The sequence below is a fragment of the Dryobates pubescens genome, chromosome 31, assembly GCF_014839835.1.
Source record: "Dryobates pubescens isolate bDryPub1 chromosome 31, bDryPub1.pri, whole genome shotgun sequence".
NCBI lineage: Eukaryota > Metazoa > Chordata > Aves > Piciformes > Picidae > Dryobates > Dryobates pubescens.
In genome coordinates, this window is record NC_071642.1 from 10,578,132 (window position 1) to 10,646,044 (window position 67,913).

The window sequence follows — 67,913 nt, forward strand, 5'->3', positions numbered from 1 at the left end:
AGTGTCTGGCTCTCCAAGAGCTGCTGCATTTTAAACCTTGCTCATCAAGACTTCATCTCCCTGCTTGGCAGGGAAGGAAAAGATGCCACATCCAAAGAACCTGCCTCCCATCTGGGAGAGGCTGTGGTGGCCCTGGGACAGGCAGCTCTGGGACAGCAGGTTATAGAATCACAGAATTGTCAGGGTTGGAAGGGACCTCAAGGATCAGCCAGTTCCAACCCCCCTGCCATGGGCAGGGACACCTCACACTAGAACAGGTTGCTCACAGCCACATCCAGCCTGGCCTTAAAAGCTTCCAGGCATGAGGCTTCCACCACCTTCCTGGGCAACCTGTGCCAGTCTCTCACCACCCTCATGGGGAAGAACTTCTTCCTCACATCCAATCTGAATCTCCCTACTTCTAGTTTTGCTCCATCCCCCCCAGTCCTATCACTCCCTGACACCCTCAAAAGTCCCTCCCCAGCCTTCTTATAGCCCCCTTCAGATACTGGAAGGCCACAATTAGGTCTCCTGGGAGCCTTCTCCTCTCCAGACTGAACAACCCCAACTCCCTCAGTCTGTCCTCATAGCAGAGCAGCTCCAGCCCTCTGCTCCTCCTCATGGCCCTTCTCTGGACACCTTCCAGCACCTCCAGATCCTTCCTGTAACAGAGGCTCCAGAGCTGGATGCAGTACTCCAGGTGTGGTCTCAGCAGGGCAGAGCAGAGCAGAGCAGAGGGTCCTGCCTGGAGAGAGCTGCCCAGGAGCGCTGTGGCCCCCGGAAGGATGCAAATCCTGTTGTCATCAGGGCAGAGCCAGGCTGATGAGGCTGAGATAGAAACTTCCCCTTTGGGCAGTTCTGTAATTGTTGGTGAGGGTGGAGGCTCAGCAGAGCGTTGAGTGAATTCCCAAGTGAGCAACCAGGGAGATAATTAACTTTTTGGAAGGAGCTGGCTGCGAGCTGAAGTCTCCATCACTCAAGGTCTTTCCGGAGCAAAGCGATGCCCTGCTGCGAGCTCCTGGAGGTGACCCTGCAGCCCAACTGGGGGGAAAGATCCTCCTGGGACTGGAAACCGCTGATTTCCCTGAATCTAAATGATCTGCAGCAGTACTCCTGGCTCCAACTCGCAACAAAAGGTAGGCAAAGCTGCATAATGTGCTGTCAGCCTGCCCAGGCCCGGGGACAACAGGGTCACCCCGAGCCCAGCTCCCAGCTCACCTCCCCCAGGCTGCTGCTCCAGCATCAAGCTGCCTAGGAAGTGGCATTTCAGCTCTCCCACCTTTCAAACCTCCTGTGGTGCTTTCTCCACCCACACACATGCACACCTCTTCTGCCTTTAAGTTCGATTTGGCCCCATTTGGGGATGAAATGGAATCATAGAATCGTTTCAGTGACTGTTTCACAAGCACAGAATCCAGTTTCAGGTGGAAGAGCCCTGCAAGATCATCAGGTCCAACCAGCAACCCAACCCCACCGTGGCCATTAAACCATGGCCCCACATGCCACGGCCACAGCTTTCTTGAACACCTCCAGAGGTGGGGACTCCACTACCAAACAGTGACCCTTTGTGCAAGCAGTGCTGCTGGGAGCCCTGGGATAAGCTGAGACATCTCCTGGAGCCAGCCTGGACAGGAGGGATCTGTCTCCCTGTGCATGCCAAGCAGAGAATCAATAAGCTTTTGCCCCAGAAGGAGCTGCCCATGGTCGTTTGTGTCTTGGTGCAAGAGAGAAGCAGAGGGTCAGGGGGTTGCAGAGTACCCAAAAAGTGCTTCCAGTGCCAAGGAGCCAGCTCAGGGTTCTCCCCACAGAGCAAAAACCTTCACCAGCTGCCCCATACTGGTCTCTGCTGGGAGGAATGGCCCCAGCCCAAGCCCTCCTGCCCTTCCCACGTGGGGCTGGGGCCACAGCCCCTCTCTGGACAGCCATTATCCCAGGGAGCTGCTTTTATTTGGGCTCTATGGCACAGATTTATGGCCTGAGTGCCTTTGATGTGGGCCCCTGATAAGCATCAGGAATATTTTGGTTTCATGACAATGTCAGGCAGTGCTGCTGGCTGGGGGTGGGGGTTTATGGGCAGCAATGTTTCCTGCAGCTCTTGAGCCAGCTGCCACATTCCTAGAGCAGGCCAACCATTAAAATAAAACCATAAAACCCCTCTGTGGAAGGGCTTGCTCAACAGAGGGAAGCTTCTCCTTTAAGGGAGAGGAGCAGGGAGTGTTTCCATTTCAATCAGGGGCATCTCTGGAACAAGCCCACAGCCAGGGCTGCAGAATTTGTCAGGGATTAGCTGAGGAAGGGAGCAGGGCAGGATTTTTCCCTCGGCTGTTATTCCAAATTAGGCTGTCGGTGTCGGGCTGGGAGGAGGGGAAGGAGAGCCAGAAGGGAGCTGTGGTGAGAGCCTGGCTGGGGGACAGGGAGAGGGATGGAGCTCTGGAGGAGTCCAGGGGTGCCCAGGGCATCTAGGGCACCCCAGAGCAGAGGCTGGGCAGCACTGGTGCTGGCATGGCCTGGTGTGCAAGAAGTACCTGGTGCTGCGTGGCACTGCACGGTGCTGCGTGGCACTGTGCGGTGCTGCGTGGCACTGTGTGGTGCTGCGTGGCACTGCACGGTTCTGTGTGGCACTGCATGGTGCTGCATGGCACTTCATGGTGCTGTGTGGCATTGCATGGTGCTGCATGGCACTGCATGGTGCTGCGTGGCACTGCACGGTGCTGCCTGGCACTGCATGGTGCTGCGTGGCACTGCACGGTGCTGCCTGGCACTGCACGGTTCTGTGTGGCACTGCATGGTGCTGCATGGCACTGCATGGTGCTGTGTGGCATTGCATGGTGCTGCATGGCACTGCATGGTGCTGTGTGGCATTGCATGGTGCTGCATGGCACTGCATGGTGCTGCGTGGCACTGCACGGTGCTGCCTGGCACTGCATGGTTCTGTGTGGCACTACGCGGTGCTGTGTGGCACTGCACGGTGCTGCATGGCACTGCACGGTGCTGCGTGGCACTGCACGGTGCTGCATGGCACTGCACGGTGCTGTGTGGCACTGTGCGGTGCTGCATGGCACTGCATGGTGCTGCGTGGAACTGCACGGTGCTGCATGGCACTGCACAGTGCTGCCTGGCACTGCATGGTTCTGTGTGGCACTGTGCGGTGCTGCATGGCACTGCATGGTGCTGCGTGGAACTGCACAGTGCTGCCTGGCACTGCACGGTGCTGTGTGGCACTGTGCGGTGCTGCATGGCACTGCATGGTGCTGCGTGGAACTGCACGGTGCTGCATGGCACTGCACGGTGCTGCCTGGCACTGCACGGTGCTGCCTGGCACTGCATGGTTCTGTGTGGCACTACGCGGTGCTGCGTGGCACTGCATGGTGCTGCGTGGAACTGCACGGTGCTGCCTGGCACTGCACGGTGCTGTGTGGCACCCCCTGACCACAGAGCTCGGGGGGGATGGAGGGGACCCCTCCAGGGCCGGCAAAAGCCGTTCAATTGGGTAGCTGGACAGATGGAGAGCGCCCCAGCATCCCATCCAGAAAGCAGCCAGGTTCCATGCTGGAAGCTGCAGGAGCTCCGAGCCCCCAGCCCCTGCTTTCCCAGCCCCTCACTTCCCTGATGATTTTCACTTCTCATTTCCAGCCCACCTCTTTTGTCATGGCTAATTTAGCCCTTTTGTCCTTGTGCCAGCATTGTCCTGTAACTTAAACAGCTCGTCCCCCTGCCTGCTGTAGCCCCAGCATGTTTACACAGGGATCATTTCCCTGCTCAGCTCTGCACTCAACGATAAACAACCTGAACTCAGCTGCTTTTGACTTGCTCTTTCCCTGGCCCCTCCCTGGCCGGCCTGGTGCAGGATGAGACCCTCATCTCCACATCTTCCTGGGATTCCAGCACCGTCCCTCTGGACACGGCAGTGAGGAGGGAGACGGGTAGGGTGGGGAGGACAGCCAGGGAGAGCCATGTGCTGAGTCGTACCGGCACCACCGTGAGCAGCAGCACAAAGAGCAGGCACAGAGGTGGGACACCCCCTGCTCAGAGCACGGGAAGTTTCTCAGCCTCCCCACGAGCAGCAGGGCAGGACAAACAGGTTTGGTGGGTGGTGTGGAACACAAAAAGGGAAGGTCGGCCCCAGCACACCGTGCTGGCAGAAAGATGTCCCAGCCCATCACTGCTCCTCCTGTGATGAAGGCAGTGCTGGGCTTGTCCTTTAGATGGTTCCCCGGAGGAGAGCTCCCCACTGCCAGAGCTGCCTGTGAGGAGGCTTTGGAGGATTTCCCATCAAGGCCAGCCACAGCAGAAGGATGGAGAAGGGGCAGGATGCCTGGCCCAGCCTCCCTTCTGCCTCAGTCCATATTTCACAGGAGCAGAGACCCATCAGGCCGTGTCGTGGTGGAAAAACCAAGAACTCAAAGCAATTTTAAATGAACTTTCAAAATGATGAACAAAGAGCCCTTGCCCATGTTATACAGCAAATAAATCACCCCAAAATGATAGTTGTAATTCCCAAAAGTACACAGAGAATTGATTTTCCAATGACATTTATCATGATGAACTGGTGCAGCAGCATGCAGCCACATCTTAAGTTGCAGCTGGTTGACTCCCTCCCATTTATCACCCATCCCATCCTCGCTGGCCACATTTGCACAGTTGCACAACAGATTATTGCTGCTAAGGACAACAGTCCTGGGGCTGCTGTCAGCTCACCCTGCAGCAGGGCTGGGGCTGGGTTTGTCCCTCACCCCATGCTGACCCAAGCTGCAGCAGGTCCAGGGACAAGAGGCGGTTTAATGGCAGCTCCTGCACCGTTCCTGGGTGGACACAAAGTGACTCTCAGTTGCAGGTCAAAAATCAGGTTGAGTCTGGGTTGGTTTAAGCTGCCCTTCAGCCTTGGGCTCTGGAGATACTGTGATACTGTGACACTGTGAAACCTCCCAAGATGAAGGGCCTGGGGCATCTGAGCTGGAATTGAGGTGAGGGGCTGAAGGGTTCCGCTCTGCCAGGGTGAAGGAGCAGGGACGTGTCAGGTCCCCACACAACAGAGCCCACTCAGGGGACACTGGACTGCTCCTGTTGCAGTGACCAGCAGGCAGGCAGGCAGGGCTCTGCCCTCCAGAAATCCCCCAGCCCATGGAAGCCAGGACAATACCACCGGGAAACAGCCTTGGTTTAGCTTTGGATGTCATCCAGGACTAGCCCCCCCCCTCCCCTAATCCCTGCACTGCTGGGGCAGGATGGGCCAGGAGCATCCTCAGCCATGCTGGTCTTCCAGCATCCAAAAAACCCCAAGAGCTGGAAGCACAGCTGGGCTTTAGCAACCCCAAAACCCTTCCCCAGTCAGAACTGAGTTGGTTCTCCTGGAGAGCCAAGGCAACTCCATCAGGATAACAAAGCTTTCAGCTTCCCCCCCACCCCCTCATCAGAGCTGGACATGCTCTGAGCCCCTGCCATGTGTACCTCTCCCTTTGGCAGAGCCTCCCCCCCAGCCCCTCACCTTTATTTGTCTTGCTGCTGTTGCAGGGAAAATGTATTGGCTTTGCAGTTAGTGATTGCACGTCATCACATACCCAATTTATAACCCCAGACCCCAAAGAGCAGCTGTAATAAAGCCAGGCCAGGAAACAGGGATGTTATAAAGCAGAGCAGGCAGCTCCCAGGTCCTGCCTGCGTGCAAGGGAGAAAATATTGCAGATGCTGGCTTGGGAAGGGGAGGGGGTGGGGAGGAAGGGGACTGGTGGGATGGGGGTGGTGTGTCTGTGCCTCACAGGGGTGTGGATGTGGGGCTGGAGGTGTTCAGTCCCAAAGTTGCTGCCTGGGACAGAGGGATGGGGGTGGATTTTAGAGGGGTTGCAGCACTGAGGTCTGGCTGTGGTGGGCAAAGGAGGAAAAGTTTTGGCCTGACCACAGAGCCAAGCATTGAGTCAAGGTTTCCTTAATCTTAGTCCTGCCCTGAGCCCTTGGCCTCCTTCTCTCCAAGAGGAGGGAAAGTGACAGGGAGGGGCTGGGGGGGGCTGCTGTCTCCAAGAACTTTGATTCCCCTCCACCTTCCCACGAAGCCCCCTAAGCCCCGAGCTGGTGCACCGGGAGAGCTGCCCTCCGAGACAACAACTTCTCTGCTGTGACTCCTGGGCCAGGGAGAGCTCTGGCCGCGGGAGGAGCTATCGCCGGCAGAGATAGAGGCAGCCCCATCGCGACAGCAGCGCAGCGAGGAGAGGCTGATAAAGCAGCAGCAGGAGCAGGGCTCTGGTGGCCAAGCTCCCCCTCCGCCAGCGGCAGCAGAGATCCCAGAGCCTCATTATCGGCAAGTTTTTGGTTTAACAACCCAAGGTAATAAAATGCAGCTCTGGAGGGCTGTGCTCAGATAAAGGAAGGTGAATTGCTGATAAAGAGTTTTGAATTCAGCTGCCACAAAGAACGTGCCAAAGGCCTTTTGTTCCCTCTGCCTCCATTGGTGACCTTGGCAGTGCCCGCGTCCATGCTGGCAGCTGGGGCTGGTGCCACTCCTGCACCCCAGGGACAGCTGGAAAGAGGAATCAGCTTCCCAAGTGGAAGAGCTCAGGCTTTGCTGGGGAGCTGGGGGCTCCCAGGGAGCCACGGGGGTGCTGGGGTCCCACGGAGCCAAGGTTTAATGGCCACAGTGGTGCTAGGCTGATGGTTGGACTCGAGGAGCCAGCAGGGCCAGGGAGGTGATTCTCCTCCTCTGCTCTGCTCTGCTGAGACCACACCTGGAGCACTGTGTCCAGCTCTGGAGCCCCTAGCACAGGAAGGATCTGGAGGTGCTGGAAGGTGTCCAGAGAAGGGCCACGAGGATGAGCAGAGGGCTGGAGCTGCTCTGCTATGAGGACAGACTGAGGGAGTTGGGGTGGTGCCATCTGGAGAAGAGAAGGCTCCCAGGACACCTAATTGTGGCCTTCCAGTATCTGAAGAGGGCTACAAGAAAGCTGGGGAGTGATAGGACTGGGAGGGATGGAGCAAAACTAGAAGTAGGGAGATTCAGATTGGATGTGAGGAAGAAGTTCTTCCCCATGAGGGTGGTGAGAGACTGGCACAGGTTGCTCAGGGAGGTGGTGGAAGCCTCATCCCTGAAAGCTTTTAAGGCCAGGCTGGAGGTGGCTGTGAGCAACCTGCTGTAGTGTGAGGTGTCCCTGCCTATGGCAGGGGGGTTGGAACTGGCTGAGCCTTGAGGTCCCTCCCAACCCTGACAATTCTACGATGACTCTATGATTCTGTGAGCTTGGCTGGGGCCATGCACTGGTGGTGGCAGCAGCAACACAGGTGGACATCTTCCAGAGGGATGAAGTTTTCCAGTGACAGCAGAGCTTTGGGAAAAGGCTAAAACTGGGTGCACCCAAAACCCCTGCTGAGCAGATGGGCAGGAGCAGGACCTCATCCGGGAATAGAAATAGAGATCAAAAGGGGCAAGCAACAACAGCAACAGAAGTCAGGTCCTAGATGATAGATGTCGTTTAGAAACTGATGTTATGCAAATCAGCTGGCATCAAAAGCTAATCACTTGGAAAGGTCAAAACTCAGATTCATAATCGGCCTAAACAAAAAAAAAAGGGGGAAAAAAAGGGGAGGAAAAAAGCTAATTAGAGGCCTTTTGTGTGCCTAAATGAGGCCAGAGAATTCCCCCTGCTCCCAGGGGTGAAGTGATGCTCAGGAGGGCTCTGGGCAGGATTATTCCTTCCCTGAGCTACTCACTAGTAAAAGCCTCTCAGTGAATGAGTGGAAATAATGATGCAGGGATGGCAGTGGCCCCGGGGGTGGATTAGTGTGACCTGGAACTGCTGCTGCAGACAAGTATCTGCTCCAGAGAGGCCAGGGCTGGAGTGTGATGCTCAGTGCCAGGCTGCTCTTGGGATGCAGCCGACACCAGCCACGTCCACCCCAACCGCGGTGCAGCCGCTGCCAGTGGACAGTGTGAGGGCAACTGCTGCCTGCATGTGCCCAGGGAGAAGGAAAGAATCCTACAATCCTGGAATTGCTTGGGTTGGAGAAGCCTCTAAGGTCATCCAGCCCAACCATCAACCCAACCCCACCATGGCCACCAAACCACGGCCCCAAGTGCCATGGCCACACATTTCCTGAACACCTCCAGGGACAGGAACTCCACCACCTCCCTGGGCAGCCTCTGCCAGTCCCTGACCACTCCTGCAGCAAAGAAATGTTTCCTAATCTCCAACTTTACCCTCCCCTGGCACAATTTCAGGCCATTTCCTCTCCTATCCCCTGATGTTCCATCCCCTCTCAGATGATGTCCGTGTCCCCTGCCCAGCTGCCCATGGCTGGGGGGCTCTGTGATGCTCAGGTGCCAGCAGCAAGCTCAGCTTCCCTAGCCCACACCCACCACGGGCTTGCCTGGTCCCTTGGCTCTGCCAGTGCTCAATCTGGGGCCAAGCAACACATCACAGAATCACAGAGTGGTAGGGGTTGGAATGGACCTCTGAAGATGGAGTCCAACCCCCCTGCCAGAGCAGGGCTGTCTAAAGCAGATCACACAAGAACAGGTCCAGGGAGGCCTCGAAAGTATCCTGCAACAGATTCCACCACCTCTCCGTGCAGCCTGCCCCAGTGCTCTGCCACCCCTCAAAGTGCAGAAGCTCTTCCTCATGTTTAGATGCAACTTCCCACCTTCAACTTTGTGCCCATTACCGCTTGGGGCACCACGGAGAAGAGTCTGGCTCTACCTTCCTGACGCCCACCCCTTGAAGAGTTGAAAGCCTGCAGCCGCCGCAGGCACCACCCCACCTCCGCTGCCCTGCGATACCACAGTCCCACAGTATCACAGTCTCACAGTATCACCAAGATTGGAAGAGACCTCAAAGATCATCAGGTCCAACCTCTCACCACAGACATCAAGACTAGACCATGGCACCAAGTGCCACATCCAATCCCCTCTTGAACACCTCCAGGGATGGGGACTCCACCACCTCCCTGGGCAGCACATTCCAATGGCGAATGACTCGCTCAGTGAAGAACTTTCTCCCCACCTCCAGCCTAAACTTCCCTTGAGACTGTGTCCTCTTGTTCTGGTGCTGGTTGCTAGAGAGAAGAGACCAACCCCTTCCTGGCTACAACCTCCCTTCAGGTAGTTGTAGAGAGCAATGAGGTCTCCCCTGAGCCTCCTCAAGCCTAAGCAACCCCAGCTCCCTCAGCCTCTCCTCACAGGGCTGTGCTCAAGGCCTCTCCCCAGCCTTGTTGCCCTTCTCTGGACACCTTCAAGTCTCTCAATGTCCTTCCTAAACTGAGGGACCCAGAACTGGACACAGGACTCAAGGTGTGATCTAACCAATGCACAGTCCAGGGGCACAATGACTTCCCTGCTCCTGCTGGCCACACTATTCCTGATGCAGGCCAGGATGCCATTGGCCTTCTTGGCCACCTGGGCACACTGCTGGCTCATGTTTAAGCAGCTGTCAATCAGTACCCCCAGGTCCCTCTCCGTTTGGCAGCTCTCAGCGACTCTGACCCCAGCCTGTAGCTCTGCATGGGGTTGCTGTGGCCAAAGTGCAGCACCCAGCACCTGGACTTGTTGAATGCCATCCTCTCTCCCCCACCCCCTGAAGGAGCTCCACGGACCCCTGGAAGCAGATTTTGACACTTCCCGGGCAGCAGCAGCCCCTCCCCCGCCCGGGCTGGCCCCGGCTGTCAGCGGCACCGGCACTCCAGCTGGGTCCCGGGCTCTGGATTCCCGGTTGCCAAGCTATGGATTTGGTTTTAATAACAGTTAGTGCAAACATTGTAAATTTACTGCTGCTGGAGAGAGTTTTTGAGAACGTCCAACTCTGGCTATAATTTCTCAGCCGCAGCAGCTGTTTGTGCTGGGCTCGGGTACCTGACAGGGCTGCTTTGAAACAGCAATCTCTGTATTTATAAGAAGGGAAGGGGCTCATAAATATGTCAGAGGGGGAATATACAAGGCCCATATTTCACCATTTTCTATTTTAGAAATGGTGAGTTATGGCTCCAGAAATGTGGTCCCATTAAAGGTGATATGATGTATTTTGTGTCTTGTTCAGGAGCCCATCCATCAAGCCAGACAATAAAGCAAACCGCACTCACTCCTTTTTTTTTCCCCCCCTCCCCTCCTCTCCTTCCTCCCCCCTTCCCCCTCCCCCTCCACCCTCCCTGTCCTCTGTAATTTATGATGCCCAAAAAGCTGTAACCTTTTGGCAGGCTTTGCAGAAACTGCTGCACTGTTAGCAACTAAATAACCTTTTATAAGGTTTTAAATGTGTTGCTACAGTCTCAATGCACTTGCTGTATCGATCCGGAGGATCCTGCAAAAGGAGGAAGGGAGGGGGGGAAAAAACGAGGAGGGGGGAGGGGGGAGGAGGGAAGGGAAGATGATCTATAAGAGGATCGATCACGGAGTATGGATTGTTGAAAGATGCTCCTAATGATTTTTGCCAGCCGTCATCTTTCAGCCTGCTGCTCCCCCATCTTTTAGGCTTCAGTCTTTGCTCAAATTAATTAACCTTGCTCAGCTTCTCAGGGTGCCACTTCTGCAGACAGCAAACTGGGAGCACTGCAAGGTGCTTTCAGCCTGCAGCTTCATGGGGAAGGGTGAGGGGAGCACCAGACAAGGAGCAGGCCCCCTTCCCCCCCTCCTCCCCCCTCAAAAAACCCAAACAAACACAGCATGCAGGGCTAGGTCCAGCCTGGCACAGGCAGCTGGGAGGGATGGGAAGAGATTCACAGATCTGCAGGTTGCATCAGATTGGAAGGGACCCTCATAGGTCATCTTGAGCTGCCTGGGCTGGTGGGAGGTGTCCCTGCCCATGGCAGGGGGGTTGGAACTGGATGAGCTTTAAGGTCCCTTCCAACCCAACCCATTCTATGAATCTTGCCCAACCCACCTGCAGCAAGCAGGGACACCTCCAACCAGATCAGGCTGCCTAGGGGTGTGCAGGTGAAGCCCTTCCTCCACCACTCCTTCATGTCAGGGAACAATATTCCTGGTTTTTTCCCCCATAGCAAGGCACCAGACCCTCATGGGGCATCCATCCTCCTCTGGGGGTCAGGCCCCCTGAAATGCACCCAAAACCTGCCTCCCCCCATGGCTGTTGGGATGCTGGGGGTGTTCTGGATGGGTCCTCACTGCTTCATGGGGTTTAATCATTAACCCTCAGCCTGGGTTTTGAAAGTGCTGAGTGGGAAGGAGTCACAGGGCAGAAGTCTGGGTATTCAGAGGACAGAGGTTTGGGGGTTCACAGGGCAGAGGTTTGGGGGTTCACAGGGCAGAGGTTTGGATGTTCACAGGGCAGAAGTCTGGATGTCCTCAGAGCTATTTAATCACAAACAAGAGAGAAGGGGGCAAAGGTTGGGGTGCAACCGGGCACTGGCAGCCTTGCTCCCGGTAAGCAGAGCTCTGCCACTCTCCCTGATGGCCTCCCTGCTTTGTCCTTTATGGTTGGGGTTTTTTTCCTCCCCCCCAAAGCAGCCACCAAATCATTATTAGCATTATAAATAAGAGGAGAGGGCAAGTTATTAAATGTAAAATATGTGGAGCCCTCCGCGAAGTCGCTGCGCAGTTCATAAATATGATGGCTTAATTTCATCTGTAATCCAAAGGGCTGATGAAGCATTACACAGCTCTCTGTTAATTGAAGTTGTTAACAAAGCTGAAGAGGGAGATTATTATGTATAGACTTTTATCCTTCAGGGGTATCATCATAACAGATCATAAATGGAAATGAATTCGTCGGCTCCCACACGCCGGCGCGGGATCCCTGCGCGCCGCGCCGCGCCGCACCGGGAGGGTGGCCGCGGCAGAGGCAGGGATGGGATACGGGGTGGCAGGGGTAGGATGCAGGATGGATCCCATCCATCAGGGTCCTCCATCCCCTCCCGCACCCCCAATGTCCCAAGCAGCCCAGCCTCACCCCACAGCTCTCCTCCTGGCTTCTTCAGGATGAGCTTCCAGCAGGTCAAGAGAGGTTCTCTGCTCTGCCCTGGTGAGACCACGGCTGGAGGATTGTGTCCAGCTCTGGCAAGTTGAAGAGGGACAGGGAGCTACCAGAGAGTGTCCAGTGGAGGCCATGAGGATGATGAAGGGACTGGAACTTCTATGTGATGAGAAAGGCTAAGACACCTGGGGCTGTTTAGCCTGGAGAGGAGCAGCCTGAGAGGGAATTTGATCAGTGTTTACAGATATCTGAAGGGTGGGGGGCAAGAAGGGGTCAGGCTCTTTTCTGTAGTGTCCTGTGATAGGACAAGAGGGAATGGACTCAAACTGGAACCCAGGAAGGTCCATCTCAACATGAAGAAAAACTTCTTTGTTGTGAGGGTGCTGAAGCCCTAGAGCAGGCTGCCCAGAGAGGTTGTGGAATCTCCTTCTCTGGAGACTTCTGAAGAACCATCTGGAGACCTTCCTGTGTGCCCTGCCCTGGGTGACCCTGCTTTGTCAGGGGGGAGGTTGGACTGGGTGATCTCCAGAGGTCCCTTCCAACCCCTAGCATTCTGTGATTCTGTGATGGCTGGAGTCTGGCTATCCATCTGAAAGGCCCTTGGAGCCTTTAGCTGTGATGTGTGATCATTGCCATCATCTGGGGCATGCAATGCATCAGAGAGGATGGAAAATCCATTCCCTCAGCCAATATATCCTGCCTGAAGCGCTCACATGCAGGAGGATCCTCAGGGAATTTACAGCAGGGCACAGGACAAGTTTCTCTGTGGGTACCCAGGGCTCCATATATTTCTGGGCTCCACAGACAAAGGATCATCTCCACCTCAGACTGGAGCATCTGCTTCCAGCAGCCTGCTTGAAGTGACAGTTTGTCTTCTAGTGAGTGATGGCTTGGTTGGTTTATGGAATGGTTTAGGTTGGAAAGGACCTTAATGATCATCTAGTTCCAAGCTCCCTGCTTTGGGCAGGGACACCTTCCGCTACACCAGAGCCCACAGCTTTCCATGTGTGGTTCTTACAGGTTGGACTTGATGCTCTCTGAGGTCTTTTCCAACCTGGTGGATTCTATGATTCTGAGGGACGTGGTGGTCCTGAGCACTGGTGGGATCGGGAGCTCCAGGCACGTGGTTGGACTTGATGCTCTCAAAAGTCTCTTCCAACCTCAGCAGCCCTATGATCCTATGCTTGCTCCTTACGCCCTGCTCCTGCTGAGCCCTAAGAGTTGCTCCCCCAGCAACACGAGTGCCGGTGCCCGCCCCAGCCCCTTAAAGTCACGCTCCCCGCGCCGGGACAGGCGAGAGCTGCAGCCTGCGTTGCTGGGCTGTGCAGCTTCCAGGTGGAGTTAGGAAAACACACAATGCTGTTTCCTTCTCCTGGATCTCATCAGCTTTTTCCATCCAGCCCACGATCCAGGAAATTCCCGGCTGTACCTTTGAGGAGTTAACTGTGACGATCTGGAACGCGTTACTCGCACACAGCAAATGCAGATTAATGTAGTCTTCACATTTCACCGTGGCAAGAGAAAGGGAATGTTGACATCAGCCTGAAAGTAGAATTAACTTTTGCATTATGTGGTGCGAGAGCGAGGTGTTGAAACCCGCGGCCGAGCCTTTCCAAGTCCCAGTCAAAGAACTGTTCTGGCAGAGCCGCAAATAATAAAGAAAAAGAAACACTCAGAAGAGAAAGGAAAAAAAACCAACCCCAAAGCACGGCGGCGTTTCCAGGCGGCGGAGGCAGGCTGAGTGCTCGCTCTGTTCCAGCCCGGATTATTGCATCTGCTGGGCTTTCACAACCCTGCCATTTTGTCTCGTTACCTCCTAATGTGCTCCTCGCTTTATTGCAAGCTCATCTCCTTAAGAAGAGAGAGTTACAGCGCTGTCAGGCTCTGCTACTCTCCGATAAAGAGCCCGCAGCAGCCTCCCCCCGCGCCCCCCTTCCCGCCCCGCTCCCTGCTCTACCCCCACCGGCAGCCCTCCTTTCATCGCGGCCGCGGGGACCCTTTGAACCCGAGCAGACAAGGGCTGGAGGGACCGATCCTGCCTGGCTCTGCTGGTCTCCCTGCAGCCAAAACCTCGCGGCTCGGTGTTGACACCGCGGCCGCAGCGGCTCAGTGCTCCTTAAATCACAGCCGAGGCTGGATAGGAAGGGACAAGGCTAAGAGCTGCATCGATCCCTTCTGCGCGCTCCCAGGTCCTGCACAGAGCACAAAATCTGGCGTGGAGCATCTGCTGCCACCCAAGAAACAACATCCCTGGGCCCTGCCCGGCGTGGGGGAGATTGCTCAAACCGTGGATGTAGCTGGGAAGGGGATCCTGGGGATGAGCTTTGGGCAATTCTCTTCTGAAAGTAGGTCAGGTCCAATTCTGTGCCACCTGGAGTGAGGGGCAGGGGCTGGGTGAGGGTGGTGGGAGCTGGGTGAGGGTGGTGGGAGCTGGGTGAGGGTGGTGGGAGATAGGTGAGGGTGGTGGGAGCTGGGTGAGGATGATGGGATCTGGGTGAGGGTGGTGGGAGCTGGGTGAGGGTGGTGGGAGCTGGGTGAGGGTGGTGGGAGATAGGTAAGGGTGGTGGGAGCTAGGTGAGGATGATGGGAGATAAGTGAAGGTGGTGGGAGCTAGGTGAGTGTGACACATTTCCTGAGCCCCTCCAGGGACAGTGGCTCCACCACCTCCCTGGATAGCCTGTCCCAATGTCTGACCAAGTTGTTGGAACACAATGGAACTGCTGAGACCCTCCAGAAGGGAGGCTGAAGTGGCTCCACTGCAGGACTTGGATCCCCAGGATGGGGCTTTGCAGGTGGTGCCCAGGGACATGGCGAGCGCCCAGATCTGCAGAGAGCAGAGGTGAGGGGGCTCCCAGAGCACCCCACTGCCTCTGTGTGGGATGGGGGAGATGTGGGGGCAGATATGGCTGCCGTGGGAGGCTCTGCACCCCCCTGCCTGGCCAGGCTCCAGGGCAATTTGGGCTGAGTGAGCTGTAAATGAGGAAGAAGGGAAAACAAATGATGCCAGCAGCAAGTGAAGGAAGTGTAGGAGCATTATGTAAAATATTAAATTTAATGCTATTCCATTTTCCATCTCAGTTATTAAATTAACTGGGAACTATGCTTGCACTTAAAAGATTCCTGTCATATTTTATGCACAGGATGATCTCAGAGTAATTCGTGTTAGAAATATGTCATGTTAAATTACAGATCCCAATAAACCTTCCTTCAACTCAGCATTGATCATGTGTGGGAGAGAAACTCCACAGCCCCAGGTCCCCCCGGGTCGTGCACCCCCCAGCACCCCTCCCAGCACAAACCACACCTGGCTGGGAGCTGTAGGGGAGAGCAAGGATTTGATTTCCCCTTTCCTCACCAGCAGCACCCAACATGGGGCTGGGCAAAGCCAGCTGGGCATGGAGGGGGCATGGGCATGGAGGGGGCATGGGGGGACATAGAATCATTTGGGTTGGAAAAGGCCTTTAGAATCATTCACTCCAACCATTCTCTAACTCTGCCAAGGCTGGGGCTAAACCATGGCCCTCAGCACCACATCTCTGCCTCTTTTAAACACCCCCAGGGATGGGGAGCCAACCACCTCCCTGGGCAGCCTATGCCAGGCTTTAAGAACCCTTCCAGTGAAGAAGTTTCTTCTAAGGTCCAACCCAAACCTCCCCTGCTGCAACTTGAGGCCATTGCCTCTCATCCACGGGCATGGAAGGAATTCTTTCTAATGAGGGTGGGGAGACACTGGAACAGGTTGCCCAGAGAGGCTGTGGCTGCCCCCTCCTTGGAGGTTGTTCCAGGGTGGATGAGGCCTTGAGCAGCCTGGGCTGGTGGGAGGTGTCCCTGCCCATGGCAGGGGGTTAGGACTGGATGAGCTTTAAGGTCCTTTCCAACCCAACCCATATTCTGGTTCTGTGAATCCATGGCAGGGACAGAGGCATGGCAGGGATGCAGGCATGGCAGGGACAGAGGCATGGCAGGGGCGCAGGCATGGCAGGAACAGAGGCATGGCAGGGACAGAGGCATGGCAGGGATGCAGGCATGGCAGGGACAGAGGCATGGCAGGGACAGAGGCATGGCAGGGATGCAGGCATGGCAGGGACAGAGGCATGGCAGGGACAGAGGCATGGCAGGGGCGCAGGCATGGCAGGGACAGAGGCATGGCAGGGACAGAGGCATGGCAGGGATGCAGGCATGGCAGGGACAGAGGCATGGCAGGGACAGAGGCATGGCAGGGATGCAGGCATGGCAGGGATGCAGGTATGGCAGGGACAGAGGCATGGCAGGGACAGAGGCATGGCAGGGATGCAGGCATGGCAGGGGCACAGGCATGGCAGGGATGCAGGCATGGCAGGGACAGAGGCATGGCAGGGATGCAGGCATGGCAGGGACAGAGGCATGGCAGGGACAGAGGCATGGCAGGGATGCAGGCATGGCAGGGACAGAGGCATGGCAGGGACAGAGGCATGGCAGGGATGCAGGCATGGCAGGGACAGAGGCATGGCAGGGATGCAGGCATGGCAGGGATGCAGGCATGGCAGGGACAGAGGCATGGCAGGGACAGAGGCATGGCAGGGATGCAGGCATGGCAGGGACAGAGGCATGGCAGGGACAGAGGCATGGCAGGGATGCAGGCATGGCAGGGATGCAGGCATGGCAGGGACAGAGGCATGGCAGAGATGCAGGCATGGCAGGGGCACAGGCATGGCAGGGACAGAGGCATGGCAGGGATGCAGGCATGGCAGGGGCGCAGGCATGGCAGGGACAGAGGCATGGCAGGGATGCAGGCATGCAGGCATGGCAGGGATGCAGGCATGGCAGGGACAGAGGCATGGCAGGGACACAGGCATGGCAGGGACAGAGGCATGGCAGGGACACAGGCATGGCAGGGACAGAGGCATGGCAGGGGCACAGGCATGGCAGGGACAGAGGCATGGCAGGGATGCAGGCATGGCAGGGATGCAGGCATGGCAGGGACAGAGGCATGGCAGAGATGCAGGCATGGCAGGGACAGAGGCATGGCAGGGACAGAGGCATGGCAGGGACAGAGGCATGGCAGGGATGCAGGCATGGCAGGGACAGAGGCATGGCAGGGGCACAGGCATGGCAGGGATGCAGGCATGGCAGGGACAGAGGCATGGCAGGGGCACAGGCATGACAGGAACAGAGGCATGGCAGGGGCACAGGCATGGCAGGGGCACAGGCATGGCAGGGATGCAGGCATGGCAGGGACAGAGGCATGGCAGGGGCACAGGCATGGCAGGGGCACAGGCATGGCAGGGGCACAGGCATGGTGGCTGTTATCTGCTGGGGTGGGCAGGTGTTGCTTGACATGCGTGGGAGAGCCGGGGCGGGCGCGCCGGGCAGGGGCGAGGGGTGATGGCTCTCCGTGGGGAGGTGATACCCCTTATCAGCAAGAGATTCGGTGTCACCATATCAAAGGTGGCACAGTGAGAGTCTGTCTCCTATTTGGTGTCACCTCTGCTTGCACCAGCCTCGGCCTCCCAGCTTTCCCCCTCCCTGCACAGATGGGGTGGGGTGGGTGAGGGCACCAAGGGTGGGCACAGCGGCTTGGCTTTGCTGGGCCACGTGTCACAGAGCCATAGAATCACAGAAGGGCTTGGGTGCAAAGGGACCTCTACAGCTCATCCACCCCAACCTCCCTGCGGCCAGCAGGGACATCTGCAACTAGAGGATGGATGCAGGAGGCCCTGCCAGGACCAGGTGTTGGGGGTGCAGGTCCTGCTTTGCAGATGAGAGAGGTGTGGGCTGCTCAGGGGGTTGTGTGTGCTCAGTCTGGAGTGCCAAGGTGATGCCCCTGTGCCACCCACAGCCCCAGAGGCAGATGGACCTTCTTGAGGCTCTGCAGATCTTCTCCAGCAGGAGGAGAGGACTCAGTGACCTCCAGAGGTCACTTGCAATTCCCACCTAGTGTGATTCTGTGAAAGCCAGCACACAGGGACCTCAGAGCCCTTGGCGGGACAGGGCCACCAAGCCCCTTCCCAAAACCCAACCTGCAGCCTCCCTGGGCTCACCCCACTCCCTCTCTTTGCTGCAATGGCACCGGCCTCATGTGATCCAAGATCCTGCTCCTCCTTTCTGGGAGCAGCCTCTGCCTCTGTGTGCAGGAATCAGAAGCTCCAGCTGCCCCCAGCTGCTCCTGCCACACCACGGAGCCTGCCCAGGACAGCTGGGCTCCTGCCTTCCCTTGAATAGAGCTACTCGCTCCCAGGAGCTGATGGCTCTGGCCACCTTCCACCCACTGCTGGGCTCCAGCACCCTGTTCCTCAGCACCCTGGGCTCCAGCACCCTCCCCCCACCAGCCCAACTGGTGCTGGAGACTTGGTGGGCTCGGGTGGGTAAGGGCAGGAGCCCCAGTTGCTGTGTAGTCATCTGCACCTTGAGTGTGACCTGATGGGAAACAAACTGTCCCCAGGGACCACCGCTGCTAATCCAGGCCCAAAGAGAACACAGAAGCTCAACCTGTTGGTTCCTCTCACTGTGTGAGTTGCTGAGAGGGTCCCCAAGGTCAAGCCCTGCTGATGGACACAGGTTTAAACATGACCTGCCCCGTGCATGGCAGGGCTGGAACCAGCCCCACCGAGGCCACCACAGCCGCCCACCCTCAACATGTGACCTCGGGGCTGTGCTGTGACTCTCCCTGTCAGAAACCAACTTCCCAGAGCTGCTGAGAGCCATCTTTGGAGCTATTCCCACGCTACCTTGGCAGCCAGACAGCTGCTGGTGCTACTGGGTGCTGAGCACCCGCCAGCTGGGTGCTGAGCTCTCCACACCGCACAGCTGATTCATCCCTGGTGCCAACACAAAGCGACGCTTGCCACGGCCACCCAGCGCCGCCAAACACCCACACCAGCGACCTTGCGAAGCGAAGCTCTGGCGGGGGACACCAGCCCCAGGCCGGGCACCCCACGGCTGCCAGGCCCGGGGGTGGTGCCCCTTGCCACAGCCGCCCGTCGCCAGGGGAGCACATGGTCGGGGTTGCTTTAATCCGGCTCCAGGTGGCTGGAATCCAGTGCAGGATTTACAGTGCCCTGACCCTGAGCTGTCAAGAAGGAACAGGCAGATTAATGGGGTGGGCGGGCTGGTGCAATAATCGTTTGTTTGATGTGACAAGGCTGATAGGCGTTGATTTACTTACAGACTGATAGGCTTTTAATTGAGCACCTCCGTCCCAGTCACATCAAAGGCAGAGGTTGACAAGGGGCCCCTCTTACCAAAAGCTCCCCGTGACTGACAGATCCTGGATGCTAATTCTCCTGGGGAGGGGGTTCCCTCTTTTTCTCTTCTTGAGTTTTTGGTTTGGTTTTGGTTCTTTTCTTTTTCCTTTCCTTTTTCCTTTCCTCTCTTCTCCCCTCTCCTCTCCCCTTTCCACTCCTCTCCCCTCTCCTCTCCTTGTGGTTTGTTTTTATGTTGGTCGTTTGTGGTTCCCCCCCCTCCCCGATCCTGTTCCCCTTTGCCCTTCCCCCCATCATGCTAACCCAAAGCCTGCCAGGAAAACCACCACCACCACCCTCCCCCCGCCCTGCACAACGCAGCCTGGCTTTGGCACACTTCTACAAAGTGTTTCAGGGTCCTCCTGCCTCCTCTTGCTGGCCATAATGCTCAGGATGCTGCAGGAAGGAGGGCACCCACTGCCCTGTGGCACTGTGCCCATCATAGAGATAGTCACAGCCCCTGAGGATGCCCCTCCTCAGCGTGGGGCTGGCAGGTGCTTCCCTCCCTCCTCACTCTCTGCCCCCAATGCTTGGGTGCTGGTCTTTTGGGGCTGCTCTGGCTGCTACCCCTCCTACACAAGGGGAAGGACATTTCCCTCTGGGTTGCCACAGGTTTGTTGCCAGTGTGGTGCCACACTCTGCGCCAGTACAGACAGGTCTGGGGGTTAGGGTGCAGCAGTGGGTATCAACATCACCCCTAATGTCCACCTCCAGGGCCAGCGGTGTGTGGGGGGGTGGCAGTGCCCTGGCACCCATCCTGGCACTCTTTGCTCAGGACCACCACAGCACAGGTAAGAGCATGCCAGGGTGCTGCCAGCGGTTAGCCCTCCACCACCACCATGTGCCCATCACCAAACCCACCTCTGGGTCCAGAAAATGAACAAAGGGAGATTTAAATGAGTTGAAAGCCCAATTCATGGCTAATTGATCAATGGCTTGATCAGCCAGGTTGGAGGGGGTCTTGAGCAGCCTGGTCTGGTCTTTAACATCTTCATTGATGATCTGGATGAGGGGATTGAGTCAGCCATCAGCAAATTTGCAGATGACACCAAGCTGAGAGCAGATGTTGGTCAGTTAGAGGACAGAAGGGCTCTGCAGAGGGACCTCAACTGACTGGACAGATGGGCAGAGTCCAACAGGATGGCATTCAACAAGTCCAAGTGCCAGGGGCTGCACTTTGGCCACAACAACCCCATGCAGAGCTACAGGCTGGGGTCAGAGTGGCTGAGAGCTGCCAAACAGAGAGGGACCTGTGGGTGCTGATTGACAGCTGGCTAAACATGAGCCAGCAGTGTGCCCAGGTGGCCAAGAAGGCCAATGGCATCCTGGCCTGCATTAGGAATAGTGTGGCCAGCAGGAGCAGGAAGGTCATTGTGCCCCTGTGCTCAGCACTGGTTAGGCCACACCTTGAGTCCTGTGTCCAGTTCTGGGCCCCTCAGTTTAGGAAGGACATTGAGAGACTTGAAGGTGTCCAGAGAAGGGCAACAAGGCTGGGGAGAGGCCTTGAGCACAGCCCTGTGAGGAGAGGCTGAGGGAGCTGGGGTTGCTTAGCCTGGAGAAGAGGAGGCTCAGGGGAGACCTCATTGACCTCTACAACTACCTGAAAGGTGGTTGTAGCCAGGAAGGGGTTGGTCTCTTCTCCCAGGCACCCAGCACCAGAACAAGAGGACACAGTCTCAAGCTGTGCCAGAGGAAGTTTAGGCTGGAGGTGAGGAGGAAGTTCTTCATGGAGAGAGTCGTTTGCCATTGGGATGTGCTGCCCAGGGAGGTGGTGGAGTCCCCATCCCTGGAGGGGTTCAAGAGGGGATTGGATGTGGCACTTGGTGCCATGGTCTAGTCCTGAGGTCTGTGGTGAGAGGTTGGACTCGATGATCCTCCAGGTCTTTTCCAACCTTAGTGATTCTGTGATACTGTGGTAGGAGGAGCCCCTAGGGGTCCATGGCAGGGAGTTGGAACTGGATGATCTTTAAGGTCCCTTCTCACCCAACCCATTCTATGATCTAAACCACTCTGTTGTCAAAAACCATCCTCTGATTCTCTGTGTCTCCAGGTGGCTGAGCTGCCTCACCTGGGAACTCTCCTTGCAGGGGTTCACCAAGCAAGATGGAGGGACCAAGAGATCCCTGGGGACCATGCACCCAGAGCCACCAGAAGGCCCTGGGAAAGCAAAAGCAAAGGCACAACACTTGGCTGTATTTGTGGGTTGGGGTTTTTGTTTTCACCATCTAAACATCAATGATTTTTGACTGGACCAATGATTAAATGTTTTCCTGGGAGATCATAAAGTCCAAAAAAAAAAAACCCCACCCCAAACCCAAATTAATTTAAATGTTTCTGAAAAGGCATTAAAAAAAAATAAACAAACAGAAAGAAGTGGGGGGGGGGATTTAAATCAAACAAATAAATCCCTCTGAGAAGGCCTTTTGTCATTTGCAACCAATACAAGTGCCTGTTGTTATGAAGGGTTCATAAATAAGCTGCTTTTGGGCACGCTTTCATACCATCCAGAAAATGAATCCATTGAAGGTGATTTACAGCCTGGTTGGTTGCTTGGGGTTTGGGTTTTTTTGGGGGGGTGTTTTCCCACTGGGATTAGAGCTGCTCCCAAACGTTTTTCTGCCACAGACCTGCCAGAGGTGACCTGCACCTAATGGTTTGAGGCTCTGGCCCTGATCTTCTAGAATCAGTCAGGGTTGGAAGGGACCACAAGGAGAGGAGAGGAGAGTTTCAGTTCGGTTCGGAGAGGAGAGGTTCGGAGAGGTTCAGAGAGGAGAGGAGAGGTTCAGAGAGGAGAGGTTCAGAGAGGAGAGGAGAAGTGAGGAGAGGAGAGGTTCAGAGAGGAGAGGAGAAGTGAGGAGAGGAGAGGATAGGTTCAGAGAGGAGAGGTTCAGAGAGGAGAGGAGAAGTGAGGTTCAGAGAGGAGAGGTTCAGAGAGGAGAGGTTCGGAGAGGAGAGGTTCGGAGAGGAGAGGAGAGGTTCGGAGAGGAGAGGTTCGGAGAGGTTCGGAGAGGTTCGGAGAGGAGAGGTTCGGAGAGGAGAGGAGCGGAGAGGAGAGGTTCGGAGAGGAGAGGAGAGGTTCGGAGAGGAGAGGTTCGGAGAGGTTCGGAGAGGAGAGGAGAGGTTCGGAGAGGAGAGGTTCAGAGAGGAGAGGTTTGGAGAGGTTCGGAGAGGAGAGGTTCGGAGAGGAGAGGAGCGGAGAGGAGAGGTTCGGAGAGGTTCGGAGAGGTTCGGAGAGGAGAGGTTCAGAGAGGAGAGGTTTGGAGAGGTTCGGAGAGGAGAGGTTCGGAGAGGAGAGGAGCGGAGAGGAGAGGTTCGGAGAGGAGAGGTTCGGAGAGGTTCGGAGAGGTTCGGAGAGGAGAGGTTCGGAGAGGAGAGGTTCGGAGAGGTTCGGAGAGGAGAGGTTCGGAGAGGAGAGGAGAGGAGAGGAGAGGAGAGGAGAGGAGAGGAGAGGTTCGGTGAGGAGAGGTTCGGAGAGGAGAGGAGAGGAGAGGAGAGGAGAGGAGAGGAGAGGAGAGGAGAGGAGAGGAGAGGAGAGAAGAGGAGAGGAGAGGAGAGGAGAGGAGAGGAGAGGAGAGGAGAGGAGAGGAGAGGAGAGGAGAGGAGAGGAGAGACCTTCGCGATCATCGTGTCCAACCCATCATCCAACACCACCTAATAACTAAACCATGGCACCAAGCACCCTATCAAGTCTCCTCCTAAACACCTCCAATAATGGTGACTCCACCACCTCCCCAGGCGGCCCATTTCAATGGGCAATCACTCTGTGTAAAATTTCTTCCTAACCTCCAGCCTAAACCTCCCCTGGCACAGCCTGAGACTGTGTCCTCTTGTTCTGGTGCTGGTTGCCTGGGAGAAGACACCAACCCCCACCTGGCTACAACCTCCCTTCAAGTAGTTGTAGAGAACAAGAAGGTCTCCCCTGATCATCTAGTTCCAACCCCCTGCCATGGGCAGGGACACCCCACACTAGATCAGGGTGGCCAGAGCCTCATCCAGCCTGCTCTTAAACACCCCCAGGGACGGGGCCTCAACCACCTCCCTGGACAACCCATTCCAGGGCTTCACCACTCTCATGGGGAAGAACTTCCTCCTCACCTCCAGCCTGAATCTCCCCACCTCCAGCTTCATTCCATTCCCCCTAGTCCTATCACTACCTGAGATCCTGAGCAGTCCCTCTCCAGCCTTCTTGTAGCTCCCTTCAGATACTGGAAGGCCACAATGAGGTCACCTTGGAGCCTTCTCTTCTCCAGACTGAACAGCCCCAACTCCCTCAGTCTGTGCTCATGAAGTTGTTTGGATGTGCATGGTTTAAGTAATGCTGGCAAAGAAATAAAACAAAAAGAGGTAAAAGTGATTTTAATCTTCTCTTTTTATTTATTTTTGGTGTGTGTCTGAGGACAAAATGAGGCCACTGAGATCCTCCAGGAGGGCTTGAGTGGATGCCAGCCACGGGAAGTGCAGCTCTCTGCGGGGGAGATGTTGCCACAGGCGGTGTTGAGACATCCCAGGGCCGCTTCCCACCACTCTGATTCATAGATTCACTGAATGGTTCGGGTTGGAAGGGACCTGAAAGATCACCCAGGTCCAACCCTCTGCCATGGGCAGGGACACCTCCCACCAGCCCAGGTTGCTCAAGGCCTCATCCTACTTGGCCTTGCGCACCTTCATGGAAGGATCATCCACAACCTCCCTGGGCAACCTGTGCCAGTGTCTCCCCAGCCTCACTGGAAATGGTGCTGGTGATGGAGATTGAGACTGACACCTTGCACAGATGGGGAAACTGAGGCATGTGAGCTAGAAGGCTTCATACAGCTCTCTGCAGTACAACTTTGATGTCAAGGCTTGCTGGGGAACCTCCCACCCCTCCCACCCCCCCATTCTGTCCTTCCTAACAGCCACACCTTGTGAGAACCACCACAGGGAACAATTCCTGAGGGGGTCTGGAGACAGGACAAGGGGGAAGGAATGGTTTGAAGCTGAGGCACAGCAGGGTTAGACTGGAGCTGAGGAAGAAGTTCTTCAGTAGGAGGCTGGTGAGAGTCTGGCACAGCCAGCTGTGGCTGCCTCCTCCATGGAGGTGTTCAAGGCCAGGTTGGATGAAGCCTTGAGCAGCTGAGTCTAGCTGAGAGGTGTCCCTGGGCACGGTGGGGAGGTTGGAGCAGATGATCTCTAAGATCCCTTCCAACCTGAGCCATCCTAGGAGACCAAGGAGCCAAAAATCACAACCCTGCAGTAAAGCCACCATGCCCTGCCATCAGCCCTGCTGCCTGCTCCTCCTGCCCGTGGAGCTTTCCTCCTTTGATAAGTGGGGGATGTTCTCCTCCCCCTCCTGCAATTTATCCTGTAGAATTTCACACCAGGAAACAGCTTCATTACATCAACAACAGGAAGACCCCACTGATTTGTCACACACACACACACAAAACCACTCCAGCTGTTAGTCACACATCAAGGGAAGAGGGGAAGGAAGCAAAGGGGAAAAGGAAAAAGGGGGGAAAAAGGAATTAAAAATAAAAAGAGGGTTGAGGGAGGAATAAGAAAAAGGATTGAAAGGAATAAAAAGAGGGGGGAGGAATGGAAAAAAAAAAGATTAAAAGGAATTTTAAAAGGATAAAAAGGAATTAAAAAATATAAAAGGGTATAAAAAGGGTAAAAAAGAATAAAAAAGGATAAAAAAGAATTTCAAAAAGGATAAAAAGGAATTTCAAAAAGGATAAAAAGGAATAAAAAGGGGGAGAAGGAGTAAAAAAGGGGGGAAGGAATAAAGCAAAGTGGGGGAAGGAATTAAAAATAGGGGGGAAAGGGAATTTTAAAAAGGAGTGAAAGGAATATAAAAAGTGGGGGAAGGAATAAAAAAAGGATAAAAAGGAACAAAAATATGGGGGGAAAGGAATAAAAAAAAGAGAGAGAGAGAAAGGGGAAATAAAAAAGGGGGAAAGGGAATTTAAAAAGGGAAAAATGGAATTTAAAGGGGGGGGAAAGGGAATTTAAAAAGGGAAAAAAGGGAAATAAAAAAAGGGGGGAAGGGAATTTAAAAGGGGGAAAAGGGGAATTTAAAAGGGGGGAAATGGAATTTTAAAAGGGAAAAAGGGAATTGAAAAAGGGAATTAACAAAGGGAAAAGGGGAATTAAAAAGGGGGGGAAAGGGAATTAAAAAAGGCGGGAAAGGGAATTTAAAAGGGGGAAAGGGGAATTAAAAAGGGGGGAAATGGAATTTTAAAAGGGGAAAAGGGAATTTAAAAGGGGGAAAAGGGAATTTAAAAAGGGGGAAAAGGGGAATTTAAAAAGGGGGAAAAGGGGGAATTAAAAAAGGGGAAAAGGAAATTAAAAGGGGGAAAAGGAAATTAAAAGGGGGAAAGGAAATTAAAAGGGGGGGGAAGGGGGAATTAAAAACGGAGGAAAGGGAATTTTAAAAGGGGGAAAGGGGGAATTAAAAAAGGGAAAAAGGGGAATTAAAAAAGGGGGAAAAGGGGAATTAAAAAGGGAAAAGGGGGAATTTTAAATGGGAAAAAGAGGGAATTTTAAAAGGGGAAAAGGGAATTTAAGAAGGGAAAAAGGGGGAATTAAAAAAGGGAAAAGGGGAATTAAAAAAGGGAAAAGGGGAATTAAAAAGGGGGGAAAAGGGAATTTTAAAAGGGGAAAAAGGGAATTTAAAAAGGGGAAAAAAGAATTAAAAACAGGAGGAGGAAGGAAATAAAAGGAGGAAAATTCATTTTAGAGAGGTGGGAAAATGAATTTTTAAAAAAGGGGGGAAAGGAATAAAAAAGGAAGGAAGGAATTAAAAAAAAAAAGGCAATTAAAAAAAAAAAAGGAGGGAAATAAAAGGAAATACGTGGGATTTTCTAAAAGAACCAAAGCACAACCCCCAAGCCCTCACCTTTGGTTGGTGGTTTGTTGTTGCGGGGGGGAGCTGTGACGCTCAGGGCTGCTCTTTAGTGTGAACCTCTCTGCAGAGAGGCAAAGGAGCTGCCCGGCTATTCCATAACCACCCATCACCCCTGGGAGGATCAGTTCATATCTGAGCCTCTTCTTGCTCTTCCTGCTCCGTGATTGCTTGGGAAAAGAAAGATTAATTCCAACTTTTAAAAAAGAGAAAACACTATTTTTATCATTGCCAGCCAGTCTAGATGGGCTGGGGAGGGAAAAAAAAAAGGAAAGAAAAAGGGGGGAAAAGGGGGGAGGAAAGGGAAAAAAGGGAGGAGAAGGAAAAAAAAAAAAGAAGTAAAAAGCACTTGCTTGTCGTTTTACATCTTGCAATTTTGTCAGTTGTTTTAAAACATGTCTCCTGTAATAAATAAGATCATTTTTATGCACTTGTTCTGCAGCTAAAAGCCAGCCCCGGGCTGGCGCGGCGCTGGGGAAGAGGTGGGACCGGGAGCAGGGCAGGGAAAACCGCTGACTGCGGAGCTTTTTGGCTCGGCCGCTGCCTCGTTAACTGGGTGGCTAATTGAGGATGATTTCCCCGTAAAGCAGCAGCCCCGGCGAGCTCCGACACGCTCGGCTTTTACAGAGCGTCGGAGGATCACAGAACCACACAACTGCTGGGCTTGGGAGAGATCCCGGAGTCCAACCGCTCGCCTGGAGCTCACGGTCCCTCAGCACCACATCCACCCAGGGGTGGGGACTCCAGCGCCTCCCTGGGCAGCCTGTTCCACTCACCTGGAGCTCACAACCCCACCAGTGCTGCTAACCACTGCCTCTGAACCACATCCGTCAGCACCACATCCACGTTGCTTTTAAATACATCCAGGGGTGGTGACTCCAGCTCCTCCCTGGGCAGCCTGTGCCAGTGCCTGGCAACCCGTGCTGGGAAGAAGTTTTTCCCAGTATCCAACCTGAACCTCCCCTGGCACAACTTGAGGCCATTTCCTCTTGTCCTGCCACTTGTTGCATGTGAGACCAGCCCCCACCTCACTCCAACCTTCTTTGAGGGCGTTGTAGAGGGCAATGAGGCCTCCTCTCAGCCTCCTCTTCCGAAGGCTAAACAACCCCAGCTCCCTCAGCCACCCCTCATGAGACTTGTGTTCAAGGCCCTTCACCAGCTTAGTTGCTCTTCTTTGGACATGCTCCAGCACCTTCTTGGAGCAAGGGGCCCAAAACTGAACCCCATACTTGAGGTACGGCCTCACCAGCGCAGGGAATCTTGGATGCCCATCCTGCTGTGTTACTTCCATTTGGCAAAGGCTCTTGCCTCTTTAGTTTGAATATCCTTTGTCACAGGCAGTGTCTAAGCAGAGAGTGACTTGTCCTGGAGCAGAACAAGACCTGAAAGCCTTCTTCTAGAGAGCTCCTACTGGAGGGAAGTTTCATTTCCTCTCCTCTGGTCACTGTTGTCCTCAGTGCAAACAGGACCTGTGCAGGTGACAGAACCACAGACAGGGAGGGCACCAGCACTGGGCAGGGATCATCAGGACCCACCACAACCCTTTGATGAAGCAGACATGAGATGAATCCAGACACATTCTCTGGTGCTGAGTAGAGCAGGATCAGGCCTCTAAGATGACCCAGGCTTGGGGTGGGGGATGATAAAGGCAGCCCTGGAGGTATCTATTGCTGCTTCATGCCCTCCTTGTGTTCCAGCATCCCCATCCCTGTGGCTCTAATGCACTGGTCCCACCTTGTTTTCTGCTGTTTTGTTAGCCTCTGTTGATGTTGGCGTAGGACTGGAGTGGCTTTGAGGGAAGACTTTCTTCTTTTTCCTCCTTCCTTGAATGGCTCCTTTGAAAGGCAGCTCCTCTCCGCTTACCTCCCGCTCCCAGCCCTGAATCAATCCTGTGGTCAGCTTTGGGGAAAGGCAGAGGGGGAAAAGAAGAAGAAAAAAAGCCTCACAAAGAGGGAAAATCGACAAGTCCTGACCGTGGGCATGATTGATAGGGGTGGGAGAAGTGGGACTGGCTGCTGGGCTGCGCCGGGGCCGTGCCAGTGCTCACCAGGGAAATCCAGCAAAGCCTTTTTTCCCAGAAGCTGGAGCAGCCTTGGAGAGGGGTGGCTGTGTGAACTTAATAATAGCAGCTTTGTTGGAACATAAAGCTCCTGTCAGGACTCAGCGTGATTCATTAGAGGTGTCTGCCTCTCTCCAGCTTTCCCCTCTCTGGGCTGGCAGAGAGGGACTGAAACCCAAACCCAGGGAAGGCAGGGAGGGCAGAAGGCCCCAGAAAAGTTGGTTCCTCCTCAGCGTCCCCTGCACCACCACCGCCACAAGCAATCGCCACGAGCCTGCTGTTGGCAGACAATCCACCTCCAGCCATGAAGGAGAGGGGGGAAATGCCCAGCCTTCAGAGTGACCAAGGTGCAGGTGGCACAGCACAGAGCCCAGAGGGACAGGTGACCAGGCTGTCCCTGGGGAATTTGTTCCAGGTAAGCTTTGATTTGAGCAGCTCAGTGGTGCTGTCACCCAACCAAACACTCAACTCTTCACTTTTTGGTACCAGGCAGGTGGGTCCAGCCTGTGCAGCCTGGCACGTGGCTGCCTGGCACTGCAGGAGGAGTACCCAGCAGACATGGCACTTCAGGACGTGGTTTAATGGCCATGATGGCGTTGGGTTAATGGTTGGATTTGATGACCTTAAAGGTCTTTTCCAACCAAAATGCCTCGATGATGCCATCAGCTCCTGCCTTCCTCCCCGGACACACCACTCTTGGGCATGCAGGGGTGAGGCTGGTCAGAGGGCACAGGGACTGGGGCATGGCAGCAAGGGTGCTGAGCTGTGCCATGAAGATCTAGCTGTGCTAGGCTGATCTCATCAAAACCCTGCCAGCAGTACCATGCCATGGTGTGATAGCTGAGCCATTCCATGCCATGATAAACCATGCTGGGCATGCCATGCCAGCTGAGTCATGCTGTGCAGTAAGATGCTGTGCCAGCAGTGCTATACCAGCCGAGCTGTGCCATGCCATGTCAAACTGTACCAGCAGTGCCATGTCATGCCACCCAAACCATATCATACCAAGCTGTCTTAGCAGCACCATGCCATGCTATCCAAGCTGTGCAATGCCATGCCAAGTCATGCCAGTCATTCCAACCTCTGCTACCTGAGCCATGCCACGTTCTGCCAAGCTGTACCAGCAGTGCCATGCCATACCAAATCATGTCACCCATGCCATGCCAAGATATGTCATGCCAAGCTGTGGCACCTGAGCTACGCCATGCCGTGCCATGCTGTGCCAGCCAAGCAGTGCTATACTGTATCATGCCATTCCAGCCAAGCTGTGCCATGCTACGCCATACCACTCGAGCAGTGCCATACCCTGCCATACAACTTGAGCTGTGGTGTGGTGTGCCGTGCCGTGTCGTGCCGTTCCAGCCGTTCCGCCCCACTCCCAGTTCTTCCCGGCGTGGGGCGTGTCCGGGGGCGGTGTCTGCCCCCCCCCAGCCGCCGCTCTCCCCGCCCCGGGGGCCCGGCCGGGCTCGGATTGGTGCTCGTCTGCGGCCCCCTCGGAGCGCGGCCGCCATCGGGGCTATTTGACGTGTCGCTGGGGCCGGGGGAAGGTTTCGTCTCGCCGGGGCCGCCGCCGCCGCCGCTCCGCCGCCCGCCCGGCCCGGCCCGGCCCCGCGGAGCCCGGCGCGCCGCCTCCCCCCCCCTCCCCTCCTCCTCCCTTTCCCCCCCCTCCCCTCCCTTCCTCCCCCAGCCCCAAATGAGCGGTGCCCCCGGTGGGCCCCGGCCGAGGACCCCGCCGAGCCGCGGAGCCGCGGCCGCCCCGTCGCCCCGGCCGCCCCCCGCCGACCCGCTGCGCCAGGCCAGCCGGCTGCCCATCCGCGTCCTGAAGATGCTCAGCGCCCACGGCGGCCACCTCCTGCACCCCGAGTACCTCCAGCCGCTCTCTTCCACGCCCGTCAGCCCGATCGAGGTCAGTGCCCGCCGGTCCCGACCGATCACCGGGGCTCCCCCCTGCCCGGGGCTCCCGGGTTCCGCTTTGCCCTGGACTCCAATCTCTTCCCTTCCGGGGGCTCCCGGTTGCTCCCGGCTGGGCTTCTTCCCTTCCCCGCGCCTCCCTGTTGCTCCTGGCCGGGCTCCCTCCCTTCCCGGGTCTCCCGCTTCCTCCCGGCCGGGCTCTGTCCTTGCCGTGGCTCCCGATTCATCTCCTCCCGGAGCCTCCGGCCCGAATCTTCGCTTCCCGTAGCTCCCGATTCATCTCTTCCCGGAGCCTCCGGCCCGAATCTTCCCTTCCCGTGGCTCCCGATACCTCCTTCCCCGGGGCTCCCGCTTCCTCCTGGCCGGGCTCTGTCCTTGCCGTGGCTCCCGATTCATCACTTCCCGGAGCCTCTGGCCCGGCTCTTCCCTTCCCCGGGGCTCCCGGTTGCTCCCGGCCGGGCTCCTTCCCTTCCCCGGGGCTCCCGGTTGCTCCCGGCCGGGCTCCTTCCCTTCCCCGGGGCTCCCGGTTGCTCCCGGCCGGGCTCCTTCCCTTCCCCGGGGCTCCCGGTTGCTCCCGGCCGGGCTCCTTCCCTTCCCCGGGGCTCCCGGTTGCTCCCGGCCGGGCTCCTTCCCTTCCCCGGGGCTCCCGGTTGCTCCCGGCCGGGCTCCTTCCCTTCCTCGGGGCTCCCGGTTGCTCCCGGCCGGGCTCCTTCCCTTCCCCGGGGCTCCGATTCATCACTTTCCGGAACCTCCGCCCGGATCTTCCCTTCCCGTGGCTCCCCGTACCTCCTTTCCCGGTTCTCTCGGTTGCTGCCGGCCGGGCTCTTCCTTTCCCGGGGATTCTAGCTCCCCCTGCGCTGCTCCTTCCCCTTCCTCGCTGCAGCCTGGCTCCCCCCACCCCATTCTGGTTCTCCCCAGCAGGTCACATCCTCATTCCCCTCATCCCTTGTGCCCTCGCTCAGCGCCTGGCCCAGCCCCGCTGGTCTCGGGATTTAGGGGAGGGGAGAAGGGCCGGGCTGGGGGTGCTGTCGGGGCTCTCCCACTGACCGGCTCCGCTCCTTCCGCAGCTGGACGCCAAGAAGAGCCCTCTGGCACTGCTGGCCCAGACCTGCTCGCAGATTGGCAAGCCCGACCCACCCCCCTCCTCCAAACTCAACGCCGTGGCCTCCGCCGGCCTGCCCGCCGCCGACAAGGAGCCTGCCGCCCGCCCTGCCACCTTGAAGCCACCGGGCAGCGGGGACACGCCGCCCGAGGACAAGTCCAGCTTCAAGCCCTACTCGAAGGGCAGCGGGGAGCCACGCAAGGAAGGTGGCACGGACAAGGCTGGCTTTCGGGTGCCCAGCGCCGCTTGCCCACCCTTCCCGCCCCACGCCGCCGCCTCGCCCGGCAGCTCCCGCGGCGCGTCGCCGCAGCACACCGATCCCAAGGGCCCCGAAGAGAAGAAGGAGCCTGAGACGGGCAAGCCCAGCCCCGAGGGGACGAGCGGGGGGCTGGGACGTGGGGTGACAGAAGCTGGGGCGCACGGCGATCCCCCCTCGGGCCGCAAATCGGAGCCCCCAGCCTTGCCTCCCGCCGGCCATGTGGCCCCCGTCTCACCCTACAAGCCAGGCCACTCCGTCTTCCCTCTGCCGCCCTCCAGCATCGGCTACCACGGCTCCATCGTCGGTGCCTATGCCGGCTACCCGTCCCAGTTTGTGCCCGGGCTGGACCCCACCAAGCCGGGCCTGGTGGGCAGCCAGCTGCCAGGGGCGCTGGGGCTGCCGGGCAAGCCACCCAGCTCCAGCCCTCTCACCGGGGCCTCGCCGCCCTCCTTCATGCAGGGATTATGCCGGGACCCCTATTGCCTGAGCTACCACAGCGCCTCGCACCTGGGCTCCAGCAACTGCTCCAGCTGTGTGCACGACCCTGGCAGCCTGAAGAGCGGATACCCCCTGGTGTACCCCACGCACCCCCTGCACTCGGTGCACACCACGCTCTCCTCCAGCGGCACCCCCAGCCTGCCGGGCCACCCCCTCTACACCTACGGCTTCATGCTGCAGAACGATCCCCTGCCCCACATATGCAACTGGGTGTCTGCCAGCGGACCCTGCGACAAGAGGTTTGCCACCTCGGAGGAGCTGCTCACCCACCTACGGACCCACACGGCCCTGCCAGGGGCGGAAAAGCTCTTGGCAGGTTACCCTACCTCCGGGCTGGGCTCCGCGGCCTCCTGCCACCTCCACCTCCCGCCCGCCGCCCCAGGGAGCCCCAACACGTTACCGGCCTCCCTCTCCTTGAGGAGCCCACACACTTTGGGACTCAACAGGTACCACCCCTACGGCAAGAGCCATTTGCCCACGGCCGGTGCCCTGCCGGTGCCCTCCTTGCCGGCCGCCGGACCTTACTACTCTCCATACGCTCTCTACGGCCAAAGACTAACTTCAGCTTCTGCACTGGGATATCAGTAACTCCAGCAGCCTCCTTCCTCTGCTCCAAGCCTCCTCCTCCTCCTCGCCCCCCCCCCCCCCTTCCCCCCTGCCCCCCCCTTTCCCGCTGCCTTCCTTGGACTGTGTATTTATTTACTGTATGTTAGCTTAAAGCTGGGAATATAAGTGCATTAATACACCAATGAATCTCGATGGTATGCAAACAGTCTGTGTCCAAAAAAAAAAAAACACAAAAAAAAGAAAGAAAAAAAAAAATAACAAGAAAAGATTAAAAAAAAAAAAGACAAAAAAAAAATATGCTTCCCCCCCCCCTCCCCCTTTACTCTGCAGGTGTGGGGCTTTGCTTCCCCCCCTTCCCCCCTTTTTCTCTTCCTTTTGAATTGGTTTTATTTTTCTCTCCTTTTTTTCCACCCCCCCCTTCTTCATTTCCCCTCCCCTGAGCAATTCCTGCATGACTCCTGACACACAAGGAAACTAAAAAAGCAAACAACAGCAAAAAAAAAAGAGCATTTTTCTTCCTCCTCCTCCTCCTCCTCCCTTCTGCATTTCTCACTCTGGAATTCTGTTCCTCTTCGGTTGTAAACTTAACAGATGCCTTTTTTTTTTTTTAATTATTATATTTTTTATTATTTTTCTTTCCCACCCCCTTTTTTTTTTTTGGGGATGTGTTTGGGGCCGGGGCTGGCTGTGGCGATTGCTCGGCCCACGCTGACCGACTCTTCCTGCCCCTTCCCAATCCCACACCGTGGTCCTTCCTCCGTGACTACCGCACCCCACCCCCACCCCACCCCTCCCCGCAACCGTGGGATGCAGGACAGTGCTGTGTGACCCTCCCCATCCATGCAAACACAAACTTTGGGCGGGGGGAGCCCCGAAGAGCGGCGGCTCCCGCGGGCAGCGCCGGTGGCACCGGAGGGCGCGGAGCCCCGGGAGGGCGGCGGAGCGTGGCGGGTGGAGGAGCTCGGCTCGGTAAGTCGGATTTTGTTAATAAATGACTCTTGGTTATATTCACCCTGTGGTGTCTTCTCTCGTCCCTCCCCGCACCCCTTTCCCCCCCACCCTACCTTGCCCCTTCCGGTGCTGCCCGCTGGGGTTCTCCGTGCCTGGGGCTGGGGGGTCGGGGAAGGGGAGCTCGGTACCGAGGGTTTGGAGGTCTGTGTGCCCGTCGTGGGGCTGGGAGTGCTCCGTGCTCGTACTGGGGAGGGGGGCTCTGTAACGGGGGCTCGGGGCGTTCCGTACCGGGGATGCGGGGAGCTCTGTACTGGAGGCTCCGTGCTTATAGCCGGGGCCTGGGTGTTCCGTAACCGTACCGAGGTTGGAGGTTCGTGGTCGCTGTGTCCTTACCGACTGGCCCTCGAGGGTACTCTGTACCCGTACCGAGGCCTTGGGGTTTCTGTGCCTGTACTGGGGCCGAGGGCTCAGGCGTGCTCCGTGGCCGTACCGGGAGCTCGGTGGTCTCCGTGGCCGTACGGAGAGCCCCGTGCCAGTACCGGGAGCCCCTGCGCAGGGCCCGCGGGCTCCCAGCACCATCTAGCGGCGGCGACGGCCGGTCCCGAGCTGCGGAGTCCTCCCCGTGCTGGCGGGACCCAGCCCGGCCCCGAGCGCAGCGCCGCACATCCCCCGGGACAGAGCTGCGGGCCACGGGCCGGGTGTGCTGCTCCGGTTTGAGAAGGGAACTGGTGTAGGAATCCGGGGGGCCCCCGGGGTCCCCCCGGTTCCCGTTTCCTCGCGTGTTTCCCCGGGAGGGAGCGGCCGGTGCTCCTGTGCGTGGCGGCGGAGGGAAGGTTCGAGAAGGTGTTGGAGCTGGAATGGATGCGGAGAGCCCCCGGGGGGGGGGGGGGGGGCGGGTGCCAATACCGCTCCTGGCTGCAGGAACGAAGTTATAGGGATGGAATTGTGACGGAAAGGGGGTCCCAGACCCACGCCCGCAGAGGCCGAGGCCAAGGCTTGCAGGCTTGTCCTCCCCCCTCCCCATTTCATCTTTCTCCTGTCTGAGGAGCATGCAGGGCAGGTGATAAACGGCCCCCAGGTGGGTCCCACCTCTCCTGGCAGGGATGCTGAGCTGCCCTGCCATAGCTGTGTCCCCACTCTGCACCCAGGAAGGGTGGGGGGATGGGGCCATTGGCCAGCCCCAAGGCCAAGGGCAGCCCACCCTTTGCAGCAGGACCCCCCAGGTCATGCCCACGCTCCCCCTGGGAGTCCCCTGTGCTCCTCTTGCCCCACATCACTGGGGTAGGTTTTTTTTCTCTGCTGTTGAGTACTTGACTCCTGTTGCATTTTGGGTGAGTCATGCAATTAATCCCAGTTAATTGCCTTCTCTATACAGCCCTCTGCCCTGCATTGAAATTCCTTCTTGCCCTTGGAGCTGAAACACACCGGGAAGTGGGGGCTTGTTTTGCCACAGGGGGGTTGATGTTCCTGCCCATCACTGTGGAGGTAGGCAGGAGGCCGGCAGGGAGGACCCTGGCTGTGGTCTCCTGCTGGATATGGGAGAGGCTGGCGGTGCTGGGGGCTGGTGGAGGGAAGGGGCAGCACCATCCCCATGGCTGGGGGTGGGGCAGGTTTTGTGGGTCCATGGCTACACCTTGCCCTGCTGTGGCCATGGCGCAGGTCTGGCTCTGCCCGCGGTGGTCCTGCTCCGTCAGGAATGTTGGCAGGATGAGGGCCTGGTGTGTGCAGGGCTGGGTTTGGAGCAGAAGGGGGCTTTGCTGTGGCTGTTCCCAGTGCCAGGCCTACTGTGCCAGTGTCTTCCCATCCTCATGTCCCAACTGGATGCTGAGCTCTTTGGCTCTGGGTGTTGCAGCCAGCGTTCAACGGGCAGCTCCTGTGCTCCCATCCCCTCTGCTGTGGGGCTGTTGGGGGCAGCCCCTCTGGAGCATCTCTGCTCCCTGGATGTGTCTCCCACTCCCAGCAGTGATGCTGCTCGGTGTCAGCCCCGCTGGGGTGCTGCTGGTTGCTGGCATAAATCACAGCTCCTCAGCAGGGCCGTGCCGTGGTGTTTTGTTCTGCCATGCTTCTTCCTGGCTGTAGTCTCACATCTCTGCTGCCAGTGCCACCAGAGAGCCTCGTGCCACGGGGCAGGAGGGCAATGCCATGATGCCCATGGACGTGCTCGAGGCGCGGTAGCTCAGCACAAGACGGCACTGAGTGTTGGGGCTGCCAGGACTGTGCCACGTGCCAGCCAGCACAGAGCTGCCACAAAGCAGCTTGGACACGGGTGAGAGCTTGCAGAACCCACTGCAGAGTGGCACAAGCTGCTGGGTGCATCCTTACAGCAGAGGCCCAGCTGCCCTCTCCCTCCCAAACTCCTCCTTGCACCAGGATGCTCCCAAGCGGACCCCATGCGCGTTCCCTTCGCCGCCGGTCGGAGCTGGATGCTGCTCAGATAGGTTCTGCTGTGCAGAGAAGATTCCCTGAGGAATGTTTGTTGGTTGGTTATGGTGTGTTGTTTTTTTCCCCACCACCCCCCTCCCTAAAGCCTGCAGCAGCAGGGCCAGAACTCTGTAAACACCACAAAGTATCATCTGATGGCAGTCAGCACTCGGGGGCTTTATCTGCTGGGGAATGAATGTGTTGCCAACATATTAAATAACTCCCCCTGTAAGGTGCAGCCTGGGTTATTGCAGAATTCATTTGATAATAAGAGCACTGGGGATGCACTTTATTAATCATTGCTGTCTAACAACCTGCACTCCACCGTTTTTGCTTTGATTTGATTCCCTCCTGTCTTTCTCCAAAATATATGGCTGAGTGGGTTGGATAATGTATGGCTTAATTTAGAGTTGTATGGGTTTGAATTACCATTTTCATAATGTGCTGTGCATTAATGTGTTGCATCATTTATACAGAAAAATGTCTGCCGGGTTTCAAACCTCTCCAGGAGGCAAAAGTCACCTGAAGGGAACGTGGAGCAGCAGCACACACGCACCGAAAACCCAGAAAGGCCTTTTCAGACTGGGTTGGGGTTGGGGTCATGCAGGTGGGTGTTGGATGGGGGGATTCAGAGGATCACAGAACTGTCAGGGTTGGAAGGGACCTCAAGGCTCAGCCAGTTCCAACCCCCCTGCCATGGGCAGGGACACCTCACACTACAGCAGGTTGCTCACAGCCACCTCCAGCCTGGCCTTCAAAACCTCCAGGCATGAGGCTTCCACCACCTCCCTGGGCAACCTGTGCCAGTCTCTCACCACCCTCCTGGGGAAGAGCTTCTTCCTGACATCCAGTCTGAATCTACTCATTTCTAGTTTTGTTCCATTCCCCCCAGTCCTATCATTACCTGAGACCCTAAAAAGTCCCTCCCCAGCTTTCTTCTATGGTTTAGGTTGGAATGATTTAGGTTGGTTGGGACCTTAAAGCTCATCAAGTTCCAACCCTCTGCCTTGGGCAGGGACACCTCCTACCAGCCCAGGTTGCTCAAGGCCTCATCCAGCCCGGTCTTGAGCACCTCCAGGGAGGAGGCATCTACAACCTATCTGGGCAACCTGTTCCAGTGTCTCCCCTCCCCTTACTGTATGGGTGGCTTCTCTCCCTGCTGCACCACAGCAACCTCTCCAAGCTGCCCAGGACCTCCAGCGTTTGACTCGGTGCTGACCCCGGTGCCGGCGCTCTGCCGTCAGTCACCCTGCGCCGCGAGGAGGGAGGGGGGGGGAAAAAGGCTCTGATTATCCAAATACAGTCATTAAAGGGGAAATGTGTTTTTAGGACTGTCAGGGTGATTAATGAGGGTTAGCAATCCTTGCAAATGCACTTGTTTAGTCTAACTGGCAGCCTCTCTTTTTCCTATTGATTTATTGCGGCGGTTGCCGGGGCCGGCGGGGTGTGCGTGTGGAGAGAAGTGGGCACGCAGGAGGGGCACGGAATGGGGGAGGGGGACAGGGGGGCACGGCAAGCTTTAAGCAGGGCTTGGCCCGTTGGAGCCAGCTGAACAAAGGCCACATTATACCTTGTGCTGGGGAAGGAATGACTTGGACACACATGCAGAGCAGCTCCGCCGGGCTGCGTGCTGTATAAATGTCCCTGTTCGTAGAGCCCTGAGCCTGCCCGACCACAAGCCAGCTGTCTGCCCGAGAAATACGTGAGGGGAAAGAGCCAGGCCAGATAGAGATTATTTTTTGTTGTTGTTGTTTGTTGTTGTTTTTCCTTCCTCCCCTGCAGGCAAACCCCTGATGTCTTGTAGGTGCTGCAGAGGTGTCTGCCTGCAGACGTTAAAAGGCCTTTCAGAGAGAGCAGCACAGAGCCTTCGAAGGGCTGGCGAGCGCCCGCCAGGAGGAGGAGGTCAGGTCAGGATGCAGAGGGGAAGGACGGAGCAGGAGCCATGGTGGGTGGATGAGAAGTTTCTCAGCTGCATAAAGCAGCTTTTCTTTCCCTGTGAGCCTTGCTGGAAGCCTTGGAGAATGCTGGCTCTGTGTTTGTCCTCCCAAGCCAGAGTGATGTGGATGTCTCCTGTCCTCCCACCAGTGTCCCCGTGCCCAGCCAGCTTTGCTTTTGGGGATGCTTCATGCTGCATGTGAAGGGAGAAGACCAAGAGGGACAGACAGATGCCTGGAGATGACCACAGCAGCCAGTACCACCACCAGCAGAGCTCCAGAGCTGGGTGACAGAACCAGGAAGGGAGCAACTGGCAGTGGTGACACGGAGCGGATGGGCAGGCTGGGGACACCAGGATATAAAGCTGCCCCCCTGGTTTGCAGCTGTGAGCAAGGCCCTGTGCTGGAGCCTGGCACTGCCCTGGCCTGTGGTGTGCCTCCAGCCAGCGTGAGCAGCAGATGAGAGGCCTTGCAGGAGGCAGATGGAGAAGAGCAAAGACCTCAAGGTGCTCTGAGAACCCCAAAGCCAGAGGAGCACAGGCAAGCACCAGGGTGCAGCAGGAGCACTGTGGGTGGGAGAGGACTTTCATGTGGCTTTGGATGATGGTGAAGAGCTGCTGCTGTCACTTGCCTGGCCATAAATCTGTGTGGTGTGAATCCTCCCAGCAGCACTGGCAGCAGTGATGCACCAACACCTTCCCCACCGTACCAGGACACCTGGCTTGGGCTTATCACCAGTTACCCTGTGGGAAGCACCCAGTGTGACCTTCACATGGCTCCCTGCTGCTTCTGGGTGCTGGAGCTGGCTGAGCCACACCAGCTGAGGGGGACAATCCACAGAGCTCCTGGCAGGCTGCAGAAGGCAGCAGTCCTCAGGCTGAGCCCAAACCAAATGCAGGGCTGCAGCCACTCCCTGCAGAGTGCAGCCTGACCCTGGTGCTCGTGTGAGCAGTGCTGGGGAGCTGCCATCTCTCTATTATCCTGATGAACAACTGAAGAGTCTCAGTTCTGCACTCAAGGCTTGCTGGAGAAGGCTGGGGGAGATGCTGGGCTGACAGCTCTCTGTTCCTGCAGCTGACTTCACAGTAACACATTCCCACAGCCCATAATGTTTTTGCAACATGGTGTTTATGGAAACCTACCAGAGCAGCTTTACCAGGACTTCATCCCACCTTCCATCACGGTGCACAAGATGGGATAGGGGGATGTGACCTCTGCAAGGTGGTGCCTTTGCAAGAAGGGACTGTGCGGTGCTGCTGCCAGGTCGGTTGAGCAGAGCTGGGTGACACACTGGAGACTCTGCAGGGCTCCAAACAACCACCACCACCTCGTGGTCCCAAGTGTCAGGGATCATCCCTCGTGGCACCAAAAGCCCTCCTGGCCTGGCAAAGCCCGGAGACAGCTGAAGGAGTCTCCATCCCAGGCACCTGGTGGCTTTGGAGGCTTTACAACCACCTGTGAGCAGCCTACAGACACCCAACCAGAGCACAGGACTAAGAGGACACTTTTTGCTCCCACCAGATCTGCAAGAGAGCAGCTCCTCAGCAGCATGTGGGGCCACACTGGTGCCAGTGCCCACCACAGCAGCTTGGGCATCTCCCCTGGCCACCAGTGCCTGAGTGGGAGAGGAAGGTGCTGCTTGTTCCAAAGAAAAGAGGCCAGTGGAAGCCTGGGGATACTGGAGCCACCTCTCCATGAGCAGCTCCCACAGCAGGGGTGGCTGAGGGGGTCTGAGCGTGGAGGACAGAGGAGAGAGGAGGGCCAAAGCATTTGAAGATGTGCTGGATCTTTCTTGCTGAGCCCTCACCACCTTCTCTGCATTCCTCTCTTGCTGGGGAGGGAGAAGAGAGGAGACCAAAGCACCCAAAACATTTGCTGCTTTCTTTCTCTCACCTGGACCTGACTGATGCTGTGCTGCTCTCCCACTTACCACCCTAGTGAGGGAGTGGGGAGGAATCAACCCTTTTGCTTTCCCAGCCTGGAGCCAGCATCTTGCCAAAGATGGAGCTGCCCATCACCACCTGGACAGCAAAGCTGGGAGTCCCACTCTGCTGGGCAGAGCTCCTGGAGAAGTGGCTAATTGTTTCTGCTGCACTGATGGCTGCCTTTGTGGGGTTCCATTCCAGTCCCCTGCACAGGCTCAGTGGTGTCCATGGGGCTAGAGCAGGCTGGTGGCCAGGTCTTCCCTCCAAGGTGGTTCTGTGGAAAATGTCTCTGACACGAAGCAAAGCATGAGCTGGGCTCACAGGGAGCTGCTCATTTGTTGTCAGCTGAGGTCTGCAAGAAAGTGTCTGCTCAGCCTGCCCCAAACCTGCTCAGGCATTGGAGCAGGTTGTCCAGGGAGGTGGTGGAGTCCCCATCCCTGGAGGTGTTCAGGAAACCTGTGGCCATGGCACTTGGGACATGGTTTAATGGTCATAGAGGCCTTAGGCTGGCTGTTGGACTCGATGATCTGAGAGGCCTTTTCCAGCTGAAACAGTTCTATGACCCTATGCAATCACAACCCTGGTTGGGTCAGGCCTGGGGTCTGCTGTCACCCATCCACTTCCCCCACCCCCCAGCAAGGCTCAGCAATGAGCCTTTGGGGAGAGGTCCCAGTTTGCTCCATGCTGTGTGCATGATGCTGCCAGCATCCCACATCCCACCACCCATCCTGGGGTGCCTGTGCTTATCCTTTTTTCCTCCTGATGCCCTTCTCTCCAGCACTGTGAAGGGCTCTCTTATCTCTGGGGTGGGTACAAATGGAGCTGTCAGATGCCAATGCGGGGCACCAGGTGTGCTGCCAGCATCCCACATCCCACCACATGTCCTGGGGTGCCTGGGCTCCATCCTTCTCCCTCTCCCCGTGCCCCTGTCCCTCTCCCTTCTCCCTCTCCCCGTGCCCCCGTCCCTCTCCCTTCTCCCTCTCCCCGTGCCCCCGTCCCTCTCCCTTCTCCCTCTCCCCGTGGCCCCATCCCTCTCCCTTCTCCCTCTCCCCGTGGCCCCGTCCCTCTCCCTTCTCCCTCTCCCCGTGGCCCCGTCCCTCTCCCTTATCCCTCTCCCCATGGCCCCGTCCTTCTCCCTTCTCCCTCTCTCCGTGGCCCCGTCCCTCTCCCTTCTCCCTCTCCCCGTGCCCCCGTCCCTCTCCCTTCTCCCTCTCCCCGTGGCCCCGTCCCTCTCCCTTCTCCCTCTCCCCGTGGCCCCATCCCTCTCCCCGTGGCCCCATCCCTCTCCCCATGGCTCCATCCTCCTCCCTTCCCCGTGCTCATCCTCCTCCCTTCCCCGTGCCCTTCTCTCCAGCGCTGTGAAGGGCTCTTTTATCTCCTGGGTAGGTACAAATGGAGCTGTCAGATGCCATCAGCCCCACGATATGACAGGTTGCGGGAGCCGGGGCCCCTCGAACAGAGCAGCCTTGTCTGTCAGAGCCGCCTGACACTCCCCATAATGGCCAGATGGATGAGACTCTGAAAGTAGGACCCGGCGCGTTTTCAACTCTATTTTGGGTGAAAACACTTCTTGAAAGATCTTGAAAGGAGCTGGCAGTTTAGTAGTTCAAATGATTAATGAGCGCTGGCTCCGGCGGGTGGATTTCTCGCGCCGTGCCAGCAGCTGGGCTGCTCCGGCAGGCCAAGACACGCCGCGCTCCGGCCCCCCCCCCCCCCCCCGCGCCCCCCCGCTTCCCCGTTTCCAGCCCCCCCTCCCCCCCCCCCCCGCACATCCCCCCCCCCGGTTTTCCCGGAAATGACACCGAGGCGACAGGCCCTGCATATGGAAAAAGTTAAATATAAAATGAGTGCTGAAAGAGGCCTCGGCGAGAGCAGAGCGAGCTGGAGATGTTTATGGATTCGGGAACAGGGCCCTGCAGATGTATTTAGGGATGACAAATGTGATTCAATAAGTCAGGAATTTCTCCGTGGGCTGAGGCGGGGACTCTGCTCCGGGCTCTCCAGCTCAGCTGCTCCACCACCATAAATCCTGCAGGCAGGCTGCTTTTTCCCCCTCCTTCCCCAGGCAGCTCAGGATTGATTTGAGGTTGGGTTTGGGGCTTTTGGGGGCTTGCTTTTTTTGGGGTTGGTTGGTTTGTTTCCCCACCCCCCCAGATCAGAGCAAGTCTCACAAACTGGAACATCAGAAGTTCATCTGAACATGAGGAGGAGCTGCTTTCATTGGAGGGTGCTGGAGCCCTGCAGCAGGCTGCCCAGGGAGGTGGTGCTCCATATCTGGAGGCATTCACAAAGCACCTGGGCATGTTCCTGTGTGACCTTCTCTAGGTGACTCTGCCTTGGCAGGGGGTGTGCACTTCATCTCCAGAGTTCCCTTCCAGCCCCTACCGTTCTCTGATGTCCTGCACTTGGGACGTGACAGCACCATGCTGTGCTCAGACCCTCCACATGCAGCCCTGGGCTGGCTTTGAGGGACTTTGGGGTGCTCCCCATCCCAGGCTCTCCTGAGAGAGCTGTGCTTAGCAGAGCAACCAGACCCCTCAGGGCTGTCAGCAGATGATTAATGACCAACAACTCCAAAGCTGCCCCCACTGCCACTTTGGGTGCTCTTTGATCCATGGCTTAGTGACTTCAGAGCTACTTCTGCAAGTCACTCCACACACACAGCAGGGCAGCCTCAGGGAGGTCAGTGGAGGGCCCTCCCCCACCCAAACCACTCTGTGCTTCCCCTGCTCTTGAGGTGCACAATGTTGGGGACCACAAAGAACTGATGTGAGAAACCCCTAAACAACTCCAGCTGCTGTGGTGTGGGCTGGGCAGGAATGCTGGATCCAGGGCAGAGGTCATGGATCTGTGTCAAGCATCCTGAGCCCCAGAGAGGGATGCTGGGTGTGTGGCAGGGTTGCCAGATCCATGGCAGGAATGCAGGTAAGGATGCCAAGTCCCAGGTAGGGTGGCTGGATCCATGGCAAGCATGCTGGATCCCAGTGGGGCATACTGGATCCATGGCAGGGATAATAGGTCCCAGAAAGGCATGCTGCATCCATGGCAGGGATGCTGGATCCCAGGGGGGCATGCTGCATCCATGGCAGGGATGCTGGATCCCAGGGGACATGATGGAACCAGGGCAGGGATACTGGATCCATGGCAGGGATGCTGGATCTCAGGGGGGCATGCTGCATCCATGGCAGGGATGCTGGATCTCAGGGGGGCATGCTGCATCCATGGCAGGGATGCTGGGTCCCTGGCCGGGGTGCTGGGTCCTAGACAGGGATGCTTGCTTTGGGGTGACACACCCCAGCGACCATGCAGTGATGGGCAGTGCAGGAACCAGCCCCTCAGCTCCCCCCTACCCTGCCTCCACTGTGGGGCTCACAGGGAAGCAGCTTTTGGGGCAGGGGGTGGGGGGAAGGGAATTCAGCGCTGGGCTTTTGCCCAAGAGCCACATTCCTTTGTCCTGATTGTATTCGTTAGCAGCTCTTGGCCTGGACACAGAGACAGCTAATGAGGGCCTGAGTTTATTGCAGTTTGATTTTTCTGTTAAAACAATACAATAAAATAAATGCCCTTGGAAATCTGCTCTGTGTTTGTACATAGTGGATTTATGGCTCTGGAGGCTTCCAAAGAGACGCAGCCCTTTCATTCCCTTCCTTATTGGAACAGATCAGATTGCAGAGTTTAAAGGGCTCTGGAGTTGTGATTTATTTGAAGGGAGAAAGGAGGGAAATCCAACTATCTGTTCCCTGGCTCAGATCATCCAGCAACTCCCTGGCCAAGGGGATGGATCTGCACCTCCTCTACAGATTTTTTTCCTCTTTTTTTTTTTTTTTTAAGGCTGGGTTGGTTTTTTCCCCCCCCCCCTCCTGTCCCTTACATTATCCTGCTCTAAATATATCACCCAGACAGGGCTGACTCCTGACCTGGGCTTCAGCACCTCGCTGAGGCTTCCCCAGCCCTTCCTGGAATCCCACAAATAAATCACCCTCCTGGAGCCTTTTCCAAGCTTCCTTTGCACCCACTCCCAGGACTGGACCTGCCCGGGGCTGGCCACTGCCTCCATCCACGGCAGAGACCAAGGCAGGGATGTGGGGTTTATCTCCAGAATCGGGTGAGAAATCCATGCCACAGGGCCCTGCTCCCTTTCAAGGAGCTCCTTCCCCTTCCTCACTGCTCTCTGAGCATTTGCACAGCTCCAGGTCAGGGCTACAAAGATGCTGAGGGGATTGGAACCTCTCTGGTGGGGAAAGGCCAAGAAGTTGGGGGGATTCAGACTGGAGGAGAGCAGCCTGAGGGCAATCTCATCAATACTGAGCAATACCTTAAGGGTGAACATCAGGAGGATGGGATCAGGCTTCAGTCATCTCAGTGCTTCCCATCAGCAGGAACAGGGTGAGGCTCTCCCTCCCCTAGCTCCAAATCAGGCTTTTTCCAAAGCATCTGGCACTTGAAGGCAACAGCTCTCCAGATTTGGGTCCAAAACTCCTCCCTGGACCCAGGTGCCGCGGGGATTCTGCTGTTACCTGGAAAGGTTGGACCACAGGATCCTCCAGGTCCCTTCCACCCTGGCATTCCATCATTCTGTGATTGCTTCCATGGTTCATTTGGGAACCAAAGGATCATAGAATTGGCTTGGTTGGAAAAGACCTCTTCAGACCAGTGAGTCCAAGCAGTTTGGTTCCCACCAGCAGTATTTACCCTTCCCTGTGCTGTGCTGGGAGGCCCAGGGGAAGACATTTCCCTTTCCCTTCTCTGTGACCATCTCAGCTTTGGGGCAGATGAGGAAAGGGTACAGAGGTGGGAATAGGGATGGGGATGGAGACAGAGATGGGGATGGAGACAGAGATGGGGATGGAGACAGACATTGGAGTGAAGATGGGAAAGGGAAGGACGGGGTGAGGATGGGAAAGAGAAGGAGCACCCAGGGTCCAGCCCAGCAGGGACCAAGCTCTGGCAGCTGCTGTCCTGCTCCATCTCAGCTTCTCCAGCCCCTGTTTTCCATGGGGACTTTTCTCCCTCTGCTCACAGAAGAGCTCTGTTTGCCATCAGCTTCCCCTCCTCTGCCCCAGGAGCCGATCCGAGCGCTAATTCTCACGCATGTTTCGGGTAACTCTACTTTCTTTCCCGGGATGAATTGTGGTTTCCAAGCACCATTAATCATTTCCCTTTAGAAAACAGCGTCGGGGGGCTGGAAACATTTGCTCCTTTATTTACTGGCAGGATGACCTGGCACACTGGCACCCAGCCACGGGGCTGGCGTCTGCGGGATGACATGGAGCACGGAGCGAAGCCTGGGGATGAGCTCCCCTCTGCTCTGCTGGGACAGCACTCTTGGCTCCCACCAGGAATGTCCCTGCTGAGGACAAACCTCTCAGCCTCAGGGTTAGGGGTGGGCAAGAGCCTGTGGAGGAGGAAGATGGAGGATAGAAAGGAAAATGCTGCTGGAGGGCCACCGTGGTTTAACCCTTTCCCAGAGCCTCTTCCCTGTGCTTGTTTGCACCATGGGATGTGTTGTGGTGCTGGCAGACACTGCAGGCCTCTTCTCTGCCTGCACCAAGTGCCCCTTGAAGTGCTTGGGACTTGAAATTGGGACCCTCCTCTTTGAGACATGCAATCAGCAGCCTTCACTTTGGGACATGAGATTGGGACCCTCCACTTTGGATCATGCAATCAGGACCCTTCAGTTTGGGATATGAAATCGGGGCCTTCTACTTTGGAACGTGCAATCAGGACCCTTCACTTTGGGACATGAAAGTGGGACCCTCCACCTCAGGACATGCACTCAGCACCCTTCACTTTGGGCATGCAATCAGCACCCTCTGCTTATCACCCACTGGTGGGGCTGGGGTGTGCAGGGGTCAGAGGGAACTTCTCCTGCGGGAGAAGGAGGTGCAGCAAGCACATGTGAATGGTTTCCTCCTTCCCAGCTCAGGACTGTCAGGGGATGATTAATGGCCAGGGCTGCAGAGCTGCCTTGATTGCCAAGTGCTGTATTGTTAGCACTGACATGTAACGAGCCCGGACATACTTTAACACAATTCTGCAGCCTAATCTGCAAATAACGTTCGATAGACTTAATTTGTTAAGTATTTCCCCCCACACAGTCCCTCTCCCCACCTCCTTTTCCTTTCAAAGCCGTGGCAGAATGGCCAGAGGCCCAGCCAAGCACTCTGCAGCCCCCCAGCCCTGCCCAGCCCCAGCTTTTGGCAGGGTTTTACCTCACCATGTTGGCTTCACTCTTAGGTTTCAGCCAGGGAGCAGCTTCGCTCTCTTCTCCCCAGGCAAAATGAAGAGAAAGAAAAGAAAGAAAAGACTTTTTATGAGCATCCAGCCCTGTGCACATTTGGTCCCCTGCTGCTGCCGTGTTCCAGTGGGAGCTGCAAAGGTTACTGGCAAGTTTGGGGCTCTACCAGATGACTTTGGGGTTCCCCAGGCCAATAAATAGGTCACCACTGACTTCCAGCATCAGGGAGTGCTCATGGAGCATCCTCCAGGCACTTGACAAACATCTTATTAAATGTTCTTGGGCATCATGGATGGAGAAGCATCAAATCTGTCTTCTAGAGCAGCTCCTCCCAGGAGTGACAGTGACTGAACCTGGGGAGGTGAGAAGGGGCCATGCTGGAGGGGGCTGGGACAGGGATGGGATGGAAAAAGGGAATGAGGATGGGGATGAGGAAGGGAATGGGATGGAAAAGGGAATGGGAATGAAGATAAAGTTGTGGATGGGATGGAAAAGTAGATGGGATGGGGATGAGGATGGGGCTGGGATGGAAAAGGGGCTGGGATGGAAAAGGGGGTGGAGGTAGGAGTGAAAAGGGCATAGGGGTGGAAATAGGGATGGAGATGGGAATGGGGATGGGAACTGGAGTGGCAAGCAAGAGCTTTCCACCCCACTGCACCAGCTGCACGTGGAGGTAACCTTAAACAGCGAGGCAGGAACTGTGGGGACAGAGTTTTTTCCACCCCTATTCACAACTGTCAGATGGTGATTAATGGCCAACAGGCTCAGAATTGCCTTTATTGCCAGCCCAGCATTGTTACTTGTGACAGCTAATGAGGTTGGACAGACTTTTACACAGCACTTTACTTCCATCCCAATGAAGCAGCCCGGGGAGGATGGGGCGGGGGGCTCAATGCCTCGGGGTGGGGGGAGCCTCCCCACTCCCCAGCAGTAACCAAGCCTGGGCACATCCTGAGGGAGCTGCCCCCCACTTGCCCACCCTGGATCCATCCCTTCAGCACTCCAGAGAGCGCTCAGAGCCCTTTCCAACTCGTCTCAATTAAAGCCTCAGAGTGAAACCCAGGAGATATTTTTACACAGGCTCCACTGCAGCAGAGCAGGGAGGAACGGGGCAGGGCTGCAAAAGTTTTGAAGTGCTGGTGAGAAGGGGGTGTCAGAAACCATTTCTTCATCTAAAGAGAGAGAGAGAGAGAGGGGGGGAAAAAAAGCCTGTGCTGTTAAAAACCAGAGAGCTGCAGCACAGACACCACCAAATGTTCCTGGCCCCGGGTCCAGAAGCAATGATTTTTCTTGGCTTTTGGGTGTTTTGGGTTTGTTTTGGGGTGGGTTTTTTTTTTTACTTCTTCTTTCTTTCTTTCTCTCTCTTTTTTTTTTATTTTTTTCTGGTCAGGGATTATTACAAATAATATTTACCTTTGTGCTAGTTCACATCTTGATGCTGTTAAAACACGTGGCCACAGCTGGTTTCCCATTCAGGGTAATGATATAGCACCAATGTTATGAAGCCAAAGAGCTCTCCTGCCAGCCAGAACACCCCACATTTAAAAACCTATTACTTTTCAATATTCTCTGGATGTATTTTGCCTCAGCTCAGAGCAATTTCCTAGTTTACCCTTATTAAAGCAAGAGGAGGGCCGAGCAGAGGGGTCTTGATTTATGAAACACATACTAGAGCCATTAAAACCTTTCAAGGTTTAATACATTTTATCAAGGCCTTAAATCTGGGCCAGTGATTTGAAAACCAACCCAAGAAGGAAAACAGAGAAGAAAAAAAACCCCAACAAAGCCCCTAACCCAGGGTGTACTTCATCTCTGGCTCCCCTCTTGCACTTATTTAAGAGCTGCAAAATCTGGGTTGACAAATATCAAGGCTATTTCATTCCTGCTTTTAAATGGTGCTGAATCCTCCTGACAGGTTTGTTATATATAACCCTCAGAGATCTATCAAGTGCAAAGATCAAATCAGTCTCCTTTATTGACATTTTTGATATCTCTTCCATGCTTTTTGGGGGGTTGTCCTTTCTTGTTTTTGAAGCCTCCTTCAGCAGCTGTAGAGGTGCAGGATTTAGCAGTGGCTGACACACCAGAGCTGTGCTGCACTTGAGCAAGACCTGGCCAGGCTGGAGAGTTGGAGCTCATGGAGCTCAGTCAGGGCAAGTGTAGAGTCCTGCACCCAAGGAGGAACAACCACCTGCACCAGCACAGCTGCTGGGAGGCAGCTCCAAGGAGAAGGACCTGAGAGTGCTGGTGGGACAAAGTTCCTCATGAGCCAGCAATGTGCCCTCGTGGCCAAGAAGGCCAATGGTGTCCTGGCAGACATGAAGATGAGTGTGGCCAGCAGGGCCAGGGAGGTTCTTCCCTCCATCTGCTCTGCCCTGGTGCCACCTGCTGAGTACTGTGTCCAGTTCTGGGCTCTCCAGTCCGAGTTGGAAAAGGCAAAGAGCCAAGTGGGAGCTGGGAATATACAAGGAGGAAAGGCTGAGAGTTGAGGCTGTTGAGCCTAGAGAAGAGCAGCCCCAGAGGGGATCTGAGCAATGCTCAGCAAAAGCTAAAGGACCTGTGGGGGGCAAGAGGCTGTGGCCAGGCTCTTGTCAGCGGTGCCCAGGGACAGGACAAGGAGCAATGGGCACAAAGTGGAACCCAGGAGGTTCCACCTGAACAGGGGAAGAAACTTGTTTGGTGTGAGGGTGCTGGAGGCCTGGAGCAGACTGCCCAGGGTGGTTGTGGAGTCTCCTTGTGTGGAGAGCTTCCAACCCCCGCCGGGCACTGTGCTCCTGGGCATGCTGCTGTGGGAGCCCTGCTGGGGCAGGGGCTTGGACTGGACGCTCTCCAGAGGTCCCTTCCATCCTCCACCACACTGGGACCCTGCGCTATGTTTTCGCCCAGCCGGTCACCTCCTCCCGCCATTCCCCCTCCGCCTGCCCGACGCAGCTCCAACCCGGGACCGCGGGGATGCACGGCGGCGGGCAGCGCGGTACGGCTCCGGAGGGTCTCGAACCTGCGACCCCTCCGTTCCCGCTCCTCCACCGCCCCCTGGCGGGGCGGCGGCGGCGGGGCGGCGGCGGGGCCGGTCGCGCTGTGATGACGTAACTGCGGCGCCGGGCCGGGGCCGCCCGGGAGAGCTGCGGAGCGCGCCGGTTACCGGGCATGGCCCAGCTGGGCGCCATCGCGGCGCTTTCCCTCAGCTTCCTGGCCGCTGCTTTCCTCTCCGCCATCCACAAGATCGAGGAGGGGCACATCGGCGTCTACTACCGGTGAGGCGGATCCCGCCGCGACCCCCCTCCGCCGCCCGGGCGGGCCCCGCGCAGGCCGCCGCTCACCGCCACCCCTTTCCTTCTTTCCTTCCGCAGCGGCGGGGCGTTGCTGACCTCCACCAGCGGGCCCGGCTTCCACCTCATGCTGCCCTTCATCACGTCCTACAAGTCAGTGCAGGTGCTGCTGGGCCGCTGCCCTCCCGCCCGTCGGGGAACGGGGGCCGCGCCGCGGGGGTGGGCTGGGCTCCGGCGGGGCTGGGAGAGCCTCCCGCTGCACCCCCGGGCTCGGCGGAGCTGTGGGGCGGCGGATTGAGAGCCGCCGTGGTGTTTGGCTGGCCGGGGGGCTGGTTCGTGGCGGTGCCTGCGCCTGCTTGCGGCCGGTACCGGGGGAGAGGCGCATTTGGGACTGTCGCTTAGAGCTGGGCTCGGGGGAACGAGTGAGGCAGGTCCGGCTCTTGCTTTCGGTGGGCAAAAACCTGTGGCTGTTTCATGTCCTCATAAGCAAGCAGGGTTCGAGCAGGGCAAATCCAGGCTCTTAAGCTTCTTGCCTTAACTCTTTCCTCAGACCACGCTGCAGACAGATGAGGTGAAAAATGTCCCTTGTGGTACCAGGTGAGATGCTCAGCTCCTCCCTCCTTTATTTCTGCTAGAAACCTTTTGGTCCTCTCCCTTCCACCACCCCCCCCAGCAGATGGTCTCTCATGGGCTGGGTTCCCCCCAACCCTCCCTAGGTGAGGTCCTGGGGAGGTTTTGTAACTCCTCACCCCAGCTGCTGAGCCCTGCTGGGATGGTTTCTGTGCAGCCATCCTCACAGGCTGCACCAGGTTTGCCAGGTCTGGGTACATATTGCATGGTCCAAACTCAGGAGACACCTGCCATGGAAGCCTGCTGCAAGGATTTGTGGCAGGGGAGGGGAGTTGCTGGGAGCCCCAGCAGTGGACACTGTGCTCAGCCCCCTAGAGGGAAGGGTCCTCAGAGCTGCCCACCCAGAGCAGCACTTAGCTGCCAGCAAACTTCATTTATTCTTTCCCCCACCTTTTTCTTCCTTTTGCAGTGGAGGAGTGATGATCTATTTTGACAGAATTGAGGTGGTGAATTTCCTCATCCAGAGTGCAGGTGAGTTCCTCACCCTGCAGATCCTCCCATCCTCAGCTCTCTGTGCTCCTGCCAGCATGGGGTGAGGCAAAGGGCTGCTGTGTGGCAGTTCTGGGCTCCCCAGTTCAAGGAGGACAGGGACTGGTTGAAGAGGGGACAGAAGAGATGGTGAGGGGACTGGAACATTTGTGATGAGGAACAGCTGAGAGAGTTGGAGCTGTTCAGTTTGAAGAGCAGAAGACTGAGGGGGGATATCATCAGTGCTGATCAATACTGCAAGGGTGGGGGTCAGGAGGAGGGGGCCAGGCTTTGTTCAGTGGTGCCCAGTGACAGAGCAAGGGGCAATGGTCACAAACCTGACCCTCAGAAGTTCCATCTGAGCATGAGGAGCAGCTTCTGTAATTTAAGAGTGATGGAGCCCTGGAGCAGGCTGCCCAGATTGGTGGTGGAGTCTCCATCTCATTCACAGCCCATGTGGACGTGTTCCTCTGTGACCTTTGGGTGACCCTGCCTTGGCTGGATGATCTCCAGGGGTCCCTTCCAACCCCTGCCATTCTGGGATGATGCTGTGGCTGTGCTTTGAGCTGGCACTGGGCTGTACAGAAATGTTCCCTGCTGTACCTTGTAAAGCCTGGGTGTACCCTAAAGCAGCACCAGAGACATCACTGAGTCCCAGCTTGGCGGGGCTGGAAGGGACCTCTGGAGATCACTGAGTCCAACCCTTCTTCTGAAGCAGGTTCACCCACAGCAGCTTGCCCAGGACCACAGTGTCCAGGTGGGTTTTGAAGGTCTCCAGAGAAGGAGACTCCAGAGGCTGTGGGCAGCCTGCTCCCAGGGCTCCAGCACCTTCACAGCCAAGAAACTTTCCCCTTCAAGTTGAAGTGGAACCTCCTGGGTTCCAGTGTGTGCCCAGTGCCCCTTGTCCCCACCCCAGCTGCCAACACTGGTTTCTGCTCTTCTTTTGCAGTGTATGACATAGTCAAGAACTACACAGCTGACTATGACAAAGCTCTCATCTTCAACAAGATCCACCACGAGCTCAACCAGTTCTGCAGTGTCCACACGCTGCAGGAGGTCTACATTGAGCTCTTTGGTGAGCTGCTCCTCTGAGCTCTTGGGCCCATGGCTCCTGCAGTGATGTTTCTGATGGGTGTTTGCTTTGCTCTGCTGGTGCAGAGCTCACCACCCCCAGGTGATGGGTTGGGCTTTGCTGGCTCTCTTTTTCCACCCCTTAATCCAGCATCTGCTCCCTTTGGAGTCAGGGTTGTTAGCCAGCTGCCACCACTTGCTCCTTGTTATCTCTTGGTGCTGAATGCTTCAGGATGTTGCAACTGGGAAAGAAAAGAAAGGAGGGGGGAAAAAACCAACCCAGGCTTGCCAGAAGTAGTGGAGGGCTCAGGGAGTGGAGTGGTGGTACTGGGACTTGTCAAGTCAGCCACAGGGTTTGTCAGTCCAGATGGGAAAGCTCTGCTCTGCTCTCTGCTGTTACAGAAAGCACTCCTGGCTTGGCTTAGCTCTGTGTGCCCAGGCACTGAGAGCCAGTGCTGGAAAACAGGACTTGGCCAGGGCCTGCTGGCCCTCCCTCCCTCACCTTGGGCAGCACAAACACTGGAGAGCACATTCCAAGAGAGCCTGAAGGAAAAAAATGGTTGTTTCCTGGTAGGAACAGAGCAGTTGCTGGAGTGCTGAGTGGTTTATTGATGGCTCTGGAGCGAGGAGAGATCCCTTGCAGCATCTGGGCAGGGCAGCAGTGCTGACTGCAGCACAGCATTGCTGCTGTGGATGGGTTTGGGCCCCAAATGGGCAGGATTTGTTGCTGAGAGGAGACAGAGTGTGTGCAGAGCTCTGTGCTCTGCTCCAGCTGGGCTTGCCAAGGGGCCTGCCTTTCTGATGTGCCTCTGCACGAGATGCAGAGCTGGGGCTCAATTCCCCTCCTGTTTCTTTGCCAGTGGAGCCTCCAGATGTCAGCAGCTGCTGCTGGCAACTGCTCGAAATGGACTCCAAGCCACTGCTCTGCACAGAAGGAACTTGTCTGAAGTCCCCTGTGACTGTTTGAGCTGACCCTTTTCTGTCCCAGGGGCTCTGGAAGTGGGGCTCAGCCCCTTCCCAGCAGATTGATCTTGTTCTGTGCCCCCCCAGCTGTGAGCAGGTGCAGGGGACTGATAACAGCTGCTTCCCAAACTCCAGTGCCAGTTCCAGATAGCTAAGCTGGGACCAAAGCAAATAGCTGAGGGGTGTGATGTGATCACTTTCAAGGCCATTACAGTTTTGCTTTGCCATTGCACTTCCCAGCAGGCCCCAGGATCCTTGGAGCTGTTCCCTGAAGGAGGGGGGTGGTGGTTGGTGTTTCCTCCTGCAGCCTCTCAGCTCCACTGAGGCAGAGAGCCATCACTGATGGGCTGGGTGGTTTTGCAGCCTGTTAAACTAATGCAGCCACTTCACACTGCTGCCTTCCCATTGTCTCCTGCTGGCACTGAGGAGGTTCTCAGTCAGTCATGATTTAGCTGGACACATTGCTCAGCATCCACTTGGGAAGGCATCAGTGGTGAAATGGCTTAGAGCACAGCTTCTTTATCCCAGAAGGGCTCCTTCTGGCTCAGCAAGATTCCAAGTGCAGCTTATGGAAAGGTGGGAAGAGTTTCCTGTCATGCCTGCCATGGTGCTGGAGCCTGCCCCAAGTGCTTGGTGCTGGTCAGCTCTGCTTGGTGTGCTGGGAGATGGGAACCTGCCTTGGGCTCTGGGATGGTTTTTCCTCAGCCCAACACTTCTACATCAAGCTTAGATTTGTACTTCCAGGAGTAAGAACTCTGAGGTGCTGGTTGATGGCAGGCTGAACATGAGCCTGCAGTGTGCCCAGGCAGCCAAGAGGGCCAATGGCATCCTGGCCTGCATCTGGAACAGTGTGGCCAGCAGGAGCAGGGAGGTCATTCTGCCCCTGTACACTGCACTGGTTAGGCCACACCTTGAGTCCTGTGTCCAGTTCTGGGCCCCTCAGTTTAGGAAGGAGGTTGACTTGCTGGGACCTGTCCAGAGCAGGGCAAAGAAGTTGGTGAGGGGCTTGGAACACAGCCCTGTGAGGAGAGGCTGAGGGAGCTGGGGTTGCTTAGCCTGCAGAAGAGGAGGCTCAGGGGTGACCTTATTGCTCTCTACAACTACCTGAAGGGAGGTTGTAGACAGGCAGAGGTTGGTCTCTTCTCCCAGCCAGTACCAGAACAAGAGGACACAGTCTCAGGCTGTGCCAGGGGAGGTTTAGGCTGGAGGTTAGGAAGAAGTTCTACACAGAGAGAGTGATTGCCCATTGGAATGGGCTGCCCAGGGAGGTGGTAGAGTCACCATCACTGGAGGTGTTCAGGAGGAGACTTGATGGGGTGCTTGGTGCCATGGGTTAGTTGTTTAGGTGGTGTTGGATGATAGGTTGGACTCGATCTTGAAGGTCTCTTCCAACCTGGTCTATTCTGTTCTGTTCTATTCTGTTCTGTTCTGTTCAGCTGGTTGTGGAGGTGCTGACAGCAAGCTGCCTTGAGGGCTCTGGAGTTACTTTGTGATTTGTTTTTCTCCCCCCTCAATCAGATCAGATTGATGAAAACCTTAAACTGGCCTTGCAGCAAGACCTCACCACCATGGCTCCTGGATTAATTATACAGGTAAGGAGGATTCCACTTGGGCATGTCTGAGGGGCAGAGCATAAGGAGGGGTGAGGGCTAAAAGGGAACTGGTGTAGAAAATGGCTTTGTAAGAGAGGCTTGAGGAATGGGAACAGCTTCCTTCCTTCCTCTTAGCTGCATGTGTTTGGTCTCTCTTGGTGTTACTCTGAGTACTCACAGAGTGGCTCAGGTTGGAAGGGTCCTCTGGGATCATCCACTCCAACCCCCCTGCCCTGGGCAGGGACACCTCTCAGCTAGACTCAGCTGCTCAAGGCCTTATCCAACCTGGCCTTCAACACCCCCAGGGAGGAGACAATCCACAGCCTCCCTGGGCAGCCTGTGCCAGACCCTCACCACCCTCACACTGAAGAGCTTCTTCCTCAGCTGCACTCTAACCCTGCTGTGCCTCAGCTTAAAGCACTGCTTCTCCCAGGCCCTGATCTTGTGTTGGGTCAGGAGATCCTTCAGTGCAGCATTTGCTCTCTGGGCTTTGGAGCTGGTCAGCATTTCTGCAAGCCCTGGCAGCTGTGAGGGGCAGAGCATGCCCCCAGTGTCAGCTGCCCTCCTCGGCAGCCTCGGGGCGTTTGGCCTTTGATTGCTGGCTGCCTGCCGATGATTGCTCTGCTCTCTCTTTCCAGGCAGTTCGAGTTACAAAGCCAAACATCCCTGAAACAATCCGGAGGAATTACGAGCTCATGTAAGTGCCTGAGCCTTGCACCTTTGTGTTCCCCCAAAGGCTCAGCCGGCCCCAGGAATCTGTTTGCACAGCCTGCGGTGATCTGCCTGCCCTCTGCCAGCCCCCGGGGCGGGCTGCGGGGATGAGCTCTGTGTCTGTCGGCGCTTGAAGGGGCTGGCAGGTCGCTGCTGAGTGAGGAGGTGCTTCTGCTCGGGACACTCGAGCTCAGGGAACGATTTGCCCGGGGGCTCCTCCCTCTCCACGCTGGCCCTGGTGTGAAGAGGCCTCCCAGAGCGGGGGAGTGAGTGGCAGGTGGATAGACTCCACCACTAATCCCTGCTGTTTGACTAGGATGGAGAAACTGTTGATTCAACAGGCTGAGGACTTGCAAAGCTCTGGAATAACTTTCTTTAGCAGCACTTGACACCCTGATCCCTCTGCAATGCTCTGAGCCAGCTGCCTTCTCTTGCCTGTGGTCATTCAGCAATGCCTGCACTCCCGGAGTGCTCTGCCAGCAGGGTCCCTGTAGGCCAGAGTAAGATTCCCCCCTCAGCCATTTTGCTTCCTGAGCATTTCACATGACCTTTTGGGACCCTGGTAAGTCATGTGTGGCATGGCCAGGAGAGGCAGAATCCCAGAGCAGCCTGGGATCTGGTGCCATAAGAGGATGTGTGTTGAGAGAGGCTCAGCCTCCACTCTCACCTCCATTCCCTGACTGGCAGCAGAGCATTTGATCTGAGTACACACTTCAAAAACTTCCTGGTGCTTGTGCAAGACAGAGACACAAGGAGGATCTTGTGCAAGGAAGATAGAGAAGACTTCAGCAGGGAGCTCCTTGGTTGAGTGGTGATCTCTGGTTTGATTCCAGAGTGGGGAGAGGGCTTTTATTTCTTACTTGAAACAGTTCCCTCATTAACAGGAGCCCCCAAAAACCTTACAGATGCTCATGGGGGGTGAGCTGCAGCTTGATGAGTGTGCTCTAGCAGCCTGCAGAGAGGAGCAGGGAGCATTTCACACTCACCTGGCTGCTGGGGAGGGGAGGAAAGGACCCCTGGGTGTAGAAGCAAAGCTCAGAGCGTGCAGGGACATTCCCTGCCTGCCCCTCAGCAGGTGTTGGCAGGAGGACTGAGCCAGCAGCCTGTGCAGGGCACGTGGGAGCTCACACCACTTCAGAGCTGAGGGTTTGTAACTGGCTTCTTCTGGCCCCCCAGGGAGAGTGAGAAGACAAAGCTGCTGATTGCAGCCCAGAAGCAGAAGGTGGTGGAGAAGGAAGCGGAGACGGAGAGGAAGAAAGCCCTCATCGGTCTGTGTGCCTGTGCTGGGGGGCAGGGACTGCAGGGAGGGCTGGGACAGGCAGCAGGAGGAACCCAGGCAGCAGGGGGGGATGTGCCTGGCTCACTGCTGGGTGAGCTGCTGGGGCTGCTGCTGAGCTGAAACCCCTCCAGAGTTGTTTCAGGTCGCCTCAGGCTCTCCCCACAAACACAAACCAACACCTTGGGAAGGCTGAAAGTGCTTCCCACAGCTGACTGCCACCAGAAGGGGGTTGTGAGGAGTTCCATGGCTGAAGCTGCTTCTGGATTTAGGAAGGCTGAGTGCTGACAGCTTGGACATTTTCTTTCTTTGTTTTGTTTTTTTCCATTTCAGAGGCAGAAAAAATTGCACAAGTTGCTGAAATAACTTATGGCCAGAAAGTGATGGAAAAGGAGACAGAGAAGAGGATTTCAGAGATTGAAGGTGAGCAGGGAGCTTGCCAAGAAGCAAATGTTCTGGGCTGGCTTTTATCTAAAGGTCCTGAAGCAGCTCAGCCTGGAGTTAAGTAGTTCCTGCAGTGAAGTCTTGCTCAATGCAAGCACAGCCAGCAGGGCCAGGGAGGAGATTCTCCCCCTCTGCTCCACTCTGCTGAGACCCCACCTGGAGTACTGCATCCAGCTCTGGAGCCTCTGTTACAGGAAGGATCTGGAGGTGCTGGAAGGTGTCCAGAGAAGGGCCAAGAGGATGAGCAGAGGGCTGGAACTCTCTCAGGGAGTTGAGGCTGTTCAGTCCTGAGAAGAGAAGGCTCCCAGGAGACCTTCTTGTGGCCTTCCAGTGTCTGCAGGGGGCTACAGGAAAGCTGGGGAGGGACTTTTGAGGGTGTCAGGGAGGGATAGGACTGGGGGGGATGGAGCAAAACTAGAAGAGGGGAGATTCAGATTGGATGTGAGGAAGAAGTTGTTCCCCAGGAGGGTGGTGAGAGCCTGGCACAGGTTGCCCAGGGAGGTGGTGGAAGCCTCATCCCTGGAGGTGTTTGCAGCCAGGCTGGAGGTGGCTGTGAGCAACCTGCTGCAGTGTGAGGTGTCCCTGCCCATGGCAGGGGGTTGGAAGTGGCTGATCCTTGAGGGCCCTTCCAGCCCTGACAGTTCTGTGGTGCTCTGATTCTGTGACAGCCCCCAGGGTGAATTCACTGAGAGCTCTGACTGCAGCCCATGGCTGTGGTACCTTCTGTGATCTCTCTGAGGAGGCTGCAGGCTCTCAGCGAAGGGGAAGCATCCTCCAATGTTCCTGTGCTGTCTTGTGAGGCAGCCACATCTCTGTGATTACTTGCAGGAGGGAAGGGTTGGGAAGCTTTGTGTCCTTCTCTTGCTTAGGACTCTTCCAGAACCTGCCTCTTTCTTGGAGGGAAGGAGGAGGCACCCAAATGTAGCTGTGGAACAAAACCTGGCTGAGGTCTGCTGTGTGGCTTCCTAAAGGCTGAGAGGAGGGAGCTGCTTCCTTGGCCTTAACCAGGACATCTCAAATCTCTCTCTACTTTCCAGTTTTGCTTTCTCCCTCTGCTTTTGGTTTTGCTGTTAACTGCTTTTAGGGACTGGGATTGTCCAGAGGCAGGAACAGGAATGTTCCTTTGCAGGCTGTGCTGCTTGGAACTCTCTGTCTCCAAATGATCTCCCTGGGGGGGTTGTACTGCTCACTGAAGATGTGCCCCCACCCATCTGAAGCAGTGCCAAGGAATTGCCAGGACACAAGAAGGGGTCTGAGTTTCCAGCTCTGAGTGGCAAGGCCTTGTTTTCAGCCCCATTCATTACAGGCCCTGTCAGGCTTTGCAGAAGGCCACTGAGGAGCCAATTAAGAGGTTTACAGATCAGCAGCTTCTCATTAAGCAACTCTTTGCAGGAGTACAATGGGGTCTATTTCTTCTACATGTGTGTCACTGGCTGTCAGGCCTTCAGCTCTGTGCTGGCAGAGGACTCCTGTCCCACTCCTCTCTGGTGCCTCTGGCCAGGACCCCACTTCTTTAGGCAAAGGAGAGGCAGTGGTGGGCCAGCCCTTGCAGCTGCTTACGTGCTGCTGAAGTGGAGCAGCTCCCAGAATTCCCTGCCAGGGTAGGTAAACAAATGGTTCCTCCAGCTGGGCAGCCTCAGATCCAGCCTGGGGTGTGTTGCAGTGCTGTGGCTTCCTGTCATGGCAGGAGTGGCAGGAGATGAGAGCAGAGCAGCCAGGCTGCACTCCGTGGCCTGCCACCACCCTGGAGGGACAGGAACAGGGCTGCCAGGCAGAGAAGGGAAGAGCTGCTTTCCTCAGGTGTCTCTGCTAGGAGTCAGGGAGCTTCAGTGTCCTGCAGGCTCAGCTCCCAGGCACAGCTGGGGGTGGTGCAGAGCAGCAGCTCTCCAGCATCTGCCCAGGGGGCAGAGCCTGGGAAGGTTTTGGTGCCTCTGCGTGCCGGGAGCCAGCCCTCGGCAGCCCAGGCGAGATCCCCCCTGGGGAATTGCTTTCCCAGGCACTGAGCTCAGCTGCAGCACAGCCTGGGCTGCTCTTGGAGCCCTCTGCACATCTCCTGGGTAAATCCCACTTTGCTGTGCTCTCAAGCAGGAGAGTTTTAGTGGCTGGCTGGAGAAGAAAGAGTGCTCCCAGCCCTCGTGACAGGGCCTGGAATAAAAACCTCCTGCTTGGAGAATGCTTTGAGGTCTGCAGCTGCAGCTTGCTCCTTCAGCTGTCAGCCTGCAGTGGCTGCAGTTGAGATCCTGTGTCTGGGATTCCCATTTCTTGTTCCCCTTTGCCCTTGTTCTGTCCCCTGCAGTTCAGATGTGGTACTGGCCACTTGAAAAGAGTTCCCAGCTGCAAGTGGAGCTGACCTGGCTGGAAATGAAAGGGAAGAGCTGGATGTCAGAGCAGGGCTTTTTGTCTTCCAGATGCTGCATTTCTGGCAAGAGAGAAGGCCAGAGCTGATGCTGAGTGCTACACTGCAATGAAAGTAGCTGAAGCCAACAAGGTATTGTTGTTTCCTTCTGCTGTGCCTTCAAGCAGGGCTCCTGACCTGAGGCTCAGAGAAACACTCAGCAAGAGTATTGTTTTGGGGGGGGGAGGTTGTGTCCATTGTTGGCTGCTTGGGGCTCATTGTTAAAGTCAAAAAGCAAACCAAAGCCATCCCCCACCCCCCCCAGAACAGTTCTCACTGAGACCAAACCAATTTGATCCTTCTTTGCAAATTCCTTTTCCTTCTCTGGGCAGATACATTTCTGGCAGGCTGCAGGAGATGTCATCTGGAGCTGTGCCTAGATGCCACTGTGGCTCCCACTGTAGGCTGAGTGTCAGCTGTGGGGCTGCCTAATCAGAAATGCCAGGCTTCCCAGGCCTGCAAGCAGGCAGAGCAGGGGATCTAGGGGGACAGGCAGCCTTGGAGTCAGCAGGTGTTCAGGTAAAGAACAAACGGAGCTGATCCTCTGCACCAAGCTGAGCAGGAAACTGCCAAAGCCTCTGTGCTGCAGAAAGGGAAAAGCAGCCTGGAAATGGAGAGGTTCCATGGCTGGGACTGCCAGGCTTGTTCCTGCCCACAGCAGGTTCCCAGGACAGCCCAGCAGGGAGGCTTTCTGCTTTGGAAGGGTCAGTGAGAAGGGGCAGAGGTGTGGGATGTTTGTGCAGGGCTGTGTCCCAGTTGTTCTGCCCTCTCTGTGCTGATGTCACTGTGCTGGAGGAATCAGCTCTGCCCTCCCAGGCAGCCTCAGCAGCCTCCCCCCTGGAGAAGAGCCTCTGTGTGTTTGGCTTTCCAGCTTGCATTGCAAGGGCTCCCTGTGAGTGATGTCCTTCCCAGCATCTCCATCTCTGCTCCATTTGGCTGGAACATGTCCCCAGGGGCCTCCAGCACTCCCTCATTCTGCCATGGAGCCACTGGGATTCAAGGGCTTTGCTCACAGCCACCGGAGGAGGAGAGCCTTCTCCTGGGCACTGCCTGCCTGCTGGTGGTGTGGAGAAGTTGGTGCCTGCTGTGCTCAGGACAGAAACCTGCTTTTGCCTGGATCCCTGAGCTGCTGGTGACCTCCTTGTGCTGGTTTTTTCTTGCCCCCTCTGCCTGTGCAGCTGAAGCTGACCCCTGAGTACCTGCAGCTGATGAAGTACAAGGCCATCGCAGCAAACAGCAAGATCTACTTTGGCAAAGACATCCCCAACATGTTCATGGACTATGCAGGAAGCCAGAGCAAGCTTGCAGAGGGACTGGCAGAAGGCCTCCAAGAGGAGGATGCAGCAGGAAGCAGTGAGGACACAAAACTGCTTCATAATGTCAACTGAGAAGGAAGCTTTCTGGTGGTTTTCTACCAAAACAACCAAGAGCTGGGAAGTTCCTCTTTTGCTTTGTCCTTCTCCCTTCCCCCTCCTGAAAGAGATGAATCAGACTTGATCCTTTCAATCTTTTGTATGACAATTAGACACCCCCCCCCCTAAAACACCCCAAACCCTTTGGTATTGTTGGGGTAGGGTTTGGGGGGATTCCTTTTTTGGTGCTGGTGATTTCTAAGCAGCCAGCTCCAGGTATGTCCTCTGGATTCTCCTCTCCCTGCTCTTGGACATCCTGAACTCTGGAGAGGTTCACCAGGCAGCTTAGGTGAGTCCTCAGCTTTGGATTGAGGTGGGTTGTAGCAGCTGGCAGTGAAACAGAGTGGTGAGGGTTTGGTGGGGGAGGGGATTTGCTGCTGCAGCTTGGTTTGGCTCCTTTGGGTTCTTGTTTCTCCTGTTGGAAGCCTCAAGTACTTTTCTTTCTAACCCCCTCTGAAGAAAAGGTGCTAGACTTTTGTACACTACACCTGGCTGCTTGAAGGCCCAGGCCTTGCCCGGCTGGTCTAGCAGCCTGTGTCTGTGCTCTGGGAGCAGCAAATGCACAACCCCCACCTCTGGCTGTGAGCCCCCTTGGCTGGGGGGCAGCTGAGGCCCCCTGCAGAGTGACTTGCAGCAGCTCAGCTGAAATCCTGCAGCTCACTGAGTTGCCATGGGGGGGGATCAAAGCCTTAGCCCATGTCTGATGCAGGTAGAGGCCCAAACTGTTCATCTTCTCCATCTTAGCACTGCTTTTGTTCTCCATGTGTCATGGGGTTTGGAGGTGGTTTGGGTGTTCTCCCCAGCAGCTCAGCTGCTGGGTGAGGGCTGTGGGCATGCTGGTGGAGGCAGCATCCTGCCAGCAGGTCACTGGACTTGGCTTTCACTGGAGCCAGGCTTGGGCATGGTGCTGCCACAGCCATCAGAGCTGGAGCTAAGGAGGGAAAAAAGGGGGTTGTATTTTTTTGTCTCAGGGACCCTGACTTTGCAGGAGGCCTTGCTGGAGAGTTAACTGTTTGAGTGACTCCTCCCAGGGCTGTTGCAATCTGTTGTCTGCCCCTGCAAGAGCAACTGGATCTCAGTGTTTACAGTGTCTCAGTAGACAGAGGCCATTCAGGTAAACTCCCCAGCAATGGAACCAAGTTACTGTTAGTTGGGGGCTGGGTTTGCTGGGGGTTTCTTGGCTGGTTGGTTGTTTTTCTGACTAGAAAAACCAAACCCAAACCTTTTTGGACCTAGACTTTTACAGTAGCAAAGGGCACAAAACATCCCAGGGCAAAGGGAAGATGCTCTCCTCTCTCTGCAGAGGTTCTCTCTTCCCTGCCCAGGGATCAATCCTCCCCTGTTTTTCGCTCAGAGCAATGCCCTGTGGCACCCCTTCCTCTTCAGCAGAGCCAACCCATTCTCCCTCTACCAGATGCAAAGAGCCAAGAGGGCTTTTGTTTTGCACACATGCAAAACAGGAGGGAGTGGTAAAGACAACAGTTCAGGCCTGGAGAGAACGTGGTGGGGAGGGGGGGTTGATTTGGGGTGGGTTTTTTCCTCTCCCTGATCCATCTGCCACTTGGCAGGAGAGCCTGGTGATTAATTGCTGTTCCAGTTTGTGGCCAGCATCTCCCCACCAGGAGATGATGGGAGTGGAAGTGCTAAGCTGGTTGTCAGAGCAGCTCTGTTGCATTCACAGCCTCCTGCCCCAGTTGCTTGCTGCCCTGCTGCACTTGGCTCCCCCCCTTCAGTGTTTTAAATGTGCTTGAGTCCTTTTAAGGTGACCACCCTCAGATGGAAATCTGAGGAATTTCAGCTGCTGGCTCCAGTGATTTTTGTGGGGGTTCCTTTCTTTTTAACTTCCATTTCCCCCCCTGTTACTGATACTTGGAAATGCAAAGTAAAAGCTAAGCCCTGGAGGAAAGTCCCATCTCCTACCTGCTGCCCTTTGGGGTTTGTTGGCAAAGAGGAGCTAAGGGAAGTTCCCATCTGCAGAGCTGGGTGGGGAATGGCCTCAGTAGGTAGGGATCAGTTCTCCTGTTCCCATCTGCAGAGCTGGGTGGGGAATGGCCTCAGTAGGTAGGGATCAGTTCTGCTGTTCCCATCTGCAGAGCTGGGGGGGAATGGCCTCAGTAGGTAGGGATCAGTTCTGCTGTTCCCATCTGCAGAGCTGGAGGGGGAATGGCCTCAGTAGGTAGGGATCAGTTCTGCTGTTCCCATCTGCAGAGCTGGGGGGGAATGGCCTCAGTAGGTAGGGATCAGTTCTGCTGTTGCCATCTGCAGAGCTGGGGGGGAATGGCCTCAGTAGGTAGGGATCAGTTCTGCTGTTGCCATCTGCAGAGCTGATGGGGAATGGCCTCAGTAGGTAGGGATCAGTTCTGCTGTTGCCATCTGCAGAGCTGGGGGGGAATGGCCTCAGTAGGTAGGGATCAGTTCTGCTGTTCCCATCTGCAGAGCTGATGGGGAATGGCCTCAGTAGGTAGGGATCAGTTCTGCTGGCTTGCATGAAGGCTCTGCAGGGAATAGCAGAGAGATGGCAATGAGGTAACAGGACCTAAACCTTTGAGGATGGCCTGGTTTGGGCTCCTTCTGCATTCTCCATTAGTAACCAAATGCTGCTTTTTGACAGCAGTGTTGCTCACTCATGAGAAGCCAAAGTGCTATTGGAGAGGTTGGCTTTGTCTGGCCCCACAGCAAGAAACCAGTTTGCAATGAGGAGGCCTTAATGCTTTGATGCTTTGTGATGGAAGACATCACTGCTGAAGTGTTGTTGTGATTGTTGCACTGTGCTGAGGGGGAAGGGAAGGCAAGACCAAAGCTGAAACCAGAAGTCTCCACAAGCCCAAATGCACTGCTGTGTCCTCCTTCAGCCTTCTCCATCCTGTGGTATCACTTCCTTACCTTTCCAGAGCAGCTCTGTCACTCCCTGCCACTCCTCTGCTCCATTGAATTAGCATTTTGTCCTCTTTCCATCATCCTGAAGGTCTGAATTGTCAAACCACCCTCTGCCTGACATAGGAGGCAGAGCTTTGTGGCACTGCTGACAGCTGAGCAGTTGCTGGTGGGGAGCAGGGCAGTGCTTTCCCAGGACAGTTCTTGGATCTTCTTATGTCTTGAATTCAAAGCCTTTTTATTTTGGTATTTGCTCTGACAATAAAATGGCCTTCAATTGTAATGGCAGCCTGGGCTGGTCTTGGGGAGCCTTGCATCTGCAGGAGGGTCAGCAGGATGCTGCTGCTTCACTGGGAGATGTGGGGTTGCAGGGTGCTGGGGATCAGCACTGGTTCCACTCCTCCACCGAGGAGAAGGAAGGAAAGCAGAGCTCTGGTGCCAGTTCTCCCTTTCCAGTGAGCAGGAGAGAGGAAAGCAGAGCTCTGGGGGCACCTCAGAGCTGCCTTCCAGTACCTGAAGGGATCCTGCAGGAAGGCTACAGAGGGACTTTTCATGAGGGTGTCCAGAGCCAGGCCAAGGGGGAATGGTCTGAAGCTGAGGCAGAGCAGGGTTAGACTGGAGCTGAGGAAGAAGTTGTTCAGTAGGAGGCCGGTGAGAGTCTGGAACAGGCTGCCCAGGGAGGCTGTGGCTGCCTCCTCCCTGGGGGTGTTCAAGGCCAGGCTGGATGAGGCCTTGAGCAGCTGAGCCTGGTTCAGAGGTGTCCCTGCCCATGGTGGGGAGGTTGGAGCAGATGATCTGTGAGGTCCCTTCCAACCTGCGCCATTCTAGGATGGTGCCAGTTGCCCTTTCCCAGCAAGCAGCAGGGAGGAGAGCAGAGCTCTGGTGCTGATTTACCACTTCCAGCAAGCAGGAGAGGGAAAACATGGTGCTGGTGTTCCCTTCCCTTTGAACAGGAGAGAGGGAAGCAGAGTTCTGGCAGCGGTTTTGCCTTTGCAGTGAGCAGGAGAGAGGAGAGCAGAGCTCCGGCAGGAGGAGAGGATCCAGAGGTGTGTGTGTCAGCTCCACAGCCAGCCAAGAAGCACCACCAAGCACCCTTCAGCCCCTCTTCACCAAGCAGATTGGTGAAACCCCAGGCTAAGGCAGCCTTGAGTGGCACCCAGGTAGGGGTTGGTAAGGTTTGTAGCAGATCACTGTCGTGTTTTAGCAGACAAAAGGGCAAGAACCTCCTGGGTGTTTTTCACCAGCTGTGTAAATACTGCCGGGGCTCAGTGTGGGGAGGCAGAGCTGACTTGTGCACATGAAGGCAAATATTTTAGTTAATGGGTTCCAGCTGGCAGTTTCCCCTCCTTTCCCTCCTCCTTGCAGTGATAAAGGCTGGCATTGTCCACGGCCCCGGGGCCTCCTGGGGTGTCCCTGGCTGCGTGGCTGCCACGGGTGGCTGCGTGGCCACGCTCCAAGGGCTCCCACAGCCCAGCCTGGCCTCCCCAGCTCCAGCACAGGGCATGCAGAGCGAGCTGGGGGGCACTGCTGTGGTTTAGAGGAGGGGTTTCAGACAAATGACTGGAGAATGGCAGCTTGGGAAGAATGCTGATCATAGGGGGGGGGAAATGTCGCTTTGGGGGTGGCTTTATCTTGGGAGGACACAATGTAGCTGGGGCAGAATTAGTCCTGCAGGGCCCCTGAGCCTTCATGGCCATGGTGGTGGTGGGTTGGTGGTTGGCACTGGATGACCTTAGAGGCCTTTTCCAGCTGGAACTGTGATTGTGAGGGCAGGACTTGCCCTTTGAACAGCAGGCTGCTGGCTGCCAGGTCTTCTTTCCAGCCACAGGGGCCAAGGTTTTCTGCAAGAGGTTCTTCCTTCCTCAGAACTGAGTGAGGACATTTGTCCAGACCTCTCAAAAGCTGCAGCTGGTGGAAGCTTCCTCCATCAGGCTCTGCTGGCCTGCAGAGAGGAGGTTAGGATGCTGATGGGTGCCAGTGGGTGCTGGGGCACCATGCCTGGGTGCTGATACTGTGCTTGCTGACTGCAGCTGGGACCCCCAGCTCTCCTTGCCACCCCTCAGAGCAGCACTGGGGCTGTGCCTCCATCCCAGCCGCAGCAGGGGCAGGAAGGGGGTGCGAGGTGGGCAGCAGGTCCCTGCCCTTACCCCCAGCCTGCATTTGTCACCGGGTTTGGCCACAACCCCGTGAAAGGTACAACAGGAAACAGGGCAGGGAAATGTGCACGCTGCGGCCAGCCCCCTGCAGTTCCTCAGGCCCAGCCTTGTCCCCTCGGGAGCCCGGGCCGCAGGGGAGCAGGAGCGGGGTCAGCCCCGAGTCCTTGGCCTGGCCTCGGCGCTGCCCTGCTCGCCATGGCGCCCGCCGACCTTCCCAACATGGCGGCCGCCGCGCCGGGTCCCGCCCCTCCGCTGTCATTGGTGAGGCGTGCGCGGTGGAGCGATCCTATTGGTCGTTGGGCGGGGAAGGGGGAGGGGCGTGCGCGTGTGTGGCGGAAGGCGGCGGGGCCGGCCGGGGATGTGGAGGGCAGGCATGGCCGCCGGGGACGGGCTGGGCCCGGCGCTGCGGGCCGTCACCGAGCAGGTGCAGCAAGCGGCGGCGCGGAGGCCGAAGGTAAGGAGCAGAGGGAGCCGGGAGCGCGGCGGGGAAGCTTTACCCGGCCGGGTAGGCCGGCACGCCATGGCGGCGGGTCCTCCGGCACCGCAGAGCCCGGGCCCCGCGCCGTGAGGGCAAGCCCTGGGACACCATGGAGACAGCTCCACATCCCCGCGGCGACGGGCACGGCCTCCAGGCGCCTGGCTCTGCTCCCCAGCAGCCGAGACATCGTCCTCAGAAATAGGCTTCCCTCTCCTCTGCGTAGGGAGAGCCTCCCCCCCACCCCCGCAGCGGCCTGGAGGCCGCCCCTGACCTCCTCCCGAGGCAGCTCCAGGCTGGGCCGGGACCTGACCCGGGACGGGGGCGCTGGCTGCTGCGGGACACTGGCGAGGGCGTGGGGCAGCTTGGGGTCTCCCGTGGGCTTTCCCCCTCACTCTGGGGTGCTTCTGCAGGGGCTCCCGGCCGTGCAGCCGCGGCTGGTGGCCGTCAGCAAGACGAAGCCGGCAGAGATGGTGATCGATGCCTACAGCCACGGGCAGCGCAGCTTCGGGGAGAACTACGTGAGTCGGCTGGGCCCTGGGGGGCTCCGGCGGGCCTGGGCACGGGGGGAGAGCATCAGGCCCCTGGCTTCGCGGTTATGAGGCACACGTTGGTCCCAGGAACACTGCAGGCAGAGCAGTGTGTGCTGTGTTTGGTGTGGGTTTAACGAGAGGTTGTCTTGAATTCTCCTAGGTTCAGGAGTTGCTAGAAAAGGCCTCAGACTCCAGGGTAAGTACACAGTTCCTTACTCCTTGTACACTTGTGTCCTGAGAGCTGTTTGGCCAAAGCCTGGTTAGGGATTTGGTGATGGAGGCCCTTTGAGCCTTGGCTTTCAGATAAGCTCTGGCTCTATTCTTAGCTCCTTCGCCTCTGCCCAGTTGCCTCTCTTTGCCTGGCTGGCTCCAGGGGGTTCTGTGAAGTCGTGGGCCTTAGTCATGAAGTATTTGTCTGAACAATGCTTCACCTTCTGTGCTTGCTGCTGCAGGAGATGTACAGTCATGAGGGGGGAAAAGAGAACAAAACAGTAACAGGGGGAAAGAGCATTTTGTGACTGCTCAGATACAAAAGAGCTTTGCCTTCCCCACTCATGGTGTAAGGCTCTGCAGGCACAGCCCTGCCCCTCTCCTGCCTGTGAAGCAATCTCAGTACACACCACAAGCACTGCCTGAGCTGTGTCCTTCAGGGTGAAGAAGATGATTTGGGTGTCTGGTATTTTGTTTGTGGAGAAACTAAGAGCTGAGCACTGCCTGGAGGAAGAGGGAGGAGGCTCTCAAACCCAGCTGTTCCTCTCTGCTTTCAGATCCTGTCCTCTTGTCCAGAGATTAAGTGGCATTTCATTGGCCATCTGCAGAAGAATAATGTCAACAAGCTGATTGGTAAGCACTGGCCCATTCTGCCTCCAGTGCCCCCTGGGCAACAGTCCTCAGAGTTCAAGGAGCAGCCCTGTGTCCATTAACCCCCTGGTGCCTGGCTGTGAGTGAGCCACAGACATTCCTGTGCCAGCAGGATTGTCCTTCTAGAATGGTTTGGGCTGGAAGGGACCTTCAAGATCATTGAGTTCTAACCAGGGACACCTCCCACCGGCCCAGCTTGCTCCAGGCCTCATCCAGCCTGGCCTGGAACACCTCCAGGGAGGGAGCATCCACAGCCTCCCTGGGCAACCTGTGCCAGTGTCACCACCTTCAGCTTAAAGAGTTTCTTCCTCATCTCCAGTCTCAATCTGCCCTCTCCCAGCTCAAAGCCATTGTCTCTCATCCTGTCACTCCCAGCCCTTGTCAGAAGTCCCTCCCCAGCTCTCCTGCAGCCCCTTCAGGTCCTGGGAGGTTGCTCTAAGGTCTCTCTGGAGCTTGTTCTTCTCCAGGCTGAACAGCCCCAACTCTCCCAGCCTGTCCCCACAGAGCTCCTGTCCCTTCTCCAGCACTCTAGAGGATCATCTTTGTGGCCTCCTACAGCAGTTCCATATCCTGATGTTGTGGGCCCCAGAGCTGGACAGAGAGCTCCAGGTGAGGCCTCAGGAGAGCAGAGCCTGTCCTCAGCCTGTGTTTTCTCCCCAGCTGTCCCTAACCTCTTCATGTTGGAAACAGTGGATTCTGTGAAGCTGGCAGACAGGGTCAACAGCTCTTGGCAGAAGAAAGGCTGCTCTGAGAAGCTGAAGGTGATGGTGCAAGTGAACACAAGTGGAGAGGACAGTAAGTGGCTGCTGCTGGGGGGGTGCTGCTCTGTCCTGCTGAGCTGCCAGAAGCGCCCTGCATGGGCTGGGCTGCTCTGAGCTCTGAAAGTGTTCTTCTCTGAGTTGAGAGGGAACTTGAGCACCTGTGGGCTGCTGC

At 56.6% G+C, this 67,913-nt stretch overlaps 3 protein-coding genes across 3 annotated transcripts in view; all 3 read left to right on the top strand.

Annotated features, from left to right (window-relative positions):
• Window positions 1-29,680: 29,680 nt before the first annotated feature.
• On the top strand, window positions 29,681-32,473 carry ZNF703 (zinc finger protein 703). The gene is made up of 2 exons (XM_054174860.1): window positions 29,681-29,950; window positions 31,023-32,473. The coding sequence occupies exons 1-2, from the start codon at window positions 29,738-29,740 to the stop codon at window positions 32,400-32,402; spliced, it is 1,593 nt and encodes a 530-aa protein (XP_054030835.1). The 5' UTR covers window positions 29,681-29,737; the 3' UTR covers window positions 32,403-32,473.
• Window positions 32,474-48,948: 16,475 nt separating this feature from the next.
• ERLIN2 (ER lipid raft associated 2) lies at window positions 48,949-60,201 on the top strand. The gene is made up of 11 exons (XM_054174861.1): window positions 48,949-49,104; window positions 49,201-49,282; window positions 49,670-49,716; window positions 50,159-50,220; window positions 51,167-51,292; window positions 53,770-53,843; window positions 54,482-54,540; window positions 55,731-55,822; window positions 56,164-56,253; window positions 58,683-58,762; window positions 59,848-60,201. Exons 1-11 carry the CDS (start codon window positions 48,998-49,000, stop codon window positions 60,055-60,057), a joined length of 1,029 nt encoding a protein of 342 aa, XP_054030836.1. The 5' UTR covers window positions 48,949-48,997; the 3' UTR covers window positions 60,058-60,201.
• Window positions 60,202-65,444: 5,243 nt separating this feature from the next.
• Window positions 65,445-67,913, top strand: part of PLPBP (pyridoxal phosphate binding protein) — a 4,688-nt gene continuing 2,219 nt past the window's right edge. The window contains exons 1-5 of the mRNA XM_054175338.1: window positions 65,445-65,565; window positions 66,000-66,107; window positions 66,280-66,315; window positions 66,887-66,962; window positions 67,641-67,775. Coding sequence (XP_054031313.1) covers window positions 65,470-65,565; window positions 66,000-66,107; window positions 66,280-66,315; window positions 66,887-66,962; window positions 67,641-67,775 — 451 coding nt within the window. The 5' untranslated portion in view covers window positions 65,445-65,469. The remainder of the gene's footprint in view (window positions 65,566-65,999; window positions 66,108-66,279; window positions 66,316-66,886; window positions 66,963-67,640; window positions 67,776-67,913) is intronic.

What these genes read in the sequence shown, in the direction of transcription:
- ZNF703 (XM_054174860.1), top strand. Translation starts at nt 29,738, where the DNA reads ATGAGCGGTGCCCCCGGTGGGCCCCGGCCGAGGACCCCGCCGAGCCGC. An exon ending in CGCCCGTCAGCCCGATCGAG is followed by an intron (nt 29,951 to 31,022) that starts GTCAGTGCCCGC and finishes CTCCTTCCGCAG; the next exon opens with CTGGACGCCAAGAAGAGCCC.
- ERLIN2 (XM_054174861.1), top strand. Translation starts at nt 48,998, where the DNA reads ATGGCCCAGCTGGGCGCCATCGCGGCGCTTTCCCTCAGCTTCCTGGCC. An exon ending in AATGTCCCTTGTGGTACCAG is followed by an intron (nt 49,717 to 50,158) that starts GTGAGATGCTCA and finishes TTCCTTTTGCAG; the next exon opens with TGGAGGAGTGATGATCTATT. An exon ending in TTTCCTCATCCAGAGTGCAG is followed by an intron (nt 50,221 to 51,166) that starts GTGAGTTCCTCA and finishes CTTCTTTTGCAG; the next exon opens with TGTATGACATAGTCAAGAAC.